At 43.4% G+C, this 58,910-nt stretch overlaps 2 protein-coding genes across 4 annotated transcripts; both read left to right on the forward strand.

Moving 5' to 3' along the window:
- The first annotated feature begins 524 nt into the window (after positions 1-524).
- LOC117510996 (UDP-glucuronosyltransferase 2A2-like) lies at positions 525-8,669 on the forward strand. The gene is made up of 6 exons (XM_034170928.1): positions 525-2,541; positions 3,274-3,422; positions 3,693-3,824; positions 5,588-5,675; positions 7,476-7,695; positions 7,919-8,669. The coding sequence occupies exons 1-6, from the start codon at positions 1,818-1,820 to the stop codon at positions 8,202-8,204; spliced, it is 1,599 nt and encodes a 532-aa protein (XP_034026819.1). The 5' UTR covers positions 525-1,817; the 3' UTR covers positions 8,205-8,669.
- Positions 8,670-11,261: 2,592 nt separating this feature from the next.
- LOC117511000 (UDP-glucuronosyltransferase 2A1-like) lies at positions 11,262-56,408 on the forward strand. 3 transcript variants are annotated; one of them, XM_034170933.1, is made up of 6 exons: positions 11,262-11,983; positions 48,627-48,775; positions 48,901-49,032; positions 50,593-50,680; positions 55,210-55,429; positions 56,067-56,408. In XM_034170933.1, the coding sequence occupies exons 1-6, from the start codon at positions 11,269-11,271 to the stop codon at positions 56,350-56,352; spliced, it is 1,590 nt and encodes a 529-aa protein (XP_034026824.1). In that variant the 5' UTR covers positions 11,262-11,268; the 3' UTR covers positions 56,353-56,408. The 3 variants fall into 3 exon arrangements, with proteins under 3 accessions (XP_034026824.1, XP_034026823.1, XP_034026825.1); XM_034170932.1 differs by lacking the exon at positions 11,262-11,983 and adding an exon at positions 30,505-31,249; XM_034170934.1 differs by lacking the exon at positions 11,262-11,983 and adding an exon at positions 42,586-42,642.
- Positions 56,409-58,910: the final 2,502 nt, after the last annotated feature.

Raw genomic sequence — 58,910 nt, forward strand, 5'->3', positions numbered from 1 at the left:
TATATTCGCTTTGTAAATAGTTTTGTAAATTGTGTCTGTAGCATGGCCCAAGCAGAGGGTCACCCCTTTGAGTCTGGTCTGCTTGAGGTTTCTTCCTCAAATCATCAGAGGGAGTTTTTCCTTACCACTGTTGCTTTGGGGGTGGTAAGGTTAGACCTTACTTGTGTGCAGCGCCTTCGGGCAATTTTGTTGTGATTTGGTGCTTTTAAATGAAAATAAATTGAAAATTGGATGAACTGTATGTAATTGTAATGATGATCAGGTGGGTGGTACGTGGATGATTTATATGTATTAGCAGATTCAGCTGAAGCTGACCTATGCATCTGTCATATATGTATGGTTTGGAGGGTCACAGACTGACTCCAAGTGATTACAAAATGTGGGCAATGTGTCTGCATTTGTTTAATGAGACAGTGGGTATTTGTAGCCACCCCCAATCTATCCGAGGATGACCACGCTCAGACCAAGGTGGACTGCGATCGTTTGGGGACCTCCCACTGGGTGCCCTGTGCCACCACAGTGGGATTCAACATGGCTGCACAGAGTTTGCGGTTGCTACACGCTCAGCTTCTGTGTCACCAGCTGTTCACTGCAACTCCTGGCAATAGATCGCTGGCAGTGACTGCAATCACCAGACAACCACTGCTTTTTCCTTGTCACAAGGAGACTGCCATCTTATTTTATTTGAGTGTGACTGGGGCCTTATCCATATTGTCTTAACTTTGTTGGCCTTTTCTTTTACCTTTACACACAGAGGTTGTGTAAGGAGCCACACACATTTCAAGGTTTTTTTTTGGTTAATAATTGTTTACCTGTTTAATGGTTTGCAATGTTGCCTCATAGCAATAATGTCCCAGGTTCATTTCTGATCTGTTCCTTTCTGTGTGCATTCTGCATGTTCTTCCTGTGTTTGTGTGGATTCCCACTGGGTGGTGGGGGTTCCTCCCTTTTCCAAAGACAAGTTTGGTGAACTGGTGACTCTAAACTGACCATGAATGAGTTTGTTTGTCTGTATGTGTTGGCCCTGTGATAGATTGGCAGCCTTTCCAGGATATACACAGCCTCTTGCACAGTGTTCCCTGGGATAGGCTCCAGCCAACCATGACCCTGAACTGGAATAAGCCAGTGTAGAAAATGAATGAAAGAGTTGTCCTCTCACGCCACTTGGATCCGGAATCGACATTACATTTAACAAACAAACTACCATGCAACTAAGGAAGGGTCTGTTTGTCTACTGGTAAAAAGTTTGCATGGGTGGATATGGTCAGGTCAGATCTGGGAGCGTGAGCTAGTTTCTGCATCCACCACACCGGGGAACAATCTTGTCTCCTCGATGACCATTCAAGATGTTTTGATGGTCGACTGGACTTCTAAAGACTAGTGTGTCCCAAATATTATGGCTTTTTGTCAGCCACATCCAAGGTGCCCACCAGCACCACCTTGAAAAATTAAACTTTTGAACCAGAGCACCAAGAATCATGTATGAAGACAATTTTTTGGTAAATCTACCCCAGTGATTCCAATTTCGGTGATAGAGTGGGTCAGTTTTGTGCCAAATTGACCAAATTGTAAGACCACAAAGACCCATAAGAATTCACGTGCATGACTCAGTGCCAAACATATAAGACATAAAATTTGCTTTACATTATCTTATCATTACCTTTTACCTATACACACGTAGGGTGTGTTGTGTGTAATGACCCTTGTACCCAAACAACAACTATAAATCAGAGTTCAGTTTTGTTGGGTTAATAATTGTTTTCCCAGGAGGGAAACAAAGGTTCTGAAAAAAAATTTGCCCGTGACATACAGTCGCCATGGAACCGGAGAAGAGACTGTGTGGCTGCATGCTGCTGTTGTTTTGCGTGAGTGGATACGGACATGGAGGTAATGTTTTGGTGTGGTACACTGAAGGCAGCCATTGGATTCATACAAAGCCTCTGCTGGAGAAGCTGATTGACAGGGGACACCAGGTGACAGTCCTGGTCCCCAGCACATCCTTTTTCATGGACACCAAAGAGCCGTCCCGCTTCCGTTATGAACCTTTTGACATCTCTGTCACTATGGAGGGCTTGGAAGAAATGTCACAAAAGTTCTTTCATTTCTTAATTTATGAGGTAGATCAAATGAACTACTTTCAGATTTACCTCAAATTCATGGATATATTCAAGATGCATCTTGGCTTGTCTTTGAAATATTTGGATGGTGTGCTGAAATCTGACACCGTCATGGAAAAACTGAAGGATGGAAAGTACAACCTTCTGTTGGCTGACCCCATCTACCCCGGCAGTAATTTATTGGCAGATATACTGGATGTCCCTGTGGTCCTCTCTCTGCGGTTTTCCTTAGCCCATAACTGGGAGAGGCATTGTGGCCAGCTACCTGCTCCACCTTCCTTTGTCCCTGCTGCTGTGAGCAAACTGACTGACAAGATGACCTTCTCAGAGAGAGTGTGGAACTTTCTCATCTATGCCTTGAATGATGTTTTATTGAGTCAAATATATTGGAGACAGCTAGACAGTTACTACTCAGAGATCAAAGGTATGCAGCTCCAGTTAACACTACTGTACGACAAACACATTTTATGGGTCACATGCAGAAAGTAATTAAGCATCATTCTTTCATCCACTCCTTTTGGTAACTACACTAACTAGTTGCATTTCCATTACAGATTAACACAAAGCTTAACTGATAATTTCATAATGCTGACAAAGCACAATAGGAAAATGACAGCATTTCCATTGTGCAATGGAAAGTGACTGCTGGGTTTTGTCTTCTTGTGATGACTGTAATTCAAGCAAGCACAATAAGAACTTATTCCAATACTCATGGTGACAGAACGGTAAATTCTGCTAAATATTAGCATATTGTTGTTTTTTATTCCAATACTGACTAATAAAGTGACCAAGGTGTGATTGCATGATGACTTGTTGCGTAATACCCTTTGGCATAAGGGCAATACTTAAACAAACCTACACCATGGAGCCCAACATCAAACTTTCCTGAGGTCTAAGTGAGGTGACACCATGTTTCAACCTTTTTGGAGATATCACATGGTTTCAGAGACTTTGACTCCTGGCGTCATGTTAATTTTTTTGGATAAGACCTGGATAAAGTTCATCCCTATATTCTGAAAATAATGGGTACAAATCTGGGTAACTTGTCCCCAACATTATTTGCCAGTGTAATACTGAAATTACATTTACATGTTTGTAAATGACTTTAAGATATAACTGTTATCCTTTATTTATTTATTTATTTTTATTGTGACAGGGAAGCCAGTCAGTGCCTGTGAAATGATGGGCAGAGCAGACATCTGGTTGATGCGAACTTACTGGGATTCTGAATTCCCACGTCCTTTCCTTCCAAACTTCAAATTTGTTGGTGGAATGCACTGCAGACCTTCTAAACCCTTACCAGAGGTATGTCTTTTATTATACCCACACTATTCTTGTTTCCATAAAAATAAACTATGAAGCCATTAACCTGTTTTGACCCATTGGCAACAATTGTTGCCGAAGTGTATCACTCATTTTCTACTCACAACAAAAAAATCTCAAAGGTACTAATGCAACTTTTTCCATTTATAAAAAAATCTGGGCATAAATGGATTAATATTGGTTAAAAGAAGAAAAAATACAAAGAATGTTTGTTTGTGTTTACTGGAATAATATTTTCCTTCCATCACTCAGGATATGGAAGAGTTTGTGCAGAGTTCTGGAGATCACGGCATTGTGGTGTTCACCCTAGGTTCCATGATCAAAAACTTCACAACAGAAAAAGCAAACGTGATCGCAGCAGCACTTGCACAACTCCCACAGAAGGCAAGAGAACTGAAATAACACACACAGCAAGACCAAACCTGACTTTTTAATTTATAGACTTCACCTTTCACCTGGTGAAAAGGAAAAAAAAGAAGATTCCTGGTCCCCAAAAGCTGCAGTTCAGACTTAGTGCTTGCATCAACTATATGTGTGTCTATTGGCATGCTGGTTTTCTATGATATTTTGTGAAGAGGCGGTCTTTGACACCAGGCAGAGTTCATGAAATGTTAGTGTTTATCCTACCTACTGTAAAAAAAAAATTCTTCTTTCATATCATTACATTTTAAAATAATACAAGATAACTGTTCCTTTTATCTGTCAATGCATTCTCCTATTGTCGATTTTTGCGACCCAATTGTGTACCTTATTGGCACTAAAAAACAAAAACAAAACAACAACAAAAACGCAAAACCCAGATATCCAATCAGGGCCTGAAACTGGGTGTAATTGTAATGGAGGCCAACGGGTGGTGCGGTGCAGAAGATGTTCAGTAAACTTTACTTCCCAAGGCCAAAATAGTAAGGTTCCATTTTCAGAAAAGAAGTTTGTATAGTGCCCAAGGTATTGTCTGTTGAAAGCAGACAACAGACTGATTCCTATGGATTTTGACCTGCTGAATTAAAAAAATTGCTGTTGGCATGCTGTATATTTACCCCATTCACCCCCTAAGTTACATAAAGCAAAATGGCCACCAATTACATCAAATTTTCCACAATTTTGGTTGTTTAAAAAGCAAACTAAACATCTTTTTCTGTGTATTTTGACCTGCTGAATTCAAATGTTGTTGGAAAGCTGTATTGTTACCCCTTCACCCCTAATTTGCATAAAACAAAATGGCCGCTCATTTCAAGAAGCTATTCAAAAGTCTTGTGTTTGCATTAGAAGAGAAAATAAAACTTCTCTTTCTATGTATTTTGACATGCTGATCAATTATTGTTGTTGGCCAGCTGTATTTTAACTCCTTCACTCCTAATTTGCATAAAACAAAAGGGCTGCCCACTTCATCAAATTAGTCAGAAGTGTGGTGGTGCTATTGTTGTGTGTTGGGGGGTTTGGCTGGACATTTGGGTGTTCTTTTCTTTTCTTTGCTCTCCAGGTGGTATGCAAACTGATTTATTGTCTGTGGAGAAGGTGCTGGCTGAAGAGTCCTTCACCCTCATCAACGTGATGTGCAGCACCTGTGGATGGTGCTCACGTGCAACCTTAAAGACTTTCAGCTGAAGCAGATAATGAGATGGCGTTCTGCATTTAAGCCATGTGTGATTCAAGCAGAATTGCCGGGAACTCGACCTTGTGATGTTCGTTTGTGAGACGCTGAGGACCGCGCCTGGGTTTGACACATCGTGCCTGTGAAGGAGGACGGGTGAGGGACACATGCTGTCAGCACACATCAGAGAGAGTCGGTTTGTCGTGTCCACCTGGGGGGTGTTTGGCGGTGAACGTGGGTCCAGAAGCGCCGGGCTTCGATCCTTTTGGGCGCTGGAGAGCGTGCCGTCCTTCACTCCGCCAGACCGACGCATTTTACGTTTGTACACTTTGTATTGCACAGAAGGGGGAAAATAAATTGTTTTGTTATTGGAACCGCTTTCTGGTTGTTTTGGCGCTGGGTTCCGTCAGACACAGGTCCGCTCCTCAACCCGCGTCGACACATAACAGTTATTTCCTTTGGATGATAAAATACCTAATACCTAAGCTCCAGGTGTAAAATGTTAATCAGGAAGTGAAACCTCTTGTGCCAAAATAAATATCTGTACCATTAACAGGTGCTATGGAGATACAGCGGAGATAAGCCTGAGACTCTTGGAGCCAACACCAGAATATATGACTGGATCCCTCAGAATGACTTGCTGGGTAAATGAAACATTTTTTTGTTGTTTGTTTATTTTTTAATAAAATATGTATATTAAATGTGCCTTTAGCTGTGGTATGAAAATTTTCATTTGAATGATGAATGGTATAATCCACAACTGAGATTTTTCATTTGTTAGCACAATGTTTTAAAGTCACAGAAGCAGAAATATAGTGCATAGTGTAGTTTGTTTTTTGGTTAGTGGCATACTGAACCACTATAATTTACATATAGCCATTATTTTTAAAATGCTATAACATAAGCTCAGCACATGAGCAGGTATGAAGACAATACCTAACTACCAGGAAGTATAATTAGAAGGGACTTAGAGAGTGTATACCTCTTCCTCCAAGGTCCAATAAATTTTTGACATTTTCTTTTTATCCCTCATCCTGGCTGATAGGCCCAGGATGAAGAAAAAGAAACATTTAATTTCAACACTACATAATGCATATGTTGAAAATGAAATTGAAATTTAGCACACTCACTGGGTACGGTCCTGTCATTCTTTGCACGAGGTTTGGTGTCGGCAGCCCCGAGTGCCACCTATGGGACAAATTTGAAGGTGTGTTTACACAGACAACTTTTGAATCTTATGTCCAATTTTGAAAAAAAGACACTGCTGGATGCCTCAAATCAGATCTATTTCAATACACTGTATGGTGTCAATGTTCCACATTACCAGATTTTTCACTGGATTGTATTTTACAGAAACGTAAAAAAAAAAAAACATTTTCACAAGCAACAGATTATGTCCAATCTTACAAAAATTTGCACAGATAAATCTTTAGCCAAAGCAGAGTCTGGAGAAAACCATCTCTGGTCATAAGAAGCCCGACACCCAGGCTGTGGGGGATCTGAAGTAGGTGAATGACCTAAACTTGTTTTTCAGCAGGTTTGATCAGACACCTGTCCCTCCCCACCTGTTCAGACATCCCTGCTACAACCCCCCCCCATCGGTGCTCCCAGTAAACTGCCTCACCCCCCCTTTCCAACGCTGTTTCCCTCCACACAATTCCCAGATCACAACCGCTCCCTGCTGCTCCTCCTGCCAATAGTCCCACCACTTCACCCCCACGACCAGCACCCAACCCCCCTGCCTGTCCCTCTCAATAACCCAGATGAGAAATGAGCTCAGGAAAATCAAGGTGAAGAAGGCAGCTGGTCCTGATGGCATCAGCTCCAGGCTCCTCATATCCTGTGCAGACCGGCTGTGCAGGACAGTGAAGCACATCCTCAACAAGAGCCTGAATCTTTGGAGAGAGCCTCAGTTGTGGAAAACCTCCTATATGGTACCAGTTCAGAAGAAAAGGTCGCCACACCTGGAGGACTTCAGCAGCTTCAGGACAGCCGCACTGATACTGGATCTGATGAAGACCCTGGAGAGGCTGGTTGTCAGACATCTCTGCCCCCTGGTGAAACCATCGATGGATCCACTTCAGTTTTCATAGCAGCCTGACATCAGAGTGGACGACACTGCCATCTACCTCCGACACAGAGCTCTCTCTCATCTGGAAAACTCTGGGCACAATGTGAGAATCATGTTTTTTAAAAGTATGAAACAGCAATATTGTCAGTGAGGTGGCAGTATTTAGGATTTTTGTCTGGTGCCGTTTCTTGAGACAACTTGGGAATTTTCTGGCACAATTTCTGTAATAGATCCAGTCAAGAAACCAGTGTAGTAATCAAAACCCACAGTCATAACCCTCAGTGAATATGTTTTTCATTGACAGCACAATGCAACATCACCAACGTGCCTGGAGAAAGTAATATTTTGTACTTTTGTTTGCTCCTCCAATCAGGTCATCCGAAGACAAAAGCTTTTGTCACTCATGGTGGCTCAAATGGGCTTTATGAGGCCATCTACCATGGAGTTCCCATGGTGGGTATCCCCCTGTTTGGTGATCAGCCGGACAACATGGCCCACATGAAAGCCAAGGGAGCTGCAACTACTGTGAGCCTGAACTTCATGAAGAGAGAGGACCTCAGAGATGCAATCAAGACTGTCACTGATGACAAATCGTAAGATGTCCTACAGACTATTTTAATTTGCTTTAGGATAGAAGAAACTATCATTTTGACATTTGATCACCATGGACTCCGTAACATGGAGCTTTAAGGCCATGAACATATTCTATAACCACAGTGTCCTACTGTGCTAAGAGGTTTTAAGTGTTTCTACACTGATTAAACATAGGAGACCTTTATAATGTGAATTTTCACCACTATGTAACTACATTCACAGGTACAAAGAGAATGCCATGCGACTCTCCAGGATTCACAGAGACAGGCCCATTGATCCTATGGATGAGGCCATATTCTGGATCGAGTTCACCATGAGAAACAAAGGGGCCAAGCACTTGAGAGTCCAGGCTCATGAGGTCACCTGGTACCAGTACCACAGTCTGGATGTCCTGGCCTTTATCCTGGCTGTTGTTTTGTTCCTTGTTCTGATGTTTATTAAAATCTGCAGTTATTGCCTCGGCAGGTGCTGCAGAAAGAAGGGAAGGAGGAAGAGAAAGGCTGAGTAACTGGCTCATCTGAAATCTAGTTGTACCAGCAAATATTTACAACATGTGTCAGCATAAACTGTGGAGGGATAGAGAAGGATTTTCAACAAAGAAGGCTTTAATCTATGCCAGCCATCACTGGGCGAAAGGTAGGGTATACCCTGGACAGGCGACATCAGTATTGTCCAAAATGTTCCAGAAGGGGCCAAGAGGGTGCAGGTTTTCGTGAAATCACCTGCTGGAGTCAGTGGCTGCAAAGAAAATGTGCACCCTCTATGCCCTTTCTGGAATACTTTGGACATCATTGGGCTTCATGGTAAGCTGCCATACTGTTTGAATTTTTTAATGGAGGGACTGTGGATAAAAATGACCAAAATTACTTAATGGTACGGTGCATCTGGAAAGTATTCACAGCGATTCACTCTTTCCATATTTTGTTATGTTACAGCCTTATTTAAAAATGGATGAAACTGATTTTTTCCCTCAAATTTCTACACGCAATACAACATAATAACAATGTGAAAAACATTGTTTTGTTTTTTTTGTTGTTTTGTTTTAGGTTTTTGCAAATTTATATCTAAACAACAACAAAAAAAACTAAGCAATCACATGTACATAAGTATTCACAGCCTTTGCCATGAAGCTCAAAATGGAGCTCTGGTGCATCCTGTTTCCACTGATCATCTTTGAGATGTTTCTGCAGCTTAATTGGAGTCCACCTGGGGTAAATTCAGTTTATTGGACATGATTTGTCATCAGTGGTTGGTTGGTATAACACACAAGTTACTGTAACGTGTGTTGCCTTTTACAAATTAATCTGTATTTGTAAATATGTCATTTTTTTCATTTGTAAGAAAAAAGGCAATTTGAAAACTGAAAATTCTGTTTAAGTGATTCAGCACTTTTAGCAAATGTGTGGCAATTGCTATTCACACTGCCATCTACTGGATGGCCAGTAGATGGCAATTGTCCCATAATGCATTGTGGCATGGGTGTCTATAATCGCTAAAACCTTCAAAATTAGTGCATTACTTTAAAACTAAAACATAGCTGATATTTTATCTTTGTAAAACAACAGAGGTGACATTAATTTCAATAACTTGAATTAGTTTGTTTAAAGTTTTAACCATAAGTCAAAACTGTCTGCCTGTGCATGACTCCTATGAAATGCCTGCAAGTCGGTATGGTGTGAAAATAAATCATTTTTTTCTCCTTGTCTTTCTCTCTCTGGCCACCAGGTTTCTTTTGCTGAGAGGTTGATCTGAGACAGAAGCACTGACTTGTTGTGTCAGTAGTTGACAGTGTACTGAAGGCAACATGAAATGTTATCAGTTTAGCTTTTAGCTGTAACTTCTGCTAATTTTTTTAGGGGTTTATCGGTTTAGCTTTATAAAAGTTAACTTTTCAGTTAGTGGATTAACAGTTATCAAAGCTTTTTGGTTAGCTGTGCCTACCACAGATCGAGTTTTACAATCACAATCGGTCTTGACTGCCAAGCTTCAGCAGGCCTTCTGTGCTGGCCTAGATATTATCCAAATGAGAACATTTATTTTCAGATCTTAATGTTTTCTTTAATGTTTTCATGTGATCGACATACTGTCCAACACACAAAAACATGCAAAAACTGCTCCACACATTAATTCGTCCATTCATTTCCCATATATGGCATGTCTATTTGTGATGCTGCGTCATGTGATACTGCATTTAACTGCGGGAGAATGGCTCCAAAGGACTCAGTGTAAAATATTCAGCTGCCGCTGTAAAGTAGATGGCAGTCTCAGCCATCTCTCGAATATTCAGGTCAAAAGACAACGTTTGATCAAACTAAGAGTCTTGATTCTGCCACTATAATGAATGAACCGGTTACTCATTGACAGGTTGGTTGTCATTTCAACTAGCTACATGACTCTTATCATCACATGCAATCCTGCAAAACTCAAAGTGCTGAACTTATAACTTGTTGCATATAGGTCACATTTGCATTACTGACATGAACTACCAACATCTACATTATCAAGACTGTTTTATCTGTGGATTCCCATTGTATGTTAGTGATTAATCTGCTTTATACCAGGGTCAGTGAGAATTCCATGTCTAACTGGAGTGCATTATTTTTGTGTATACGCACACGTTCGGCGAGTTAAGTCACTGTTATAATCACTCCGCTCTGGTCATCACCATAACAATGTGCAAATCAGTTGGCGCAGATCAGCTGTGTTTTGACAGGTGAATGACAGAAACGAGATAAAACATAGATTTCCAAGTGAATTTTAGTATTTTTGGCCAAAATAAAACATTTGAAGAATGGGAAGAGACGGAGAGCAAATGAGAAGAACAGCAAAAGCAACGGCATAAAGATTTAACATTGGACGAACTGGACAAGATTGAAGACGGGAAAGAAGAAGACAACACGAAAAATGTTAACTTAAATATTTGTGTGTTAGCTCACTGTGTGGGACCATGCTATAAGCGGATTAAACAACTCGAAGCCGTGCATTATATGGTTTGAATGCATGACGCGGAGTAACACCACTCCGCTTTGCATCGTGGTGTTTTAGACTCTGCGTCGTGCATTCAAATTGTATAATGCACGGCTTCTAGTTGTTTAATCCTTACTTGTCCATACCATCTTAAATGTTAAAATGGAATTGCATTTATATAGCACTTTTCCATCTGCATCAGAAGCTCAAGCACTTATGCCTCACATTCATCCATTTACACAGACACACCGATGTCAGGGTGCTGCGCTCACTACACACTAGGAGCAACTAGAGGATTAAAGACCTTGCCCAAGGGCCCTTACTGATTTCCCAGTCTGTCTGGTTTTTGAACTGAGGATCCTCTGGTCTGAAGCCCAACGCTTAACCACTAGACCATCACAACCTCCCCCACAAGCCGTCACAAGCCTTATCGTATACACATCCACATACAGGTATAGCAGTGGGTCTGTTATCTACTGTTATGTAAGGTACTCTGAGGGGCAACTTCAAATCATAGTTCACTTTTGTTTGGTTAATAATTACTCCTTGAAGCCCATTTCAAATAAACACTCAGAAAACAGCTTTGCCTCTAACATACAGCAACCATGGAGCCACGGAAGAGCTTGTGTGTCTGCATGCTGGTGGTGTTTTGTATGACTGGATATGGACACAGTGGGAAGATTTTAGTTTGGTACACTGAAGCCAGCCACTGGATCAACATGAAGCCTGTGTTGGAGAAGCTGAGCGACAGGGGACACCAGGTGACAGTACTGGTCCCCAGTTCTTCAATGTTTATGAATGCCAGCGAGCCTTCTCACTTCCGCTACGAATCGTTTAATGTCTCTGTCTCAGTGAAGGCCATAGAAGATTCCTTCGAAGAGTTCATTCAATTTGCTATGTATGAAATAGATCACATCAGCTATTTACAGATGTACCTGAGATTCATTGAACTTTTCACAGAGGAGATGAAGTACAATTTGAAGTATTTAGATGGTATGCTGAAATCAGTTGGGCAACTGCAGGAGGGAAAGTATGACCTTTTACTGGCTGACCCAATTTACCCTGGCAGCGAATTACTGGCAGATTTACTGGACATCCCTCTGGTATTCTCTCTGCGATTTACACTAGCCCAGAACTGGGAGAGGTATTGTGGTCAACTCCCAACTCCACCTTCCTTTGTCCCTGCTGCTATGAGTAAACTGACTGACAAGATGACCTTCTCTGAGAGACTGTGGAACTTTCTCTTCTATGCCTTGAATGATGTTATGGTGAATCATGTTTACTGGAGACGTCTGGATAATTATTACTCTGAAATCAGAGGTGAGCATCTCAGTTGCTTATAAACCCAATTTTCAATGGCCTAATACTGCCATATTTAAATTATTCTGATTATTCTCTGCATTCGTATTCTTATACTTGTTTGTATTTTAGTTATTTTGGTCTGTGTGATATTTAATGTCAAATACCTTTTGCAGTGCATCCGGAAAGTATTCACAGCACTTTACTTTTTCCACAGGTTGTTACAGCCTTATTCCAAAATGGATGAAATGAATTTTTTTCCCTCAATAAACACACAATATCCCATAATGACGATGTACAAAAAACATTGTTTTGGTTTTGTTGTTTTGTTGTTAGATTTTTGCAAATTCATATATATAAACAACAACAAAACTAAGAAATCACATGTACATAAATATTCACAGTCTTTGCAATGAAGCTCAAAATTGAGCTCAAGTGCATCCTGTTTCCACTGACCATCCTTGAGATGTTTCTGCAGCTTAATTGGAGTCCACCTGGGGTAAATTTAGTTGATTGGACATAATCTGGAAATGCACACACATGTCTACATATAAGGTCCCACAGTTGACGGTGCATGTCAGAGCACAAACCAAGCATGAAGACAAAGGAATTGTCTGTAGACTTCTGTGACAGAATTGTCTTGAGGTACAAATCTAGGGAAGGGTACAGAAGTGCCAGGCATCATGTTTGGAGGAAAACAGGCACCATCCCTACAGTGAAGCATGGTGGTGGCAGCATCATCCTGTGGGGATGTTTGTCAGCAGTGGGAACTGGGAGACTAGTCACGATTGAGGGAAAGATGAATGCAGCAATGTGCAGAGACATGCTGGATGAAAACCTGCTCCAGAGTGCTCTTGACCTCAGAGTGGGGTGATGGTTCATCTTTCAGCAGGACAATGAGCCTAAGCACACAGATATCAAAGGAGTGGCTTCAGGACAACTCTGTGAATGTCCTTGAGTGGCCCAGCCAGTGCCCAGACCTGAATCTGATTGAACATCTCTGGAGAGATCTGGTGGAGCTTGAGAGGTGCTGCAAAGAGGAATGGGCAAAACTGACCACGGATAGGTGCACCAAGCTTGTGGCATCACATTAAAGAAGACTTGAGGCTGTAATTGCTGCCAAAGGTGCATCAACAAAGTATTGAGTAAAGGGTGTGAATACTTGTGTACATGCGTTTTCTTTTTTTTTTTAAATACATTTGCAAAAAAAAAAAAAAAACTTTTAATGTTGTCATTACGGGGTGTTGTGAGTAGAATTTTGCGGGGAAAAATAAATTACTTCATATTGGAATAAGACTCTAGCATAACAAAATGTAGCAAAAGTGTAGCGCTATGAATAATTTCCAAATGCACTGTAATGCTTTGGTCCTCTCATTAGCACGTGACACGATGAAGCAGGTTAGTGAGCAATTTCTGTGGAATTGATGATGATGTCACTGAGTTGTGATTAGTTCAGAGTCCCTACACAACTCAAAAAGTTCAAGGGAAAAAAATATTGCACAATAAAAAACACAAAATAAAAAAGCATGCTCAAAGGCATTTGTGCCATGCATTTTGTGTCTGCCATCAAGATAAGGGCCAGTGATTTTTAAGACTGTAAAACATGAGATGGGAAATACATACAACTTTAAAACATTTAAAAACCATTTCATAAGTCTGTAGGAGGTCAAGAACAGGAAAGTTTTACATCTAGCTTTACAATCACAATCGGTCTCTACTGCCAAGCTTCAGCAGGCCTTATGTGCCAAACAGGCTGGAACGGACAGGTTTCACATGACTGAAGTGGAATGTGGGATGGATGTGCATAGACGTCAGGAGATGGAGATGGACAGAAACAGGATTAACAACTTTGGAAACAGGAAAGGGAACAATGAACCTGGGAGCTAGTTTCCTGGGCAATCCTCACAATGGCAGGTGGCACGTGGAGAGCCACACCTTCTGTCCAATTACATATGGAGGCGCCGGGCTACATTTCTGGTCAGCTGCAGCCTTGTAGGTCGTGGAGGAATGTAGCAGAGCCCTTCTAGCCCACTACCAGGTTTGTCAGCTCCGGGTGACGAGACTCAGAGCTATGGGAACAGAGGAATGTGAGATAGCAGAAGAAAATAGGGAAGGCTGGTGACCATATACCACGTGAGATGGAAAGAACCCCCATCGAACAGGTAGGTAAGCTGTTATGAGCCAGTTCCATCCACGACAACTGAGAAGACCAGGAAGCGGGCTGTAGTGAAGCTAGAATCCGGAAACCTTTTTCGGGCCCCTGATTTAATCGTTCGGCTTGACCGTTAGCTTGAGGTTGATAGCCGAAGGTGAGACTGGAGGTGACTCCTGAGAAAGCAGCAGAACTCCCTCCAAAAATTTAACACAAATTGAGATCCGCGATCAGAGACTATATCTTGGGGAAAACCATGTAGCCTGAAAATATGAGACAGCATGACCTCCGCCGTTTCTTTGGTGGAGGGGAGCTTAGGCAGGACAACAAAATATACCAACTTAGATAGCCTATCCACAACAGTCAAATTTACAGTGTTGCGCTTTGAAGGCGTCAGACCAGTTACAAAGTCAATCGAAATATGCGATGCTTAAGGACATGGAAGGCTTCATCACACTCTGGGGTCCACTTGAACGGACGAAGTGATGATGTTACCTCATGTATCATGCCGCAATGGTACTAAAATTGGGTATAAATTTGCGATAGAAATTTGAAAACCCCAAGAACCTCTGAACCTCCTTGCGGTTGTCTGGGACCACCCATTCACGCACGGCTGCTACCTTGTCAGGGTCCATCTTATCTCGCCCTCAGCTAAGACAAATCCCAAAAATGACATGGTGGATTGGTGAAACTGACATTTTTTAGCTTTTGAATATAGGTCATTCTGTAATCACATCTGTAGAACGGCGCAGACATGCCGGATGTGCGAATCCAGGTCGGGGAAAAAAAAATCAAGATATGATCAAGGTAGACAAAAACACACTTATTCAAGAATTCACGTAACACATCGTTAACCAAATTCTGGAGAACGGCCGGTGCGTTCGTGAGACCAAATGGAATGACAAAGTATTTGTAATGCCCGGTGGGCGTGTTGAATGCCGTTTTCCACTCATCACCTTGTTTAAACCTGACTAAATGGTATGCATTGCACAAGTCAAGCTTCGTGAATATTTTGACATCCTGTCATAGCTTGAATGTGTTGTGTGGGCCGCCAGAAGAGGAGGTACTGCTGGCCCACCACCAGAGGGCGCCCTGTCTGGAGTGCGGGCTCCAGGCACCAGAGGGCGCAGGCGCCTCACAGGAGCAGCCAGGGTGACAGCTGTCACGCATCACCTGCAACAGCTGTTACCAATCATCTGATCGGCAGGAGTATATCAGCAGGACGACGTCTCCACCTCTTTGCCGAGATATCATTCTACCTGGAAGGTAATTCTCTCAGCTGACTGTTTGACAGTAACCTTTGTGCTTTTTGTGAGTGATTGCAGACTTTTTCTCCAACGAGAGGTGGAGGTAGCTTCCCTGCCGTGCAGGTTGCTGGGTGCAAACGCGCCCACGTTTAATTGTGTTCTTGTTCCTCGCCAGCAGTACCAGGTCCGACACGCAGAGGCAGTGGCCACCTGGGAGTTCGGGACTTGGCGGCTCCAGTATTCCCGGGGTCCTGTGGCAGGAGGAAACCGTGTGGTTCCGGTTCTACTTTGGAGAGGCGTCTCCTATCTTCGAGCCTGCCCACACGACACCTTTGTAACTTGAATTTTGTCCATTGTTGTAATCCGTTGTATTTGTTGTGCACGTTCGCAACAGTAAAGTGTTGTTATTTGACCTATTCCATTGTCCGTTCATTTGCGCCCCCTGTTGTGGGTCCGTGTACTTACACTTTCCCAACAGGATATCTCGGCCAACGTCATGGATCCCGAGGGGCGTCAACCGGCTGTTGAACGGCCAATGGAAGAACAGGGCGCACAGGCACCCGCAGGAGGAATGATCGGTGAGTTGCAGCGGATCCTCACCGTTTTCACGGCTCGGTTGGATTTAATGACCGAGCAGAACGTCCTCCTTAACCGCAGGGTGGAGGCTCTCGCCGCGCAGGTGGAGGCGCGCCCTCAGGGCGCTGCTGCGGCTCTCCCTCCTGTCGACCCTGTGCGAAACAGTGACGTTCCACTGGTCGTTCAACGACCCCTCCCACCTTCCCCGGAAGCATACATAAGCCCTCCAGAGCCGTACGGAGGTTGTGTGGAGACGTGCGCGGACTTCCTTATGCAGTGTTCGCTCGTCTTCGCACAACGTCCTGTCATGTACGCGACTGATTCTAGCAAGATAGCTTATGTAATAAACCTGCTTCGCGGTGAGGCACGCGCTTGGGCTACAGCGCTCTGGGAACAGAATTCACGGCTCCTTCAGACATATGATGGGTTTGTGAGGGAGTTCAGAGCAGTGTTCGATCACCCAAATAGAGGAGAGACCGCTTCAGCCGTGCTGCTGTCAATGAGACAGGGGCGCCGGAGCGCAGCTGCCTATGCAGTCGACTTCCGCATCGCGGCTGCGAGGTCCGGCTGGAATAGCACTGCCCTCCGCGCCGCCTTTGTAAACGGACTGTCGTTGGTTCTAAAGGAGCACCTGGTGGCTAAGGACGAACCGCGGGATTTAGATGGGCTTATTGATCTCGTCATACGGTTAGACAATCGGTTAGAAGAACGCCGTCGGGAACGAGACGAAGGGCGTGGCCGGGCACGCGCCGTCCCTCTCCCTTCCGGTTCCGACCACGTTCCGCCCTCCCCACGCTCCACGGCCCCTGCGCTCCGTGTGGTTACAGCTCCCCCTGCTGACGAAGCTATGGACACGAGCAGGGCCACATTTAGGGCACCAGATAGACAGAGGAGGCTGGCCCGCGGAGCGTGTTTTGTGTGTGGCTCGATAGAGCATCAGGTAAGAGACTGCCCCGAGCGGTTAAACGCCAACGCCCGCCCCTAGAAACTGGGCTAGGGGTGGGCCGAGACATTCACGTGGGACACACCCACATTGCCACACGACTCCCAGTTACAATCCTTTATGAGGATTTAACCCTGAAGGCCCCAGCACTGGTGGACACGGGCTCTGAAGGGAATCTGTTAGACAGCAGATGGGCCAGGGAGATAGGGTTCCCTCTGGTGGCGCTTACCTCGCCTGTGCAGGTGCGGGCACTAGATGGCTCCCTACTCCCTCCAATCACGCATAAGACACCACCTGTAACTCTGGTGGTGTCAGGAAATCACCGGGAGGAGATCGAGTTTTTTGTGACACCTGCTACCTCCCGTGTGATTTTAGGGTTCCCCTGGATGTTGAAACACAATACCCGGATCGATTGGCCGTCTGGGGTAGTGGTTCAGTGGAGCGAGACCTGCCATTGGGTATGTTTAGGTTCCTCGGTTCCTCCCGGTTCCCAGGCTAAGGAGGAGGTCAGAGTCCCGCCCAATCTAGGGACGGTGCCGGTGGAGTACCACGACCTTGTGGATGTGTTCAGTAAGGATCTGGCGCTCACCCTTCCCCCCCACCGTCCGTATGATTGTGCCATTGATTTGGTTCCAGGCGGTGAGTTCCCGTCCAGTAGGCTGTACAACCTCTCCCGACCTGAGCGTGAATCCATGGAGACCTACATCCGGGACTCTTTAGCCGCCGGGTTGATCCGGAATTCCACCTCCCCGATGGGTGCAGGTTTCTTTTTTGTGGGTAAAAAAGACAGCGGACTTCGTCCATGCATTGATTACAGGGGACTGAACGAAATCACGGTTCGCAATCAATACCCGTTGCCCCTGTTGGATTCAGTGTTCACGCCCCTGCATGGAGCTCGAATATTCACTAAATTGGATCTTAGAAATGCGTATCACCTGGTTCGGATCCGGAAGGGAGACGAGTGGAAGACGGCATTTAACACCCCCTTAGGTCACTTTGAGTACCTGGTCATGCCGCTCGGCCTCGCAAACGCCCCCGCGACGTTCCAAGCTTTGGTTAATGATGTCTTGCGGGATTTCCTGCACCGATTCGTCTTCGTATATCTAGACGATATACTCATCTTTTCTCCGGATCCTGAGACTCATGTCCGGCATGTACGTCAAGTCCTGCAGCGGTTGTTGGAGAACCGGCTGTTTGTGAAGGGCGAGAAGTGTGAGTTCCACCGCACATCTTTGTCCTTCCTGGGGTTTATCATCTCCCCCAACTCCGTCGCTCCTGATCCGGCCAAGGTTGCGGCGGTGAGAGACTGGCCCCAACCCACTAGCCGTAGGAAGCTGCAACAGTTCCTCGGCTTTGCTAATTTCTACAGGAGGTTCATTAAGGGCTACAGTCAGGTAGTTAGCCCCCTGACAGCCCTGACCTCACCAAAAGTCCCCTTCACCTGGTCGGATCGTTGCGATGCCGCGTTCAAGGAGTTGAAACGGCGCTTCTCGTCTGCACCCGTTCTGGTGCAGCCCGATCCTAGTCGCCAGTTAGTGGTCGAAGTGGACGCCTCGGACTCAGGGATAGGAGCTGTGCTTTCCCAGAGCGGGAAGACCGATAAGGTCCTTCACCCGTGTGCCTATTTTTCACGCAGGTTGACCCCGGCCGAATGGAATTATGACGTCGGCAATCGAGAACTCCTTGCGGTGAAAGAGGCTCTTGAAGAGTGGAGACATCTGTTGGAGGGAACGTCCGTGCCATTCACGGTTTTCACTGACCACCGGAACCTGGAGTATATCAGGACCGCCAAGCGGCTGAATCCCAGGCAAGCCCGCTGGTCACTGTTCTTCGGCCGTTTTGACTTCCGGATCACCTACCGTCCCAGGACCAAGAACCAGAGATCGGATGCCTTGTCCCGGGTACATGAAGATGAAGTCAAAACGGAGTTGTCGGATCCACCGGAACTCATCATCCCGGAGTCCACTATCGTGGCCACCCTCACCTGGGACGTAGAGAGAACCGTCCGGGAGGCCCTGGCACGAAGCCCGGACCCCGGAACTGGGCCGAAGAACAGACTTTACGTCCCACCAGAAGCTAGGGCTGCAGTCCTGGACTTCTGTCATGGCTCTAAGCTCTCCTGTCATCCAGGGGTGCGAAGAACCGTGGCAGTTGTCCGGCAGCGCTTCTGGTGGGCGTCCCTAGAGGCCGACGTCCGGGATTATATCCAGGCCTGCACCACCTGCGCCAGGGGCAAGGCTGACCATCGCAGGGCTTCGGGTCTGCTCCAGCCGCTGCCCGTGCCCCATCGCCCCTGGTCCCACATCGGCCTGGATTTTGTCACGGGCCTCCCGCCGTCCCAGGGCAACACCACCATCCTCACGATAGTGGACCGATTCTCCAAGGCGGCCCACTTCGTGGCCCTCCCGAAGCTCCCGACGGCCCAGGAGACAGCAAACCTCCTGGTTCACCACGTCGTCCGGCTGCATGGGATCCCAACAGACATCGTCTCCGATCGTGGTCCCCAGTTCTCCTCGCACGTCTGGAGGAGCTTCTGCCGGGAACTGGTGGCCACGGTGAGTCTCTCATCCGGGTATCATCCCCAGACCAACGGGCAAGCAGAACGGGCCAATCAGGAGATGGAGCAGGCCCTGCGTTGCGTGACAGCCGCGCACCCGGCGGCCTGGAGTACCCATCTGGCCTGGATCGAGTATGCCCATAACAGCCAGGTGTCGTCAGCCACCGGCCTCTCCCCTTTCGAAGTATGTCTGGGGTACCAACCTCCTTTGTTTCCGGTGGTTGAGGGAGAGGTCGGTGTGCCCTCGGTCCAGGCCCACCTACGGAAGTGCCGTCGGGTGTGGTGTGCCGCCCGTTCTGCCTTGCTGAGGGCCCGGATGAGGTCAAAGGCCCATGCAGACCGTCGGCGGACCCCGGCCCCTGCGTATCAGCCAGGGCAGGAGGTGTGGTTATCCACCAGAGACATCCCCCTCAAAGTGGACTCCCCCAAGTTACAGGACCGTTACATCGGCCCCTTCAAGATCCAGAAGGTCATCAGTCCAGCCGCAGTGAGGCTTCAGCTGCCGGCCTCACTGCGGATCCATCCTGTATTTCACGTGTCCCGGATCAAACCGCATCACACCTCACCCCTCTGTACTCCGGGCCCGGCACCGCCTCCTGCCCGGATCATCGATGGCGAGCCGGCTTGGACTGTACGCCGGCTTTTGGATGTCCGTAGGATGGGCCGGGGCTTCCAGTATTTGGTGGACTGGGAGGGGTACGGACCTGAAGAACGCTCCTGGGTGAAGAAGAGCTTCATCCTGGACCCGGCCCTCCTGGCCGATTTCTACCGCCGCCACCCGCACAAGCCTGGTCGGGCACCAGGAGGCGCCCGTTGAGGGGGGGGTCCTGTTGTGTGGGCCGCCAGAAGAGGAGGTACTGCTGGCCCACCACCAGAGGGCGCCCTGTCTGGAGTGCGGGCTCCAGGCACCAGAGGGCGCAGCCGCCTCACAGGAGCAGCCAGGGTGACAGCTGTCACGCATCACCTGCAACAGCTGTTACCAATCATCTGATCGGCAGGAGTATATCAGCAGGACGACGTCTCCACCTCTTTGCCGAGATATCGTTCTACCTGGAAGGTAATTATCTCAGCTGACTGTTTGACAGTAACCTTTGTGCTTTTTGTGAGTGATTGCAGACTTTTTCTCCAACGAGAGGTGGAGGTAGCTTCCCTGCCGTGCAGGTTGCTGGGTGCAAACGCGCCCACGTTTAATTGTGTTCTTGTTCCTCGCCAGCAGTACCAGGTCCGACACGCGGAGGCAGTGGCCACCTGGGAGTTCGGGACTTGGCGGCTCCAGTATTCCCGGGGTCCTGTGGCGGAGGAAACCGTGTGGTTCCGGTTCTACTTTGGAGAGGCGTCTCCTATCTTCGAGCCTGCCCACACGACACCTTTGTAAATTGAATTTTGTCCATTGTTGTAATCCGTTGTATTTGTTGTGCACGTTCGCAACAGTAAAGTGTTGTTATTTGACCTATTCCATTGTCCGTTCATTTGCGCCCCCTGTTGTGGGTCCGTGTACTTACACTTTCCCAACAGAATGCCTTGGATATGAGCGGCAAGGGATATGGGTTCTCTGCTATAATATTGTTTGGCCCCCAGAAGTCAATACACGGACGGAGTGACTTATCTTTCTTTTCAACAAAAAGAATCCCGCCCCTGCAGGCGAGGACGATGGGCAGATTAAGCTGGCTGCAACAGACTCCTGGATATACTCGTTCATGGCGGTGCGTTCAGGTGCTGACAGTGAAAACAACTTCATTCATTTTTTTTTCATTCATTTATTTCATTCATTTAAAAGAAAATAAAAAACAGAAAAGCAGAATCAACAAAACACCACAAACCACTGAATGAAAAGGAGCAGTTTAGAAGAACAAGTCTTATATACTCTGCCCCCTTTTTTACAATACAATCTCACAAAGCATCATCAATCGACACATGAATAATTACATTTCTATGATTTTGTCACATGCCACCAACTTATTTCCTAATTTTAACCATTATTTATAAGATTACACCCCTAACAGATTACATTTTAAACTTCAAACATTCTAAACATTATTAACAACTTACATTTTAGCTTTGTCACAGTCCACTGACCTATTTCATAATTTCATACTTTTGAAATACATCAAGTTTAATCCGTTTTTTAAATAAGCGACCTTGATTCTTTGATTTCTTTGCTGAGGTTGTTCCATAATTTTACACCACTGACTGCAATACTCCGTTCCTTTATCTTGGTTCTGTATCTTGGTTTCTTAAAGACTTCTATGCCCTTCAAATTATAACTACTTACTCTTTTTTCAAACATATTTTGAATGTTTATTGGTAAGGTATTGTTATTCGCTTTGTACATTGTTTGTAATAATTTCAAATCAACTAAATCATGAAATTTAAGTACCCTATATTTAACGAACAATGGATTAGATGGATCTCTAAATCAACTGTTGCTAATCACTTTTAAAGCTCTTTTCTGCAAAATAAATAAAGGTTGTGTATAAGTTATACATGTTGATCCCCAGATTTCTACACAATAAGTCAAATATGGAACTGAACAATCAATCAATCAATATTGAACAATCAATGAATTGTAGAATGTTAATAATCCATAATTATTTAATGAATATTTAACTTTATGCATAACAGCAATGGCTTTCGCTATCTTTCCTTTTATGTAGTTTATATGTGACTTTCATGCAAAATCCGCATCAATCATAACTCCTAGAAATTTCGTTTCTTTTACCCTTTGAATGTCCATTCCATCTATTTTTATTGACACCTCATTTTTTTTTACTCTGTCATTAAACAATATGAAGTTTGTTTTATTAAGATTAAGTGACAATCTGTTTGTATCAAACCAATATTTAACTTTTTCCAACTCTGTATTTATCACCTGTACTACTTCCTGTATATCTGATCCAGAGTAAAATAATGTTGTATTGTCAGCAAATAAAATGCTACCAAGTACCTTTGACACATTCACAAAATCATTAATATACAAAATGAACAGTTTAGGTCCAAGTACTAATCCTTGTGGTACTCCACACATAATATTACACAATTCTGATTTAGTATAATTTATCTGAACTGTTTTCTATTTTCTAAGTAGCTTTTTACCCATTGATGTGCAATCCCTCTTATTCCATATTGTTGTAACTTATGAAGCAATCTTGAATGATCGATAACATCAAAAGCTTTTTTCAAATCAATAAAAACACTTACAAAATAATCATTATCTATTGCTGTTGATATTTTCGCTGTTAATTCCATAATTGCCATAGCTGTCGAATGTTTTGTTCTAAATCCATACTGAGCATTCTTTAAAATATGTTTCTCAATTAATTTATCCAACCTTGTCACAAAAACCTTTTCCATAATTTTAGAAAACTGTGGAAGCAATGACACAGGCCTGTAATTTGAAACGTTATGTTTGTCTCCATTTTTATATAAAGGGACTACCTTGGCAATTTTCATTTCTTCTGGAAAAATTCCTGTTGACAGAGACAGATTACAAATGTAAGTGAATGGTTCAATAACAGTTTCTGTTATACTTTTTACAGTCATCATGTCTAAATCTTCATAGTTGATCTTTTGCTTACACAGTTTTTTTACAATATTCCTTATTTCATCTTTTTCCACATTGTCAAGGAAAATACTATTGACCGTATTTACAATAGTATTTAATTTATCTTCTACTATTGGTTTATTTCCCACCAGATTTGATCCCACCTTCGAAAAATAATCATTAAACTCATTTACAACTTCTTTTATGTCATATATCTCTTTATTTTCCTTGACAAGGTAGTTCGGAAAAGTTGATTTCACTCCATCACTTTCCATCACCCTTTTTATAATTCCCCATGTTGCCCTCATATTATCTTTACTCTTATTCAATTGTTTACTATAATAATAATCTTTTTTTTGTTTTCTAATTATTGTCAATAGTTTATTTTTATATTTTTTGTATCTGTATTCTGTTTCTTTTGTTTGCATTTTTAAAAAGCACCTGTATAAATAGTTTTTCTTTACACAAGCGTTTTTTATTCCCTTGGTCGGCCATGGTTTATCTACTCTTTTCTTACTAGTTTTTATTAATTTACAATTTTTATTATATGATTTCATCAGTATTTTCATAAATGAACTATATGCTACATTAACATCACCGACATAAACTTCTTCCCAATTTTGATTATTAAGGTCATAATTTAATGCCTCTAAGGCTTTTAATGACTTATCTTTTTTAAAGTTTATATCAGTTTTTTTATGCCTATTTTTATATTTAAATATTGAAAAAACTGGTAAATGATCACTGAGATCTGTCATCAATATCCCATTCTTAATAATTTCATCTGTTCTATTTGTGAATATATTATCAATTACAGTTGCACTTTGTGATGTAATTCTGGTTGGTTTTGTTATCAAAGGGAATAAGCCCAAGCTGTTCATTGAATTCACAAAATCACTTACTCTTTGGCAAGTGGAACAATCCACATTAACATTAAAGTCTCCACACATAAAGAGTGTTTTATTTTTATTGTTATATATTTTGGAATAATTCTATTATTTTATCTGTAAATTTCACAACACAAGAATCTGGTGCTCTGTATACACAACTGATTAGAATATTTTTAGATGTTTCCTGTACAATTTCCACTGTTACAATTTCTATAACATCATCTATAATTGTCATTTCTTCTACAATTTTGCATGGCAGATCTGTTTTTATGTACAAAGCAATGCCTCTGCCTTTTATTTCTCTTCTATTTACAAAATATAACTCATATCCCTCCATTTGAACATCAGCCATAAGGTCATTTTTAAGCCAAGATTCTGTGATTGCAACAGTGCTAAATCTATTTTTAAACTGGTTTAAATAATCTTTTATTTTTGACATTTTACAGTACAAGCTTCGGATGTTTATATGTATAAGTGACAGAGTATCTAGTGATTTTTTTCACTATTTAACTGTTTTTCCATATAATACTCACAACCAATTGTAGTCAAATCAAATATACTTTCATCAATATTAGTATCTATGTCATATATTTTATCATCTGTTTCCATGTTTGATCTGATTTTTGTTGGTCATACTACCAACTACCAAAAGATCTTCATCTTCAATATTTCTAAATGGTAAAGTATAATCCATATCCATACTTGTCATTTGTCGTTTTCATTGTCTGTTAAAGCCATAAGGCCAAACATTTGTCCACAATTGTTTATCCATAATCTCCAGTCTTCGCACATTTCCACCAAAAAAATGTAAACTCGTGATGTACACAGCTGTGATCATTTCAGTTTTATTTATATTGTTCTAAGTCTTTGAGTTCTCTTATCATCACAACTTTTGCTTCTTCAGGTGTACCATTCAAACGGATCATTACTTTGCAATTTCTCATCCACGCTGCTTGTATCTTGTTTTGTTTTCTCATAATGCGTGCATGCCTGGCAATTTCAGCATTCTTTCTTGTCAAGTGCTCATTTAAATACACACCTGTCCCCTTTAACTTCTTTGCCTGCTTCAGTACATCAATCTTGGTCCTTCTGCTCACAAACCGAACAATAATTGCCGGCTTTGTTTTACCGTCTCTTCTGGGGGACGCATAACAGATTGCAATATGATGGCTTTGAATACTCACATTCTTGGTTTGGAGGAATTTTGTAACTTGCTGTTCCAGCGTTTGTAACTCCTCTGCTGGGGCATCCTCACCTTCTCCACCTCCACCTGCTGTAACTCTAGCATAGGTCCGATGTTGCGTCTCCAACCCATTTATGATTATCTCATCCATTCTAATATATTGTTCAAGATCCTCAATTCGACTTTCCAAGCTGTCTATTTTCTTATCTTTCTCCTTTATCAGGTTCTTCAGTTGTTTTATTTCACCCATCAAATCATGTAGCATACCTTGTTGTTTAGAGACTTTACTCAATTCATCAGACATGAAATTAAGAGATTTCCTGATCTCCTCCAACTCCTCCTCAACACCAGAGTTTACCTTCTTTGGTGGCATTATGGGATCAGTTCCCTTAACTCCGCTAGCTGCATTAGCGTTGCTAGCTCCGTTAGCAGCGTCAGTGTTGTTGTCAACAGCCTCTGCTAGCTTCGGACGTAGCCGCCGCTAGTCTCGGATGCAGCCGTCTCCGGCTTCGGGTGCAGCCGACGCCGTGGGCCTGGATGGATTACCTCCTCCGTCGACGCCGCGGGCCTGGATGGTTCCCTCCACCGATTTCGCGGGCCTGGATGGTTCGCCTTCTCCTCCGATGCCGCGGGCCTGGATGGTTCACCTGCGCCGCCGCCGTGGCCTGGATGGTTCCCTCCGCTGACGCCGCGAGCCTGGATGGTATGTCTCCGCCAACACCGCGGGCCTGGATGGTTCGCCTGCGCCGCGGCCTGGATGGTTCCCTCCGCTGACGCCGCGAGCCTGGATGGTTCACCTCCGCTGATGCCGCGGCCTGGATGGTACATCTCCGCCAACGCCGCGGGCCTGGATGGTACGTCTCCGCCAACGCCGCCAACTTAGAAAGATTGAGTCCGGTCGGAAATGTAGACCTAATCTGAGTATTACATGATGTCACTTCTGTTTCAAACAAACCTAATGTGTGGTGAACCACACATTAGGTTTGTTCCTTCGAGGACTAGCCCCGGGGAGAAGCTCGATGGCACAATCATAACTGCGGTGTGGCGGCAAAGACTTGGCTTTAGTTTTACTGAAAACGGGTGCCAGATCATAGTAACACAGAGGTACACCGGCTAAATCCGGATTAGAGCTGGGTGGAGAATGTTCTGGTTTCAGAAGACAGTTATTTTTACACGCTGGTCCCCATGAAATTATCTGTCCTTTAGATCAATTAAAGTTCAGACTGTGCTGTGCCAGGGGTGCCCAAGAATTGCCGGGTGAGTCATTTTATCAAATACATGAAAGCAGAATGGTTTTCAGCTATAATCATATGAACAGACTGAGTGTGGTTGGAAACTGAAGAGTGGGTCGGAGGTGTGGCAGATCGGCAAGCAGAATGTCGAGCGTTGTGACGGGGACGATCCACTAGCCTAAGGTTGGTCTGGATAGCCAATGCGATGAGCTAGTTGAGATCTTCTGGGAGTTCTACGGCGATGAGCTGGTCCTGGATGTTCGTTTACGTATTCAGAGACATCTTGAGCCAAATGTGGCCACCAAAATCTTTGTTGAAGGACATAGATTGTTTTCTTGAATCCCGGGTGACATACATGACCCCGCTTAATGAATTCCCCTCTCAGAGGGGCAGGCACAAAAATTTGCCCCCTGGACAACCAGGAGGACAAGGCTCGTTACCCAAAGTGGGCCTGGCTCAGGACTCAATTTCCCAGGTTTTTGCCGACACAAAGCAGGAGTCATTTAGTATCGTACCTGGGTTGGAGGGCGCATCCGCCATATCCTCTTGCCGCGACAATGCATCCGGTTTACCATTCTTCAAGCCGGGTCAGTATGACAAAACTAAGTCAAAACGACTAAAGAAAACTGCCCACCTGGTTTGCCTGGCATTTAATGGATGCAGCAGCTTATTCGAGGGATTCATCTGAGACAAGATAGCACCAACCCAAACATCAGATGCATCAACTTCAACCACGAACTGCTGAGACGGGTCAGGGAGGAGCAACACAGGGGCCACGGTGAAGCGATGCTTAAGGACCTGGAAGGCTTCATCACACTCAGGGGTCCATTTGAACGTACAAAGTGATGATGTTACCTCATGTAGCGGAGCCACAATGGTACTGAACTTGCGGATAAACTTAGGGTAGAAATTTGCAAACCTCAAGAACCTCTGAACCTCCTTGCAGTTGCCCGGGACTGTCGAATCACGCACAGCTGCTACCTTGTCAGGATCCATCTTTATCTCGTCCTCAGCTAAGAGAAAACCCAAAAATGACATGGTGGATTGGTGAAACTCATATGTTTTTGGCTTTTGCATACAGGTCATTCTGTACTAACACCTGTAGAGTGGCGTGGACATGCCGGATGTGCGAATCCAGGTCGGGGAAAAAATCTGGATATCATCTAGGTAGACAAAAACACGCTTATTCAAGAAATCGTGTAACACATCATTAACCAAATTCTGGAAAATGGTCAGTGCCTTCGTGAGACCAAATGGAATGACTAAGTATTCGTAATGCCCGGTGGGCGTGTTGAATGCTGTTTTCCACTCATCACCTTGTTTAAACCTGACTAAATGGTATGCATTGCGCAAGTCAAGCTTCATGAATATTTTGGCATCCTGTAATAGCTCGAACACCGTGGCTATGACCGGCAAGGGATATCGGTTCTCTACTATAATATCGTTTAGACCCCGGAAGTCAATACACGGACGGAGTGACTTATCTTTCTTTTCCACAAAAAAGAATCCCACCCCTGCAGACGAGGAGGATGGGTGAATTAAGCCGGCCACAAGAGACTCCTGGATATACTCTTTCATGGCGGTGGGTTCAGGTGCTGACAGTGAAAACAACTTACCTCAAGCAGGAGTAGCTGCAGAGAGAAACTCAATGGCACAATCATAATCGCGGTGTCGTGGCAAAGACTTGGCTTTAGCTTCACTGAAAATGGGTGCCAGATCATAGTAACACGGAGGTACACTGGCTAAATCCGGATCAGAGCTGGGTGGAGAACGTTCTGGTTTCAGAAGACAGTTATTTTTACAAGCTGGTCCACATGAAATTATCTGTCGTTTAGACCAATTAAAGTTTGAACTATCCTGTTGAAGCCAGGGTTGCCCAAGAATTACAAGGTGAGTCATTTTATCAAATACATGAAAGCAGAATGGTTTTCAGCTATAATTATACAAACAGATTGAATGCGGAGGGTTATTTGACCAAGTTCAAGACCATCCACCACATGCACCACCAGAGGGTGGGAAAGCCGAAACAGCTTAAGATGGAGAGTTCTGGTGAGAGATGACAACAATAAATTAGCTTCTGAGCCTGAGTCAACAAATCCAGATACTGAAATGGATGAATGATCGGATATTAATTTAGCAGAAATTGCATTCTGAGTAGAGGAGGAAGAAATGGAATTTTGACTCTCCTGCAAATCGGACTTGGACTGCACGGTTACACCCCTGACAGGACAACCGGCGATCACGTGACTTATCTGTCCACAATAAAAATACAATCCTTCCTCTCAGCGCCGCTGTCGTTCCTCAATTGACAGACCTGTTCTGGCCAACTGCATCGGCTCCTCCATGTTTTGAGGTGAAGAGTGGGAGATGGAGTGGCTGGAAGCTGAGGAGCAGGTCGGAGGTGTGGCAGATTGGCAAGGAGAATGTCAAGCATTGCGACGGGGACAATCCACCAGCTGACAGTCAGTCTGGATAGCCAATGCGATGAGCTGGTTGAGATCTTCTGGGAGGTCTACAGCAATGAGGTGGTCCTGGATGTCCTCTGCTAACCCCTGGAAGAACACATTGAGGAGTGCTGCTGAATACCACTCACCCTTCGTTACCAGGATGCGGGAGTCTATAGCATAGTCTGCAACGCAGCGGCTGCCCTGCTTCAGCCTCATCAATGAGCGTGCAACTTCATGCCCTGGAGATGTATGCTGGAACACATGCTGCAGAACTGTCGTGAAGGCATTATGGGATGTGCAATAAGCAGACTAAAGACTCTACTCCGCTGTAGCCCACGTTGCTGCTCGACCAGTCAGGTGAGTAATCATGAATGCTCTCGTTGTCCTTTCGGATGGAAACATTGACAACATGAGTTCAAAGTGTAACTCACACTGAGTGATGACGGGTCTGATGTCACCCATTTCTCTGGAGAATCATTCTGGTTGAGAGAGCTGATTGCAAAACCCTGGTACATGTACGGAAGCCGGTGCGGCTGCTGACGAACCCGGAAGAGAGGTGCCGGTAGCTGTAACTGGGCTGGCCTGATGATCCAAGTTGGACAAATGCTGCTGCATCTGAGTGCTTACTGAGGACATGAACGATTCCTGACATTTAGCCAGCTCGTTAATTCCGGAGCTAAGCGTGGTCAGCTGGTCCTCTTGAAGTGCTAGCTGTCGACTATGGTGGCGTCCGGCTCACTGACATGCGTGTGAATCTCTGTGGTTCAAAATGGTTTAGTGAGGTACTTAGCAGAGGTCGGTACACGTGTAGGCAGTCCAAAACAAGCAGTAGTACAAAAATCAGGTAGCGGCAGAGTCAGGTAAACAGGCAGGTAATCAAAACACAACGGGGCAAGCAGGGCTAGGAAAACACACGAACAGAGCTGGGAAGAAGAACACAAGGTGCATCGATTTGGCAAGAGACTAGTGCAATTACTGAACTTTACATACACCCAGGTAATGAGCCGCAAATTAGGAACGGGTGTGCGTGGAAAGCAACCGGAACAACGGTGTGGCCAGACAGAATGAAACGCCCACCACCAAGCACCAAGAGGAAGACAAGAGCGATAGGACAGAGAAAACCCAAGCAGGGAAAAGACCAGCAAGATAACTAACATGCAACAAAAGCCAGTAAAACAAAATAACTAAACAAAGCAGAACAGACTACCCATGACACAAAAATCCAAACCCTGACAATAACTTGTTGCATTTTGATCACATCTGCATTACTGTCATTAACTACCAACACCTCATTTAAAATTTGCTACATTATCAAGACTGTTTGTTTTGTCTGTGGATTCCCATTGCATGTTAGTGATTAATCTGCTTTATCCATACCATCTTAAATGTTAAAATGGACTACATTTATATAGCACTTTTCCATCTGCATCAGAAGCTCAAAGCATTTTACTATTATGCCTCACATTCACCCATTCACACAGACACACCGACGTCACGGTGCTGCAATGCAAGGTGCTCACTACACACCAGGATGAACTAGGGGATTAAGGACCTTGCCCAAGGGCCCTTAGTGATTTCCCAGTCTGTCTGGATTTTGAACCGAGGATCCTCTGGTCTGAAGCCCAACGCACAAGCCTTATCTTATACACATCCACATACAGGTATAGCAGTGGGTCTGTTATGTAAGGTACTCTGAGAGGCAACTTCAAATCATAGTTCACTTTTGTTTGGTTAATAATTTGTTCTTGACACCCATTTCAAATAAACACTCAGAAAACAGCTTTGCCTCTGACATACAGCAACCATGGAGTCAGGGAAGGGCTTGTGTGTCTGCATGCTGCTGGTGTTTTGTATGACTGGATATGGACACAGCGGGAAGATTTTAGTTTGGTACACTGAAGCCAGCCACTGGATCAACATGAAGCCTGTGTTGGAGAAGCTGAGCGACAGGGGACACCAGGTGACAGTACTGGTCCCCAGTTCTTCAATGTTTATGAACACCAGCGAGCCTTCTCGCTTCCGCTATGAATCGTTTAATGTCTCTGTCTCAGTGAAGGCCATAGAAGATTCCTTGGAAGAGTTCATTCGATTTGCTATGTATGAAATAGATCACATCAGCTATTTACAGATGTACCTGAGATTCATTGAACTTTTCACAGAGGAGATGAAGTACTCTTTGAAATATTTAGATGGTATGCTAAAATCAGTTGTGCGACTGCAGGAGGGAAAGTATGACCTTTTACTGGCTGATCCGATTTACCCTGGCAGCGAATTACTGGCAGATTTACTGGACATCCCCCTGGTATTCTCTCTGCGATTTACACTAGCCCACAACTGGGAGAGGTATTGTGGTCAACTCCCAACTCCACCTTCCTTTGTCCCTGCTGCTATGAGCAAACAGACTGACAAGATGACCTTCTCTGAGAGACTGTGGAACTTTCTCTTCTATGCCTTGAATGATGTTATAGTGAATCATGTTTTTTGGTGGCCGCTGGATAATTATTACTCTGAAATCAGAGGTGAGCATCTCAGTTGCTTATAAACCCAATTTTCAATGGCCTAATACTGCCATATTTAAATTATTCTGATTATTCTCTGCATTAGTATTTTTGTATTAGTTTGTATTTTTAGTCATTTTGGTCTGTGTGATATTTAATGCCAATTACCATTTGCAGTGCATCTGGAAAGTATTCACAGCACTTCACTTTTGCCACAGGTTATGTTACAGCCTTATTCCAAAATGGATGAAATTAATTTTTTCCCCTCAAAATTCTACACACAATACCCCATAATGATTGTTTTTTGTTGTTGTTGTTTTAGATTTTTGCACATTCATATTCACATTCGTATTCACAGCCTTTTTTTCACTGATCATCCTTGAGATGTTTCAGCAGCTTACCGAGTCCAGAGCACAAACCAAGCATGAAGACAAAGGAATTGTCTATAGACCTCTGTGACAGGATTGTCTTGAGGCATAAATCTAGGGATGGGTACAGAAATGCCAGACATAATGTTTGGAGGAAAACAGACACCATCCCTACAGTGAAGCATGGTGGTGGTAGCATCATCCTGTGGGGATGTTTGTCAGCAGTGGGAACTGGGAGACTAGTCAGGATGAGGGAAAGATGAATGCAGCAATGTGCAGAGACATCCTGGATGAAAGAGCGCTCTTGACCTCAGTCTGGGGCGACAGGTCATCTTTCAGCAAGACAATGTCCCTAAACCCACAGCCAAGATATCAAAGAAGTGGCTTCAGGACAACTCTGTGAATGTCGTTGAGTGGCCCAGCCAGAGCCCAGAACTGAATCTGATTTAACATCTTCGGAGAGATCTGAAAATGGCTGTGCACCGCTGCTCCCCATCCAACCTGATGGAGCTTGAGAGGTGCAGCAAAGAGGAATGGACAGAACTGCCCAAAGATAGGTGCACCAAGCTTGTGGCATCACACTGAAGAAGACTTGAGGCTGTAACTGCTGCCAAAGGTGCATCAACAAAGTATTGAGCAAAGGGTGTGAATACATGCGTTTTCTTAGTTTTTTTTTTAATAAATTTGCAAATATATATATATATATATATATATATCATGTTGTCATTATGGAGTGTTGCGAGTAGAATTTTGAGGGGAAAAATTAATTACTCCATTTTGGAATAAGGCTGTAACAAAACAAAATGTGGAAACAGTGTAGCACTGTGAATACTTTTCAAATGCACTGTAAAGCCCTGGTCCCACCGAATAATGAAAGGTGAAAAATGAGCCACATAGCATTGTTTGTTTTTTGGTACGAATCCATTTATTCAACAATCGTGGGAGAATAGTGGCTCTAAGAGGCAGAATATTCGGCTAAAGAGGCTCATCTGAGTGTGGTGCTATTTTCAAGAAGTTTAAAATTTAGCAACAACAGTGTGAGGTAGTTTGTGTATGAGGTACTACGAGAACAAACATGGATTTTAGAGGCATGTTTATAGTGAGGACGAGGCTGTTAAAAGCCCATTATCTGAGCACCTGGTGACTACGAGCACAGGACAAGCTATTTTGGACAGGCTATTTTGGTTGAGCCCTCTTGCGCAGTACAATTCCACCTGCTTTGTGAGTCGGACGCTGTATATAAAAACATTATATTATACGAGGTCTGTTAGAAAAGTATCAGACCTTTTTATTTTTTTCAAAAACCTGATGGATTTGAATCACGTGTGCTTGCATGAGCCAACCTTCGTGCGCATGCGTGATTTTTTCACGCCTGTCGGTTGCGTCATTTGCCATGAAAAGAGTGGCGGCAAAATTCACCGGCACGAAGCTGATGGCGCAGCAACAGTGCCTCCGTGTTGAAGTCTCACAGGACATGTGAGACTTCATGCCCAGCTCGTCAACCATTCGGAAGATTCAGACGGCTTTCGGTGGCTTTTCAATCATGTGACTATCCGAGAAATTGTGGATAAGCTGGACATGTCAGGGCATGTTACAACATGTCCTGTGAGACTTCATCACGGAGGCGCTGTTGCTGCGCCATCAGCTTCATGCCGATGAATTTCGCTGCAACTCTTTTCATGGCAAAATCTTCTGTCACAGTGGAATGTGCCGAAAAAGTGCTGATGTCCACCTCTTCCGCAATTTCTCAGATAATCACACGACGGTCCCACATCACCACAGCGTTCACTTTGGAAATGATCCGGTCATTTCAGCGTGTTGATGCCGCCCGGAGTGTGGTGCGCTCTCCACCGTTGTGCGGACGTCTTCAAACTGGTTGTACCGCTCCTTAATCTGTGTGATGCCCAGAGGATCGTCACCGAAAACCGTCTGAATAATCTGAATGGTTTCCACCTGGCTATTGCCCAGTTTGTGGCAAAATTTGATGCAGTCGTGCTGCTCCAGTCGTTCCGCCATTTCCTTGCAAAGAAAAAACGACGAGAGACTACACCCATCCTCACACAAAGGCTGCTTACAAGCAAATGACGCAACCGACAGGCGTGAAAAAAATCACGCATGCGCACAAAGGTTCAAGGTTGGCTCATGCAAGCACACGTGATTCAAATCCATCAGGTTTTTGAAAAAAATAAAAAGGTCCGATACTTTTCTAACAGACCTCATATTAAAAAATATTATATTAAATATTAACTCAGAATCATAAGCACACCACTTTAAGATTCTAGACATCTCTTCCAGTTCTTCTAAGATTTCAGTAAAGATTCACACATAAACTCCCCTGTCATACTAAATTGTTTTTTGCAATTTTTGGCAACTTATACAACCATAATTGGTATTCCCTTTCCAACAGTTCCTTCGACTTCCTTCCTTCCTTCCTTCCTTCCTTCCTTCCTTCCATTAGGGAGGGTGATGGTCTAGTGGTGTTGGGCTTGAGACTATCAGGTTTGGCTAATAGGACAGGCTGGACGCAAATGCAGCATGCAGGAACACAGCTCAGTGGAGTAAAAGCGTTTACTGGGTTAACAGGCTGGGGTCGGTACACGGAGACACAGAGCAACAGTATCAAAAGCATCAGGCTAAAAGCGTGGTCGAGGTACACAAGCAGGTAGTCAAAAAACACAATGAGGCAAACAGAGCAGGGCAAAAATATGAGAACTGAGCTGGAAAGAGGCACTAGGCACATCGATCTGGCAAACTGTGAGGCTTATAAAGCACCCAGGTGATTAACTGCAAATCAAGAACAGGTGTGTGGAGAAGCTCCCAGAACCGGGGTGTGACCAGACAGAGAGAAACACCCACCACCAAGAGCCAAGAGAGAGACAAGAGAGAGCAGGACAGAGAAAAGCCAACCAGAAAGACAGAGCAAGAGGCAGACAGAACACAAAAACAATCCAACAGACAAAAAACCTGACAGAGCCCAGAGGATGCTTGGTTCAAATCCCAGCCTGGTTGGAAAATCTCTAAGGGCCCTATTAATTTCTGTGCTCTGTCTTATCCATTGAGCTTAGGGCTCAATAAACAGAGAGAAAAATGGCAGGTTTCTAAAGTAATAGATTTGGCCAAATCTCCATTTATTTTAATCCTGGCAGTAGGATGTTGTGCAGTGCGGAGACTGTCTCAATCATATCGGAGTGGAAGACAAATGTGGCCATCACTTTATGTAAGAATTCCCATCGTACTGAGTCGAATGCTTTTGCGTGTCGAAACTTATTACAAGAGTTTCCAAATTGCATTGCCTGACATATTTCATAATCAAAAGTGCTTTTCTAATATTATCCTGCATCTGTTTTTGTCTAAAAAAAGCCAGTCTGATCTTTGTTTATGAGCTCTGGTAAAATTACCTCTCAATGTTTGCATAATATGGAAGTAAATATTTTGTCAACATTGAGTACACTCACAGGGCGGTAGTTTCCACATCCCAGTTTGTCTTTATTTTCCTTGGGAATTATAGAAATTATAGCCTCTCTCTAAGAAGGAGAACTAGTTTTTATTTCAAACACCCAGTTGAAAGTTTTTGTTAATGTTGGTACTAAATGATCTTGCATAATCAATAACCATCCAAATTAAATCCATCTGCCCCGGGGGCCATTCCATTTTTTTAATCTTCTAATCGTGGCTATAATTTCTTCTTTGGTTATATTGGATAATAGTTTTTGGTCATTTGTAATTTCAGGTAAATTTAATGTGGATTAAAAAAAAGAGTTAATTTCAGTCGGACTTCTTAATTGAGGTGAACATAATTTCTGATAGTACTCTTCAAAACAATGTTCTATTTTTTTCTAAGTTAGTCTCAATTATGTTTGTTACAGGATGTCAAATTTTATGAACTGCTCTCTCTGCCTTTTGTTTCCTTAATCGTTATGGCAAAAGTTTTTGAGTTTTTCCGCCAGTATCGTAGTGTTGCTGTTTTAAAAATGAGCCTTTTTTATATCCTGCATTTCTATTTCACTTATCTTCTTCTTCACTTCAAGTATCCTTAATCTAACCGAATCATGTAGACAAGAATGTTCTTTCCGTAATTCATTTTGTTTATTTTCAAGATCTAACATTATTTGTTTTATACACTTCTTTAAGGTAGAAAAAAATAGCAATTATTTTCCCCCAGAGCACGGCTTTTAAACTGTCCCACAATGTAACAGGTTATCATTGTCTTTGTACTCCAGATAGAATTCAATTTCAAATTTCAACTTGTCCTTGATTTCTTTATCATTTACAATATTTGCATTTAGCTGCCAGTGACAGTGACAAGTGACAGATTTACAGGATTATGACCTGAGAGTGAACAGACCTTGAAACCAATGTCGCAAGTTACCACTCGCAATATATCACTCATAAACATCAAGAACAGGTCTGGTGCACATAATGTTTACTCCAGAATGAGTGCACTCCAGAATAAGTGCACATAGTGAGTGTATTTTCAGTCTGTCGGGGTTTTTTCCCCTCCATATATCTACAATTCCCATTTCTCTCATATAACAATTGATTTTTTTAAACTAATTTTCTTTGGTATCAGGTTTATCATTAGAACTATCAATTTTTGCATTTAGGTGAATATTAAAATTGCCCCCACATATTATAATGCACTTGGTTCATTGTTATCATGATTTCAAGTATGTTTGTAGAATGACAAAATCAAGGCTGGGACGAAGACTTGCAAGTATGATGAACTGGCAGTGAGGAGGCAAACACAAAGGGCTTAAATAGAGCAGGTGGTGATTAGGAAACGAGACACAGGTGTGGGAGAACAATCTGGAAGGGGTGTCGCAAACAGAAGAGACAAGATACATGCATACCAAATCCTGAGCACCAGACAAGAGCGTGCAGTAAGACAAAAGCAAAGTGAACAGGACCCAACTCAAAGATGAACGTAAAACCACCGTGATCTAAACAAAATACCACCTAAGAAGAGCAAAATCCAGGTTCCAATAAATAAGAAATAAAATAAAGAAGACCCATCATGAAAGAACAAAGAATTAACCAGAAAACAAATGTAAATACTGAAAAGAGATCAACCACAAAAATAAAGGCTAAGACTAAACTAGAATGGAACTCACAAGTGGCAAAAGAAAAATAAACAGATAATTCAACATATGACTAAAGTATGACAAACAGTGGCACATGACTAAAGTATGATAAACAGAAAATAAATGATAAACAGAAAACAAAACCAGTGACTAAAACATTACACATAAAAAATCAAATAATAAATCAAATAATCAGAACCAAACTAAGATGCGACTTAACAAGTGACTAAAATAAAACAACTGCTAAACCAAGATTGGGGGAGACAGTGGATAAAGTAAAGGGAACAAATAATGACAGAAACCATAATGGGGCCGGAACATGACAGCGTCCTTCTTCTCAACAGCCGACATTACATGCAGTCTCAATTCCAAGGCAGTCAGATAAAAAAAAAAAACTGTTCTCACGATCAGAAGCATCAACCTCCACCATGTGAATTTTTCCTCGTTTTTCTTCCAGATGGTTTCCATGATTTTCCCCTCGTTTCATATGGATCTCTTGTATGCTTCCAATAACTCTTTTTCTTTTTAGAAAAACGGGCTGTGTGACCTGTTCTTTTACAATTGTGGCACTGTTGTTTCCAATAAAAGCAGTCTTTTGCATTGCGATTTGATTTACCACATCTGAAGCATTTGCCTCCCTCTATTGGTGGAGAGACAGCTACTGCATGCACCTCCCCGAGCATTTTCAACTGTTGGGATTCTCTTGCAACTGCTTCCATTACCAATGCTGTCTCCAGTTAATGCTTCATCAGTTAGTAACTTTCTCTGGAATGTTCTCATTAATAAAACCACACACAAGTCTGTCACGCAAAGCGTCTTGTAGATACGTGCCAAAATCACAATGTTCTGACAGTTTCTTCAACACAGCCACCACATATTGTGCGACACTCTCCCCTTCTTTCTGGCTATGTTTATGAAAACTAAACCTCTTCACAATTATGATGGGTTTTGGAGAGAAATGGTCACTGAAAAATTTCATCAAAACTTCATATGGTGCACTTCCTGGTTTGTCCTGTGCTAACAAAATGCGCAACAAAGCATATGACTTCGGTCCAATAACAGTTAAAAACGCTGCAGCATTTTTCACAGCTGAAACTTCGTTAGCGGCAATAAAATGCTCAAACTCCTCGACATACATCGACCATTGTTCCATGGCTTCAGTAAAGGCCTTGATATGACAGATGAACCCCGCCATCTCCCGCTCGCTTCTCCGTCAGCTTCGCCATGTTGGCCTTACAAGTGGCGCAGCAGTGGTTCATTAAGGCCCCTTCACACATAGTGTGAATATGTACAACTCCAGGGCGACACCAGTCAGAGCAGCTGGTATGTGTGCACCATGAAACACTGCGCAGACGGGCAGGCATGCACGATGCTGGTGCGATGGTTCATACAAGCGGGAACACTGTGCCACCAGCTGCACGATGTGGTGAGAACAAAAAAAAAAAAAACAAATAAAAAAACAAATAAATAAATGTGTAACCACATTGCGCAGCAAAAAATAAATAAATAAATACACTCAACAAAAATATAAACGCAACGCTTTTGGTTTTGCTCCCATTTTGTATGAGATGAACTCAAAGATCTAAAACTTTTTCCACATACACAGTATCACCATTTCCCTCAAATATTGTTCACAAACCAGTCTAAATCTGTGATAGTGAGCACTTCTCCTTTGCTGAGATAATCCATCCCACCTCACAGGTGTGCCACATCAAGATGCTGATTAGACACCATGATTAGTGCACAGGTGTGCCTTAGACTGTCCACAATAAAAGGCCACTCTGAAAGGTGCAGTTTTGTTTTATTGGGGGGGGATACCAGTCAGTATCTGGTGTGACCACCATTTGCCTCATGCAGTGCAACACATCTCCTTCGCATAGAGTTGATCAGGTTGTCAATTGTGGCCTGTGGAATGTTGGTCCACTCCTCTTCAATGGCTGTGCAAAGTTGCTGGATATTGGCAGGAACTGGTACACGCTGTCGTATACGCCGGTCCAGAGCATCCCAAGCATGCTCAATGGGTGACATGTCCGGTGAGTATGCCGGCCATGCAAGAACTGGGACATTTTCAGCTTCCAAGAATTGTGTACAGATCCTTGCAACATGGGGCCGTGCATTATCCTGCTGCAACATGAGGTGATGTTCTTGGATGTATGGCACAACAATGGGCCTCAGGATCTCGTCACGGTATCTCTGTGCATTCAAAATGCCATCAATAAAATGCACCTGTGTTCTTCGTCCATAACAGATGCCTGCCCATACCATAACCCCACCGCCACCATGGGCCACTCGATCCACAACATTGACATCAGAAAACCGCTCACCCACACGACGCCACACGCTGTCTGCCATCTGCCCTGGACAGTGTGAACCGGGATTCATTCGTGAACACCTCTCCAACATGCCAAACGCCAGCGAATGTGAGCATTTGCCCACTCAAGTTGGTTACGACGACGAACTGGAGTCAGGTCGAGACCCCGATGAGGACGACGAGCATGCAGATGAGCTTCCCTGAGACAGTTTCTGACAGTTTGTGCAGAAATTCTTTGGTTATGCAAACCGATTGTTTCAGCAGCTGTCCGAGTGGCTGGTCTCAGATGATCTTGGAGGTGAACATGCTGGATGTGGAGGTCCTGGGCTGGTGTGGTTACACGTGGTCTGCGGTTGTGAGGCTGGTTGGATGTACTGCCAAATTCTCTGAAATGCCTTTGGAGACGGCTTATGGTAGAGAAATGAACATTCAATACACGAGCAAGAGCTCTGGTTGACATTCCTGCTGTCAGCATGCCAATTGCACGCTCCCTCAAATCTTGCGACATCTGTGGCATTGTGCTGTGTGATAAAACTGCACCTTTCAGAGTGGTTTATTGTGGGCAGTCTAAGGCACACCTGTGCACTAATCATGGTGTCTAATCAGCATCTTGATATGGCACACCTGTGAGGTGGGATGGATTATCTCAGCAAAGGAGAAGTGCTCACTATCACAGATTTAGACTGGTTTGTGAACAATATTTGAGGGAAATGGTGATATTGTGTATGTGGAAAAAGTTTTAGATCTTTGAGTTCATCTCATACAAAATGGGAGCAAAACCAAAAGTGTTGCGTTTATATTTTTGTTGAGTGTACATGTCACCCACGGGATTCGAACCTGCACCTTCCAAAAGCCCTGACTGCAGTCAGAAACTTTACCAAGTAAGCTACCATCACTGTCCTGTAAAAACTGCTGAACACTGCCTCATATCAGGAAGCAAATGGATGCAATAAAGAAAAAATAAAAACAACGCACCATATAAAAACATTATATTAAATCCCTCTTATCAAGCGGGCAATACAAATACTGTATGATCCGTTTGTTCCTCTGTAGATGACCCATGGTCACTGACGTTCAGTCATGAAATGACATGAATGAGAAGCAGTTCGCTCGTCTCATTCATGTCCACATCTGCTGACGCGTGTCCCACTGGCCCGCACGCATCTTGCTGACAAGTGTGTCTTGTGGATGGCGTGCCGCAGGACACTGCATCATGTGGGAACAGAGCTCACCTGGGTGATATGACAGTCAGATCTCCTGCTGCTTGTTATGATCGTAGGGTCCGTTTCAACGTGGGGGCAGTCTGTCCATGTGCACGCCGTGCACGCTCACTTACTGCAGCATGTCACCACAGTGATATATGTTTTTATTTATGTCCACTTGATGACAGCAAACAGACACACGTGCGTCACAGTGGTCAGTTGTTAGTCCATGTCCGTCCAGACACAGTACTGTCCAGCCGGGATGTCCAGAATGACAGATTTCCACAGCCGCTTCTGTCATAGCCACACCTCCTGTCAGTTCAGTGCACAGCACACACCAAAGCCACACTCATGGGGCACTAAGACAAATTTCGTGAGTACGACAGTGATTGTCTGCAGTCTGTTGTTGTGCCAAGAGTGCGAATGGCCACACATTTTCTAAGTGCCATGCAAGCAGTGTTAGACGTTTGTCACGACAGGATTTAATGGGCTCGCACAGCGCACACTCTTGTCTTTCAGCCACTGGTGTGCGCAATAGTTGTAGCAACAGATGTACGAGGCGTTAGAAGCAGCTACAAAATTACACGGCTTGCAAACGATTCCTCCTTCATGCGCACTTAATGTGCAATTCGACCAAATTCGCACTATGTGTGAAGGGGCCCATAATCATTCAATCATCCTCATCGCCAGCTTGTTGTGCCTCATTAGTCCTAAAACAGAAGAATTACTCATATGCATAGCATCAATATGCTGAAGTTTAAGGAAGCCAAATGGACAATCTGAATTGTGTTGCAACTGGTTTATTCGTTGACGTACTGGAACAGACAGCAGCATGCGAATAGCACAACACACTGGTGTGGGGGAGTAATGGCCCTTTTATACCCTGATACATCATAGACCCTAAGCACACAGCTAAGGTGTCAAAGGAGTGGCTTCAGGACAACTCTGTGAATGTCCTTGAGTGGTACAGAGGAGGTGCAGAGGAATGGGCAAAACTATCCAAAGATAGGTGCACCAAGCTTGCGGCATCATATTCAAGAAGACTTGAGGCTGTAATTGCTGCCAAAGGTGCATCAACAAAGTATTGAACAAAGGGGGTGAATACTCATGTATATGCGATTTCTTAGTTTTTTTTTATTTTTTAGTAAATTAGCAAAAATTGCAAAAAGACTTTTTTCATTGTCATTATGGGCTGCTGTGAGTAGAAGTTTGAGGGGGGAAAAAAATAATTTATGCTATTTTGGAATAAGGCTGTAACATAACCCGTGGAAAAAGTGATGCACTGTAAATAGTAAGTCCCTTCAGCTGCTCCCTTGTTTACACTCGGTGTCACGACTGCAAATTGGAGGTGGATCTGCATGTTGAATTGGCACAAGTTTTATGCCAGATTCCCTTCCTGATGTAACTCTGTATTACATGGAGAAATGTGGTAGCAGTGGGGTTTGAACGTGGAACCTTCTGCACTGAAACCAAGTGCACTAACTACTTGGCCACCACGACAATATTTTGAAATCACTGCATTACTGTAGGTGCCCCCCACCGCCCCATGCCAAAGATACAGATTCTTTATATGTTATTTACATCTATGTCATAGGTGAAAATCTAGATGGCCACAATTCCCCTTCACACACACCTGCTCCATTTCTACTGGCCAACTATATGATAGGACACTATTAGTGACCTAATATCCACAAACAAACCTAACTTACAAAGTCAGTGAATTTTTAATGCTTAGCCATGCCCACAAACCTGAGTCACTGACTCTGCTAATTAGTGTTACACCTGCAAAATTATCCTGTCCATGATGCATGCATGTGTGAGAAAATAATATCATGGACAGTTTAGGTATGACCCAACCAGAACAAACCAGATGTGCAGAAAATCATCTAACTGTCAATACATGCTTTTTGAAAACATTTTTATTGTTCAGGAAAGTATATTAACATTCTAATTTAGCATGTGTACACTTGGTTTATATTGCTTTTCTGATATACTGTAATTATACAGGTAAAACAAAAATAATGCAAATATTGTCTGGATGGACATTATTTTTTCATAGTAATCAATAACTACTGCTTCAGTATCATGCTTCCTATTAACAACTGTTACAGATTATTTTCCTTTATGCTGAATCTTAGACTTTACAACCTTTACCGTAAACCTTAACACACAACATTACTCCTCTGTTCACGTTATGTCACAAACCTGGAGCAGCTATGAATCAAAGTTCAGTTTTACTGTATTAATGATTATCTTCCTCTGTGCCCTTCATAAAAGAATCTGACATGCAGCCACCATGGAGCTGAGGATGCGGTTGTGTGTCTGCATGACTCTGGTGTTTTGCATGTCTGCATATGGAAGTTGTGGAAATGTTTTAGTGTGGTACACTGATGGGAGCCACTGGATCAACATCAAGCCTGTGCTGGACAAACTGGTCGATAGAGGACACCAGGTAACAGTCTTGAAACCCAGCACTTCAATGTTCAAGAACAACGTGAATTCCAACTTCTACTTCGAGCCCTTTAACGTATCCTTCTCAATGATGTCTATGGAAGACTATCTGGAAGAGCTCCTTCACTTCTCCATGTATGAGATGGATCATATGAGCTATTTGCAGATTTACCTCAGATTCACAGATTTGTTCAAGGTAGAGCTGCAGTTCACTTTGAAACACATGGACGCTGTACTGAAATCAGACACCGTCATTGAACACCTAAGAAAGGGAAAGTATTACCTTCTACTTGCTGATGCCATCTACCCAGGTGGTGACTTATTGGCAGATGTACTGAACATCCCCCTAGTCTACTCTTTGCGTTTTGTCTTAGCCCACAACTGGGAGAGGTACTGTGACCAACTCCCAACTCCACCTTCCTTTGGTGCTATGAGCAAACTGACTGATGAGATGACCTTCTCAGAGAGGCTGTGGAACGTTCTCTTCTATGGCTTCCATGATGTCTTGTTGAATCATATTTTTTTGGAAAAACTTAGATAATTATTACACCGTGGTCAGAGGTAAGCAAGTCAGCTATATGGACCATTGTACTTTGCAAAATTCTTTATTTTGATACATTTCAAAACTGCTGTCCCTTTAATTGTACTATTGGCACTTAACATTGCTGCCAAGTGATCCAGGCCCTCTGAAGTATGACATATGAAGAAATTGATCAGGAGTGGTATTTATTGTTTCACATAACCATAGTAATTGCTGTCAATAAGCATAATACTTACCCAGTCTGGTAGCTATGGTGACAAACAAGACAAACTTGATGACCCAAATGAAGAGTTGACATAAGGAAGTTGTAGATTTTCTTTCATTCATTTTCTACACCCACTTACACCTATCTTTGGACAGTTTTGCCCATGCCTCTTTGCAGTACCTCTCAAGCTCCATCAGGTTAGATTGGCAGCATTGGTGCAAAGCCATTTTCAGATCTCTCCAGAAATGTTCAATCAGATTCAGGTGGCTGGACTCTGACTGGGCCACTCAAGGACATTCACAGAGTTGTCCTGAGTTGTCTGTTGCCCCAGTCTGAGGTCGAGAGCGCTCTGGAGCAGGTTTTTATCCAGGATGTCTCTGTACATTGCTGCATTCATCTTTCCCTCAATCCTGACTAATCTCCCAGTTCCTGCCACTGACAAACATCCCCACAGCACCATGATGCTGCCACCACCATGCTTCACTGGAGAGATGGTGCCTGGTTTTCCTCCGAATATGATGTCTGGCATTCTCGCCAAAGAGTTCCATTTTTGGCTAATCAGACCAGAGAATTTTGTTTCTCAAGGTTTGATGATAGTCATTCAGGTGCCTTTTGGTAAACTCCAGGTGGGCTGCCATGTGCCTTTTACTAAAGAGTGGCTTCCCTCTGGCCACTCTACCATACAGGCCTGATTGGTGGATTGCTGCAGAGATAGTTGTCCTTTTGGAAGGTTCTCCTCTCTCCACAGAGGAATGCTGGAGCTCTGACAAAGTGACCATCAGGTTCTTGGTCCCCACCCTGACTAAAGCTCTTCTCCCCTGGTCGCTCAGTTTAGACAGGCAGCCAGCTCTAGGAAGAGTCCTGGTGGATCTGAATTTCTTCCATTTACAGATGATGGATGCCACTGTGCTCACTGGGACCTTGAAAGCAGCAAAATTGTTTCTGTACCCTTCCCCAGATTTGTGGCTCAAGACAATCCTGTCTCAGTGGTTCTTTTGACTTCATACTTGGTTTGTGCTCTGATGTGCACTGTCAACTGTGGGACCTTATATGTAGACAGGTGTGTGTCTTTCCAAATCATATCCAATCAACTGAATTTATCCCAGGTGGACTCCAATTAAGCTGAAAAACATCTCAAGGATGATCAGTGGAAACAGGATGGACCTGAGCTCAATTTTGAGCTTCATGGAAAAGGGTGTGAATAATTTTGTACGTATGATTACTTCTGCCAACAAAGTTCGGCGTAGGTTGTTTTCACCCCTGTTTGTTTGTTTTTGAACAGGCTGGAACCCACAATTTTTCATATATTGTTATAAAACTTTTTACAGAGGATTCATATTCTGATAGGCACGAACTGATTGAATTTTCAAGGTCATAAGTCAAAGTCAGGAAAAATCTTGGAAAAACCCCTATCCTTTAACACTGAACTAATTTTCAAAGTCTGTCAAAAAAGACTGAAGTCCTTTCATATTTGAAAATGTTATGTAGGATTGTATGCTTTATCAAATGACAAAGTTTGATCTGGTGTCACAGACTGACCGGTCCCCCCCTAAAAATTGGCCCATCCTACCTTTGCTGTGCATGCGTCAATCGGGACCACAGCAGCTCATCTGAGACAGACTCTCTTCACCCAAAGCGATGAAAGGGAATAATGTGATTATTAATAATCAGATGACAAGGTAAAACCTCTTAAATCATTCTAAAGTCAGTTTTAGGCAGAAACGAGGCTATTTTAAGCAGAAATGAGGTGATAATCAGTGAGTCGCTACTGGCACTTTAATATGATGGAGGCGCAGTGAACGCAGCAGCTAGCAGCTCGTCGGGCTGCGGCGCTCTGATCGCTTCTTCTGTCTTTTATTATGAAATAATGCTGAATTTATGTGGAAATCATTGTTGTAAAAAAAGCTTCAGATATCTGTCGCTGAGATAGATGATGACTAGAGTGCAGTTTTAAGCAGAAATGAGGTAATAATCAGTCAACCATGGCTGACACAGAAATGCTGCATGTGCAGTGAAAGGCAGGGCGGACCGATTTTTAAGGGGGACTGTTCGGTCAGCAACATCAGATCTGATCATGATTAGAGATTTTGTAGCAATTAAATTTAACATTGAAAACCCCATTTAATGTATATTTTAGAATATATCTTCATCTAACATGTCCCAATCACTCTCATATTTGAAGGTGTAGACTGGTGCTCACTATCACTTGGCAGTTTGATCCGGATATGATCCGGATTGTGGATTTTGTGGACATTTGAATTTAATATTGAAAAGCCCATTTAGTGTACATTTTACATTATATCTCAATCAAAAGTGCCTCAATCACAGTCATTTATCTGTTATCAATTTACCTACACCACCAAAATTGGATGGAGGTTCCAATTTTATGCCTGTTTTCCAGTTATCAGTTGGAAACCAAGTGCCAAAAAGCAATGACAAATTGTACATAGCAAAAACAACCAATGTACTATGAAAATTATCTGAAAAAGAATTCAGAAACTGAAAAGGTTGGAAAAAACCCTGAAAATACCAAAAAAAAACAAAAACAAAAACAAAAAAAAACTGATACAAGTGCATGAACTAAATTCATACAGTAGTGTTCAGAATAATACTGTAGTAGTGCTATGTGACTAAAAAGATTAATCCAGGTTTTGAGTATATTTCTTATTGTTACATGGGAAACAAGGTACCAGTAGATTCAGTAGATTCTCACAAATCCAACAAGACCAAGCATTCATGATATGCACACTCTTAAGGCTATGAAATTGGGCTATTAGTAAAAAAAAAGTAGAAAAGGGGTGTTCACAATAATAGTAGTGTGACATTCAGGCAAATCACACTATGATTTTTAAATCATTAATTTGCATTTTATTGCATGCAGTACATGAACTAAACACATGCTCCTGACATTTGATTACATCTAATTTAGCTCATGAAAAGCCACTTCTAACAGGACTTGACCTTGAAAACCTTTTCAAAGTTAAAAATTTGTGGAAATGGAAACTAGTGTTGGTGGAGGTTTGTGCTCTATGAGTGTGTGTGTGTGTGTGTGTGTGTGGGGAGGGGGCGGCGCTGAAGCCTATCCCAGCAGTCACAGGGCGTGATGCGGGGCACATCCACATGACGCTAGTCTGTCGCAGAATTACCGAGTATCGATTGATTTTTTTTTATTATTGCAATTCAAGACAGGGCAGTTTGCTCTCATGTTCATCTAGTCCACTATGCTTTCCTTTGACTTGCTCCGGCGAGGGCGACTGCATCTCCTCTGTCTCTGCTCCAACCTTCAGTGTTGGGAAAGTGTAGGAACACGGACCCACAACAGGGGGCGCAAATGAACGGACAATGGAGAAAGTCAAATCACAAAGTTTTACTGTTGTGAACTCACACAACAAACACAACAGATTACAAATACAGCAGTAACCGAATTCCAAAGGTGTCGTGTGGGCAGGCTCGACGATAGGAGACGTCTGTCCGAGTCGAACCGGAACCACCCGATTTCCTCTGCCACCGAACCCCGGGGATACTGGAGCCACCAAGTCCCGAACCCCAGGTGGCCACTGCCTCCGCTCGTCGGATCCGGTACTGCTGGCAAGGAACAGAAACAGTCAGGTGTGGGTGCGGCTGCACCCAGCAACACACAGGGTGGAAACACCACCTCCACCTCTTCTCAAAAACAACACTGAAGGATTGGAAGGTGAGTACTTATCTAGTCACGTCCAACACTGTCTTCAGCTGACCTTAAGCACAAGCAAAAAGTATTAACTCTTAGAATAGAGTAACTGGCTGAGTTCGTTACCTCCTTGGTAGAGCGATATCTCGGCAATGAGGTAGAGATGCCGTCCTGCTGATATACCTCCCTGTTGATTGATATCAGCTGTCTCGTCTCAGGTGATGGGTGACAGCTGTCACCCTGGCTGCTCCTGTGAGGCGGCAGCGCCCTCTGGTGCCTGGAGCCCGCACTCCAGACAGGGCGCCCTCTGGTGGTGGTGGGCCAGCAGTACCTCCTCTTCAGCGGCCCACACAACACAAAGTCCCTATTTCACCAGACTGAATTCTTCAAACTATATTGGATTAACCATGGAATTGATCAGCTGGTCTCTGAATGCTATTGACACCATTTTTTCAACAAGGAAATCAGGGCTGGGGGACCCTGCGTGCCCAGATGGAACCTACCCTGCGGGCTATGTTCTTGATGCCTGGGAGAAATGGCATGTTGCCCGCTTGGTACCACTCTCTGTGGAGGACATCAAAGATTTATTTATATTTGGTTTTATCATGGGAGGGCTGGTGCTTATTGGTTTATGTGCTGCCCTGACCTACCGGAGAATTGGCAAGACGGCTGCTACCAGAACCACAACCCTTCATCTGTCCGTCATGATTAATGAGTTGGGCAAGGAGATACATTCTCAGACTGCGTTAACCCTTGAACTCAGACATAAGTTGGATAACATCTTGGAGCAAATGTACACCTTGCAAAGGAATATGTCGGAGACCAGTGAATACTCAAATTGGATTTGGTTGGTTAGAAGAGCTGCAAATGTGCTTTCTCTGCTCAACTCTAAACATGGCAGGCTTATCAGCCTCCAAAGGTCAAAACGTCCCACTGTTTTCCTCCAGAATTTCTATGGCCTTGGTGAACCATTTGGCGGCCCTCTTATCTTCTGCCCTCCCTGACAGTCAGTCTGTTGTTGTCAAGGCAACTCTAGACCTTTGAAATTGATACAAACTCATGTGACTGATACTAACTCATCTCATCTGCACTCATGACGCACGCCCCATCCCCCCCCACCTCTATCGACCCCCTTTGCCTCCGCCCTGCTGCTCCCCCTGAGCTCGCAGCCATGCAGGATACCGCTGCACCTCTCCAACACACACACACATTGCCTCAATTCGGATGATGGACTGTCTTAAACTTTAGGATAGATAAACAATCAAATGTATATGTATGGGTGTTCTAATTCTGATGTGTGCCATTATTATGTTCAACTTGTAATAACTGTGGATTCATTGTATTTTTGTCTGAGGTGATTGTGTGGGAAGAAATATTGTTGCAGTTGTTGTAATGACAATACATCTATCTATCTATCTATCTATCTATGTATCTATCTATCTATCTATTTGCAACAACAGATATCAAAATGATATTCAAAGTAAAGTAAATCTGAAACTTAAACATCTCATCTACAATGCAGTAATACATTCTGATGTTTGACTGTAATCATTGTTTCATTTCTGACAGGAAAACCTACCAGTGCCTGTGAATTAATGGGCAAAGCAGAGTTCTGGTTAATGAGGACGTACTGGGATTTTGAATTCCCACGTCCTTTCCTTCCTAACTTCAAATTTGTTGGTGGAATCCACTGTCAACCTGTGAAACCTTTACCAGAGGTAGAGCTACCTATAATTATACCTTCAGTATTATGAACATCTCCCACGAAATGTACATTCTGTGATACGAAGAAAGGAAATTGTGGCTTTTCTCACCTAGGATGATACCATATTTCTCTTTTCAGGATATGGAAGAGTTTGTGCAGAGTTCTGGAGATGCCGGCATTGTGGTGTTCACTCTGGGTTCTATGATAAAAAATGTTACAACAGATAAAGCAAACATGATCGCAGCAGCACTTGCACAGCTCCCACAAAAGGTGAGAGGACTTGAATGATATCCATATTGCCAGTGCATAATTTGTAAAGTGGGAGGTCCCGGAGCGCAGAGGATGGGTGGCTCCGGTGCAGAAAAAAAAAGGGGTGGGGTGGGGGCTTGCGAACAACGCTGTGCGCCACACCAAAAATAAACTGGGTATGTATTGTAGGCCTAATAACACTAGTCACACCAAATCCGGATAGAGTACAAATTCCTGTTTAATGATGTACAGTGGTCCCTCGTTTATCGCAGGAGTTACGTTCTCCGCGTTTACACCGGGCATGACGCGAGCGACTGCAGCCACAGGTTGCCATGTAATCCCTATGTAAGGACGCGTTTTGGCGCCAAACCGCACAGCGCGATGCGAGTGAAGCGATTTTGAGCGTTTTGCGCGTTTGTGGCGCAATATTGCGTCGCGTCACGTCGTGTTGCCCTCCTCCCCAAGTTGAAAAATCTGAACTTTTTCGTCTCGTTGCGCCGCGATGACCAATCAGGGACTGAATATGTAGTGACGTGAGATGTCTGGAGTTTGACTGAAGATGTGAACATGTCCTGTCTCTGGTAGCAGCCTGTGAGCAGGACTTATATCTCTTTTGTCCTTTATTTCACAATTATGACAGAGTTTTTGGAGCGAGCAGCAGCACCACAGCAGGGGGAGCGGAGTTTTTCTTTTTATTTTACGTGTGCGCGAGGGAATCATCCATGGAGAATATTTTATTAATTAACTACACAGATGTATAATAAAACAAATGGTGACTGGTTTCTAAACACAATTATGACAGAATTTTTCGCAGCAAAAGTCCACCCAAGCAGAGCGACACACCGGGCGAAGGAGGCGCGTCCGTCGCCACGCAACCCCCGCGAATTTGTAGCGTCTGATCGTGCCCGGTGTGAAAGCGGCAGTAGCGCTATTTTTTTACACTTATTATAGATGTTTTAAGGCTGTAAAACCCCTCACTACACACTTTTCTCAAACAGGCATTAACATTTTCTCACTTTTCTCTCTTGTGTAAACACTCTTTTTCTTCTGTGCAAGAAGATTATAAACAGACACACGCAGAACACAGTGCACGTGCTCTCCCTTCACTCACTGCCTCCAGGGGTACGGATGCGGGACCCGCAAAGAATCCAAGTCCTCTCTCGGTGGCCACGGAGCTCTGCGGCTACGGTCAACATCCAGATCAAAACAGCGAGCGTAGCCTCTGGACCTGTTGCCAGATTTGGCGCAATTCCACACAGCAGACAGGAGGGCGGCGGTATGAGTGGCAGTGAGAGCAATCGCGGTGATTTTTTAAAATATTTTGTTAGTCAAGAGAGGTGGCGGATCACGGATCCAGCATAAATAGCTGGCGGAGCCAACGTCAGAGGTTCCGGAGCGCGCTCCGGCTTGCTCCCCCTCAAATTAAGCCCTGCATATTGCCCAGTGTGACCCTTTAAGCTTTGATTTAAAGTTATGGAATGTATTTTGCATTTATTACTACTACATAAGTACTGAAATACAGGTAATCATTACAAGAAAATGTGCTGTGTATTACTCCATAAGTAGTGGTACCATTAACAGGTGCTGTGGAGATATGGCGGAGATAAACCAGAGACTCTTGGAGCCAACACCAGAATATATGACTGGATCCCTCAGAATGACCTGTTGGGTAAATAGATTTGTTTTTATATATACTAAATGTGACTTTAACTGTAATCCTCTCAATTTGTACATTTAAATGATGAATGGGATGCACCACACATGCTGATGTTAGATGTTTTTCAGTAATTAAAATAAAGTAACAGCAGGGTAAAGCACAGTAAGAAATGTTCATGTCAAGATTGTTTCTCGGAAAGCAGCAGGATGAGCTACTGTGCAGTCAATATTTCTATATTGCTTCAGGCAGTCATTGTTCCAGCAGACACTATAACCAACTAGAACAGTTTAGGAGGAGTTGTGCTTAAGATGTCAAGTATCAAGTAATCCATCAATTACTGTGGGGTGATGGGCAAGTGGTTAGTGCACTTGTAGAGAAGCTTGAATCTTCGACTGGACTGGGTTGCTTGACGCGAGGACGTTTCACTTCAAATCGCAGAAGCTTCCTCAGCTAAAATTCTTGCTCTGGTAGTCTGACTTCTGTCTTGACTCTTGTAGAGAAGAATAAAACAGAAGCCACAAAAGCTGGAGTTTTAAACCTAACCAGTCCCCTCCTACCGAGAGGCCGACTGCTATAGGCTGGTGACTAAACAATAGCTCTAATTAGCACCTATTGTGCTCTGGTAAGCACTCTCCTAATGACAGGGCAGCTGTCCCTCCTGATGATGGGACGGAAGCCTCTCCTGATGGCTCCCTTGACGACTCTCCTGATGACGTGAATGACTCATTACCAAGAACAAAAGACTGAAACTGCTTTGACCTGAGTACCCCATTGTAAACAGGGGACAAAGCGTGTCTCAGACCCCCTCCCCGGTTAAGGCTGGGTTTCAACCATTTCACATAGAATGCCTCTTTGACCCCTCTCTCAAACCATTTCTTCTCTCTGGCTAAGATTTTAACTTCCTTGTCCTCAAACGTGTGATTAGTGTCTTTAAGGTGGAGATGAACTGCAGACTGAGGTCCATTTGCGCCCTCTCTGCGGTGCTGGTATAGCCTTTTGTGTAAAGGTTGCTTAGTCTCAAATATGTAGTGTTCATCACAGTTTTCCTGACATCTGATAGAATACACTACATTGCTCTGTTTGTAACTAGGGATCCTGTCCTTAGGGTGAACTAATTTCTGTCTCAAGGTGTTAACCGTTTTAAAGTAAACTGGGATTTTGTGCTGTCTGAAGATCCTCTGTAGTTTTTCCCCTACTCCTGCTAAATAAGGGAGAGACACTCCTCTTCTTCTTGTCTCCGTCTCCTGTCTATCTGGTCTCTTTGTTTTCTGTGACTTCTGCACTTTGTCCAGGGACCATCGTGGGTACCCACATACTGTGAGGGCTTTCCGTACAAGTTGTTGTTCTTTAGCCCTTCCCTCTGCAGTTGTGGGCACCTGTAGGGCTCTGAAGAGTCCTGATCACCCCGAGCTTGTGTTCAAGGGGGTGGTTTGAGCCAAAGAGCAGATATTGGTCAGTGTGAGTGGGTTTTCTGTAAACCCCTGTCTGGAGCTGCCTGTTCTCTCCAATCGTAACATCACAGTCCAAGAAGGCTAAATGGTTGTTTCTGGCATCCTCACGTGTGAACTTGATATTGGAATCCACCGAGTTGATGTGTTCTGTAAAGTCCTCAACCTCCTGTTGCTTGATTTTAACTCATGTGTCATCGACATATCTGAACCAGTGACTGGGAGAGATGCCGTGAAAGACGTCAAGGCTGTCTTCTTCACTCGCTCCATGTACAGATTGGCCACAATGGGGGATACCGGAGACCCCATCGCACAACCATGGATCTGCCTGTAGTAATTCCCCCTAAACAGGAAAAACGTGGTGTTAAGACAGATCTCCAAGAGTTGGCAGATGTGGTCTGGTGTGAGTTTGGTCCTTTCAAGTAGAGACACATCCTCCAGCAGTCTCTGCCTCACAGCTGAGATGGCCTCAGCGGTGGGGATGCAGGTGAACAACGATGTCACATCAAATGACACCATAGTTTCATCTGCCTCCAGCTGCAGGTCCTTGATCTTGTTCACAAAATCTTGTGTGTTCTCCACATGGTGGTCTGAGTTACCCACTAGAGCAGCCAAAATCCACTTGAGGTGCTTGGCCAAATTGTATGTGATGGAATCTGTGCTACATATAATAGGTCTGAGTGGCACGTCCTGTTTGTGGATTTTGGGCAGTCCATAGATGCATGGAGTGGCATCCCCAGGGTACAGTCTGTAGTATGTCTGTCTGTCAATGAGTCCCTCTTTCTCCAGGTTTTGGAGGTAGCTAATGATTTTCTTCTTATAGTCGCTCGTGGGGTCTCTCTTCAGACGTTCGTATGTACTGGAGTCACTGAGCAAGTTGTTGATCTTGGCCTCGTAGTCCGATGTGTTCAGGACCACCGTGCATCTGCCTTTGACTTTGAAGCGAAACGTCCTCGCGTCAAGCAACCCAGTCCAGTCGAAGATTCAAGCTTCTCTACCATCTGCCTTTATCTGCTGGCAGGATAAGGATGCTTTGGTCTGCAGTGCTGTTCTGCAGTGCTGACAAAGCTTTCTGTTCTTCTCCTGTGATGTTGGACAGAGGAGGCTTAGCACTGTTCAGCACTGCTGTGACTCTTAGTCGGAGGTCCCCAGCTTGTGACTCTGACACTGTTATGTTTAATGGCTGACTCTACTGCAGTGATGTAATCTACTGTCGGTATATGTTTAGGGGTCACTGAGAAATTTAGTCCTTTAGCGAGCACATCCTTTTCTGTCTGTGTAAGAACCCTGTCGGACACATTCTTTACCCAATTTTCCTTGTTGTCACTAATTTGTCTGGGTGTGTCTTTAAAACTACTCCCACTGAAAGTACCTTTTCTGCACTAAAAGGTTGTGAAACTTCCTGATTTGCCGCTCCTTACTTTTTAAATGCTCAGCCATTTGAATTTTAACTATGAACTTTGTGATCTTATTATGGACCTCTTCCCCCACTAAGGTTTCTAACCTTTTGTGAAGACTATCAAGATTATTTTGGAGGTCTAATATTTTAAAATGAAGCCTTCTAATTCTAAGACCCAAAATCCTCCTAAGGTAACTGTGCTGGATCTTTTCTGCTGTGTGACCTGCTTCTAGTGCCTTTTGCTTCATGCATTTGGGAATAACATTGTTTTGTTTGCATCTCAGGTGAAATCTTAAGTGGTTTCTAAAGTTAGCTATCTTTTTTTTGACGTCCTCATGTCCTCAGTCCAGTCGAAGATTCAAGCTTCTCTACTATGGAAACCACCTGGACAACTGAGAGCCTACACAGAAACATTAGTGCACTTGGTTTCAGTGCAGAAAGTTCATCTCGTGTAGAACTTGTGCCAAATCAACATTCAGACGCAAATTTGACAGGAGTTACTGAGTATCGATTGCTATACATACATTAAAAGCCAAGTGGCCTCTGTATGCGTGCGTTAAGGCTTCAATCATGGAGAAACTGGGGAGAGCTGACATCTGTCATTTGGTATGCTTATGTATTTTGGGTCAAGGATGAACACCGCAAAAATGGAAAGTTGATAGGGCTAATATTTTGGAGAAATTAAGGATATTAGCTAACACCAGTGAGGAATGGACATTTAAATTCTGGATACACATGCCTTTCCAGCAGGGGGTGGTAAATCATCTATATATTAAAAGCCAAGTGGTCTCTGTGTACGTGTACGCATGCGTGCGTGTGTATAAATTTGACCACGGACAAACTGGGGAGAGTTGACATTTGCTGTTTGGTATGCTTATGTATTTTGGGTCAAGGATGAATGTCGCCAAAATGGAACATTGATAGGACTAATATTTTTGGAGAAACTATGGATATTAGCTAACAACACTGAACAGTGGATGTTGCTAATTAAATTCTGGACTCACATGCCATTCCAGCAGGGGGCAGTAAAACATTTATAGATTAAAAATGATGTGGCATCTGTGTACATGTATGTATGTGTGTACGTGCGTGCATAGGTGTGTACCTACTTTCGTTCACAGAGAAACTGGGGACAGCTGACATTTGCTGTTTGGTATGCTTATGAATTTTGGGTCAAGGATGAATGTTGCCAAAACGGAACATTGGTAGGACTACTATTTTTGGAGAAACTACATCTATTAGCTGACAACACTGAACAATGGACATTGATAATTACATTCTGGACTCACACACCATTCCAGCAGGGGGAGGCAAATCATCTATATATTAAAAGCGAAGTGGTGTCTGTGTACGTGTATGCGTGCCTGCATGATTTTATTTAGTAAGTTCAATGTAAGTACATAATATAATTGTAAATACATTAAAAATACATGGATGATACAAGAAAGTAAAAAAAAACTTATTTCCATTGTGGGCCATTTAAAAATCAAATGACAAAATAATAATATAAAATAATGATGCTGATAAGAATAACAGAATAGCAATAAATAATAATAATGATAATACTAGAAAAACTGTGTGTATAGTAAGTATTCAGCCTTTGCCATGAAGCTCAACATTGAGCTCAAGTGCATCCTGTTTCTATCTGGAGAGAGTAATGTTTTATATTTCATGTGTTTTTGTGATTCAATCAGGTCACCCTAAGGCCAGAGCTTTTGTCACACATGGTGGCACAAATGGAATTTATGAGGCCATCTATCACGGAGTCCCGATGGTGGGTATCCCCATGTTTGGTGACCAGCCTGACAACATGGTCCATATGAAGGCCAAGGGAACTGCAATTATTATAAACCTAAACTTCATGAAGACAGAGGACCTAAGAGATGCCATCACAGCTGTAATCAATGACAAATCGTAAGTTGTCAGTGATTCATTGAATTTGTTTCAACGGTGCTGTCATGAACATATTGAGTATTTTACTGCTGTATGTTAAATGAGATTCTGAAAGTGGCTTAACTTGAGGTAAGATGAGACGTGTTGACCAGGCTTAGCGAAATGTATGAAAGTTACAAAAGCCAGAATGAAAAGCATTGGGGAGCGCGCACATCACACTGTGCTGTATAATTGTGTGGGACACATTATCAAACCATCACTCATGCAATTTGATTACAAATACATTAATGACTGATATAAGTGCTAACCTTATTAGCTGTGGATGTATCCTAGAAAATGCAGCTATCTTTCTAACAATCTTTCCCTTTGACCAATCTACTCAAAGACATGTGCCAAAGGAATAGCTCTACTGGGTTTTGTTGAAAATCTGCTGATCTGTTTCTTATTTTGTACATAGACACACATAACTAAGCATTTACAGTTTGATCAAAGGTTACGAGTATCGACGTAATCAAAGGTTAGTTTTTTACAGAAAAGAAGCTTCAAGTTAACCAACAGATCATTAAATCAATATATGGCTTTTTGCCCTCTTGCTACATTTAATTTTTTTGGGCTTTCAAAGAATGTAATTTTTACTTCTATATAACTACATTAACAGGTACAAGGAGAATATCATGCGACTCTCCAGGATTCACCACGACAGACCCATTGGTCCTCTGGATGAGGCTGTATTCTGGATTGAGTTCACCATAAGGAATAAAGGGGCCAAGCACTTAAGAGTCCAGGCTCATGAGCTCACCTGGTACCAGTACCACAGTCTGGATGTTCTGGCCTTTATCCTTGCTGTTGTTTTTCTCCTTGTTCTGCTATTTGTCAAAACCTGCAGGTACTGCTTATGGAGGTGCTGTGGGAAAAAAGGGAAAAAGAAGAGAAAAGATGAGTAACTGGTTCATCTGAAACCTAGTCTGAGACAGCAAAAACCTGCTTGGAGTAAACAATTAATCAATCAATCAATCAACTTTTTTCTTATATAGCGCCAAATCACAACAAACAGTTGCCCCAAGGCGCTCCATATTGCAAGGCAAGGCCATACAATAACCATGAAAAACCCCAACGGTCAAAACGACCCCCTATGAGCAAGCACTTGGCCACAGTGGGAAGGAAAAACTCCCTTTTAACAGGAAGAAACCTCCAGCAGAACCAGGCTCAGGGAGGGGCAGTCTTCTGCTGAGACTGGTTGGGGCTGAGGGAAAGAACCAGGAAAAAGACATGCCGAGAAGGGGGGCAGAGATCGATCACTAATGATTAAATGCAGAGTGATGCATACGGAGCAAAAAAAGAAAGAAACAGTGCATCATGGGAACCCCCCACAGTCTACGTCTAAAGCAACATAACCAAGGGATGGTCCAGGGTCACCCGATCCAGCCCTAACTATAAGCCTTAGCGAAAAGGAAAGTTTTAAGCCTAATCTTAAAACTGATCACTGATCACCACTTCAAACCAATCTAATCTTTGAGTCATGATATGTCAAACCCCACTTTGAATCAAACAACAAAGGCAAAGGTCAGGTCACATCTGGGAGCATGTGCTGCTGCCACATGTCAGCACATCCACAACATAAACCTGCCTAGTCTTGGATGACAGCCCTCCAGGCCGACCACCGGGCCATCCCCACCTATCGAAAGTAGCACAGCCATGTGGAAAGTAAGGAACCCCTTGGCCTTAAGCAACACTGCCGTCCTGATTACTGAGGCATTTCCATCCTGGATCATGCCTAGAGTAGTGTACCACATGGACAAAATGACGTAGCTGACGTTCCTTCACAATACAAATCTGAATCTCCCTAAGGCCGTGTCCCAGTTCAGGGGCTGCATACTTCTAAGCCTAACTGGAGACCTCGGAAACAAATGACCTCTGTAACAGCGGTACCAATACGATCTTGGAGCCACTACATTCTGAAACCGCTACAAAGCACAGCGTGTTTTCTACAGCAGATGTTGACAGGTTGAAGAGTACATGCCGTTCAGTGTTAGAAATGACGTTAAAAATCCAAAAAACAGATTTTTCACAAGTATGATGTAGTGGTTCCAAGATTGCTGGTCCTGGGGTCGTTTCATTCCGAGGTATCTAGAAACCGCCTACACCCTACAAAGAGCTGGCCTTCAGAAACAGCGAAGGCCGGAAACAATCATTCTGAAATGAGATGGTTTAGTTCAGAGCTTTTTGCTATTGCTTCACTGTCGTCTGGCAAGCTTGATAGCTGCTTGACAAACTAACATAACGACTGTAGCCAGTTATTCAGTAATCATTTCTCAATACTTATACTTTACTTATAAACATTTTTTTTTTTTTACAATGAATCCCAACATTGTCCTTTAGTTAATTTTTAAATTCACTAACAGCTTTGTCTTGAAAAAGAAAAAAAAAAGAATAATTGCAGAATGACTCATGGGATTGTTTGGGTCTCCAAGGACGCCCATGTTGTATCCTTTGTTTTTGGGGGAAATGAGGCTCCATTGGTCAGCCGCATTCCAATAAGTCTTTGAAATGAGAACGTTGAATCAAAGTGGGTGATGAATGTGTTGCGTTACTTTTGCTGTAACTTTCATCATTGCACAACAGTCATGCTGTCTTTCTCCAGCCACTCCATCCTGCTGCACTCACACTTTGTAATTTTGTTGTCTTGGTAATCCTAAATACTCCACTTCTGGTACCTCCACCCCACACAGCTTCAAAGAAGGTTGTCACAGTAACTCAGTTTTTGAGAACTGCCTTTTCCTAACAGCTTTACCTCACACTAATATACTGTTTGTTTCTTCATGACTGATGTCAAGAAATTCACATTACTGGAAATGTTCATGTATCCCCCCGACTTGTCAAAAAATAAAAGTGGATAAATACTTGCATGAAAAGGTCTTTCAGTTTTTAGTTAGGTAAAACCAATGAATGCAGAAATGCAAAAACCATGCGACGGTCCAAATATTTATGGTCCCAGTTTTATACTTTGTGCATTTACCCACATGGTTTAACATTCTCATCTTACTGCCTGCAACATTCTCTAACCCTTCCCAATAAGTGTTTGTTTTGTGATCATACTGCTGTAAAATTATAATTCTACTCAAATGTTACTCTGTACTTATTTTTTGTGATTTGTTTTTGTTTCTGTGTTTCACTTATGGTGATCCTTCTCTTTGGCTTTGCATGTTCAGGTCCAGCAATGTATACCTGTCATTTAAGTGGTATGTGTGGTGCAACATTAAGTGTATGTTCACAATGTATTTAGCGCACACTCCGGCAACAAACCACATATTTTTGTGGACAAAGGTTAGTTGTAGTTGGAACCGAAAAGTGGCAGCACCACAGACTGAGACTTGACTGATCAGTAGGCCTTATCCCGAGTCTTCATTTATGAGAACTTATTTGTCCATTTGCTGATCATGTGACGTGGTCACCAAAGTACATTCCTGCCTGCTTTGTTTTTGCTGGTGTCAAACTTGTCTTC

Source organism: Thalassophryne amazonica, chromosome 5 (assembly GCF_902500255.1).
Source record: "Thalassophryne amazonica chromosome 5, fThaAma1.1, whole genome shotgun sequence".
Lineage (NCBI taxonomy): Eukaryota > Metazoa > Chordata > Actinopteri > Batrachoidiformes > Batrachoididae > Thalassophryne > Thalassophryne amazonica.

Excerpts from the sequence above, each read along its gene's own strand:
- LOC117511000 (XM_034170933.1), top strand. The coding sequence starts at position 11,269 with ATGGAGCCACGGAAGAGCTTGTGTGTCTGCATGCTGGTGGTGTTTTGT. Across the intron at positions 49,033-50,592 it reads TTGCACAGCTCCCACAAAAG|GTGCTGTGGAGATATGGCGG; the intron begins GTGAGAGGACTT and ends TACCATTAACAG. Across the intron at positions 55,430-56,066 it reads GCTGTAATCAATGACAAATC|GTACAAGGAGAATATCATGC; the intron begins GTAAGTTGTCAG and ends CTACATTAACAG.
- LOC117510996 (XM_034170928.1), top strand. The coding sequence starts at position 1,818 with ATGGAACCGGAGAAGAGACTGTGTGGCTGCATGCTGCTGTTGTTTTGC. Across the intron at positions 3,423-3,692 it reads CTTCTAAACCCTTACCAGAG|GATATGGAAGAGTTTGTGCA; the intron begins GTATGTCTTTTA and ends TCCATCACTCAG. Across the intron at positions 7,696-7,918 it reads ACTGTCACTGATGACAAATC|GTACAAAGAGAATGCCATGC; the intron begins GTAAGATGTCCT and ends CTACATTCACAG.